This window comes from Galleria mellonella, unplaced genomic scaffold, assembly GCF_026898425.1.
Source record: "Galleria mellonella isolate WM207_F2 unplaced genomic scaffold, CSIRO_AGI_GalMel_v1 utg537, whole genome shotgun sequence".
Classification (NCBI taxonomy): domain Eukaryota; kingdom Metazoa; phylum Arthropoda; class Insecta; order Lepidoptera; family Pyralidae; genus Galleria; species Galleria mellonella.
Window position 1 is genome coordinate 2,857,566 of NW_026442112.1, and position 72,089 is coordinate 2,929,654.

At 34.0% G+C, this 72,089-nt stretch overlaps 1 protein-coding gene across 1 annotated transcript; it reads right to left on the reverse strand.

Moving 5' to 3' along the window:
- Nucleotides 1-24,021: 24,021 nt before the first annotated feature.
- LOC128201522 (uncharacterized) lies at nt 24,022-30,052 on the reverse strand. The gene is made up of 4 exons (XM_052898733.1): nt 27,691-30,052; nt 26,916-27,034; nt 25,531-25,677; nt 24,022-24,081 (listed from the first exon to the last, which is right to left on the reverse strand). Exons 1-4 carry the CDS (start codon nt 30,050-30,052, stop codon nt 24,022-24,024), a joined length of 2,688 nt encoding a protein of 895 aa, XP_052754693.1.
- Nucleotides 30,053-72,089: the final 42,037 nt, after the last annotated feature.

A 72,089-nucleotide genomic window follows, 5' to 3' on the forward strand; every position in this document is an offset into this window, starting at 1 on the left:
TAGCATTAACTTTAACGTACATAAAGAAAAAGGACGATTTAAAAACTTAGCAGAGGGAAATTTTGTGCAAAAGTCATCTGCTTGGATAACTCTGTCCCATTTCTGTTTCTGCCATGAAATAGTTGTGTCTACACCCAAACCGAAACACAACCATACATGGCTGTTTCGATTTAGGAGATATGGCAATAAAATATTAGGATACAGAGGCATAATACCCTAGTTCTCAGACATGACCATGCATGAAAAGTATCATGAGTAACATAATGTGTACTTTGTAATGTCTACGATGCTGTTCATGTCTGCATGTAACAATTACCATCAGATTGGCCATCAGCTTGGTTACCATTTTGAGATGTACATCTTTTTTTTTAAAGTCACTGATATACTCTTCTCTACACGCGATTATACAGGACCTAGAGGAGTGTATTAGTCGTTTTATAAGCTGAGCTTACAATCTTAATTGGCAACGATTTACCGATGTAGGTAGGTAACGTTTAAATGGCCCGTAATGGACGCGTGGGAGTCGTGATCTAATCTAAACTGTCTGCTGAATGGATATAAACGGTAAATTACCAAGTACCTAATACGTTGTAAGTTTGTTGCCGAAGTATTCACTATGGTACTTACCCTTACCCAGCACAGTGACATCTGCGACCTTAAAATGACTAAGGAATGACTCTAAAACGACGTCATTCTTTAGTCATTTTAAGGTCGCAACTGTAAATATAGCCGTGTAGGTGTAGCATAGAATAGGCCACCGCTTACTTTCCCATGGATGTCGGAAGAGGCGACTAAAACATTACCAACTAAATTTTATCTTATTTTATAAAGGTAGTTTTGCCAGTAGTTGCCACGTTTGGCCAACCCGCTGCAGGTTGCAGTTAGGCTTTTAGAGATATTTTAAGAGGAACGCTGCTGCCCATCCCTTGTCGTCCTTTAGTCGATTGTTACGACACCCACGGGAAAGGAATATAGGTGATCTATTCTATGCTGGGATCACACGGCGGAATTAAGGAATATAAAGTAATTTTATTGCTAAAGTATTAACAATAGTCACCCAGCGCAATGACGTCTGCGACTCTAAAATATCATTTTTAGTCATCATGGACGTAATCTTGACGTTTTTTTAGTATTTGAAACACTAAACAAATATTTTGTATATTTATTATAAACGTATTTATCCAGAGAACTGAGTAACAAAGATGTATGTCTACATCGTGTTTAGACACATTTGCTCAAACGATTTTGTATCTCCTTCAGATAAAACGCGAATAGTGTTTCAATAATAAAAACTAAATCATCACTAAGTTTGTAAATGTAATATTTCTTAATTCTCTCTCAAGACAAATTAAGTTTCTTGATGAAATCAGATTGTATCTACAGTCTTTCGAGACAATGGCTCACCAGACGGAGAACGGAGTAAAATATTGCATTTCCACTAATTTATTTCACAAGCGGATTTATCTGTCAACTGTATAGTCTACATCAGATAAGTGGACAAAAGGAATAGAACTGAGAAGTTTAAAGCGCAAATTCGGATGTATTTTGGTTTGCACAAAGATTAAATGAATATCTCTGGCTGATCGAATGCCTTCAATATAAAGGCAATTTATAGCCGTACGCACATTCAGCTGCTTTAGCGCTGCAATATTCAGCGCTATAGCAATATAACTCTTTCTTTATTCGAGTACGTCTTTCTAGATTCGTTCGACTTTAAGATTCATTTTTCAAATGTTTCTGCACCAAAGTCGAGCGTTTATGAAACTGTATGCATTCAAGAAGAGGTTTATTAAACGAACGAAGCAAGATGGCTAAGGATTTTGTTGCAATTCATACTATATTCATCAGTTTATTGTAGATTTATTAAAATTATATTCAAGTGCACAGATTTCATATAGGAAATTATATGAGTTTGTAGAAAAGTAGTTCAATAGCAGGTAGTGTATTAGGATTTTGTACTCGTAATGTAAATAATGTTTTAAAGAACGTGTTAAGTATGGAAATAGATGGATATAAAAGAAGGAGACGAATGAAGAAAAGGTGCATTTTTATACCACAAAAATGATAAACAAGCATATAGCCCGTTTGATGGTAAACAGTCACTGTAGTCTATTAACGCCTGCAATGGGTGTCACGACCCTGAAGACACTGTAATATACTCTTTTTAAAAAACTTCATACTGTAGTTTCGTATTATAGTGCAGGGTAAACCTCTGCAGAGAGTTCATTCCACAATTTGAGTGGTCGCTGGACTGCGTGAAAGATGATATGCATAAAAGAGGAGTGAGCCCAGAAATAAGAGTTGATAGGGATTTGTTGAAAAAGCAGACATACTGCACTGACTTCAAATAAATAGGAAAAGGCAAGGCAACGGTGAATGTTGATAATCTTAATACTAGATACAAATACAATCTTTCTGTTGCAAAGTAACATTTAGAAAGACATTTTGGATCTAACTTTTAATAAAATTAAAAATGTTATGAAGAAATACTTATTAAACAAAGCGAACACGCTGAACAATTACATGAATGACAAAGCATGGTATTACTCGATCATGGACAGGCTTTTAAAAGACTATGTTATTTTAGACATAATAAATACACATAATGCTATATTAACATTATAAATTTATTAAAAGAGTAACTGTTCAGCTTCTTGCAAGTTCTTTTCAACAGATAACAACATTCTGAACCCAGAAGTAGAATTATAAAAGATTTAAAAGAACTTGTATATATTTAAAAAAGATGATTTAATTCGATTTGATTTAAAGAGCGGTATTGAACATAAGAATCCTTTGATTGCAAGGACTGTTTACGAGGTGGAATTTATTTATTTAAATTTTATTGACCAATAAAATGTGGTATAAAAGGTGGCTTAATGCTATAAGGATACTCTACCTGAAATTTAAATCATTAGCATATAAATTGCCCATTAGGTTCTGTAGTTGCAAGTATATTAATTAATATTAATTTTTTCTCTGAATGAAATAAATAACACTAATGCATCCACATACGAAGAATGTGAACAAAGGATTTACACGCTAAACGATTGTATCCTCTACACTCAACGTCATATAAAATCTCAGACGGAATTTCTCAGCGACGCGGCGGTGTACGTGCTTGCCACTAAATGTAACCATTTCCACAGAATGAGTTGCCACCTTAATATTAACCTCGTTTTGTGTAACGACTCCGAATTTATAACAGTCAGCCAGTTGTTCTCCGTCGAGATATCAGCGCGATTTACTGTTTGTATTCACACCCATTGGAGTCTGTTGTCTTTAATTGGCAGTGATTAGGTTCTGTTCATCATGTAATGATAAAGTCATTAAGTCATCCTATTGACGTTCAACTACTGACAATACTTGACCCTAATATAAATTACAAGACTCATACAAGCAATCGTGTAGATTTATCTGGAATCACGTTATTAGAATTGCTGGAAGACACCCGAGAAAAATCAGAAATAGTTAAGATAAAATCAGAAGCGAAGAACAGCGAAATAAACTTAGGAAAAATCCAACGAAAACCCTAATGTAAAAATAAAATTCGGTGTAATCGAAGCACCAATATTTATTATAAATTCAATAAAAACCAGCGCAGCCAAATATGGACTTATGTCAGATTGATTCCAGATGTAAAATGGAGTATTTGATGAAAACATTATTTTAATAAGCTTTGTTTTATATTGATGTTGTAAAATAATGGTATACGAGTATAATATGATATTTATTTTATTAAAAAATAATATTTTTATTGCTAACCCCTAAACAAAAAGTGGCAGTTAATAATCCCAACTGCTGTAACTCTAAAAGTACGACGAGGATTGTCTTTCATTTTCGTAGCTCTTAGACCCATTTGGAAGGAACAATTTCTCCATACATTACTTAAGAAAAAAGCTCCCGAGAGGCTCGTTTTTCGGAGCTGAATTAATAAACATCATCACAGCTCAGTCAATTTGGAAGAAATACTTGCAAATTAAATGTACCTATATATTCAAACGCAGAGATAACAGGAGAGGTAATAACGAGAAGTTTATTGTAAAACTTAGGTTTATCACGTACATTAAGGAAGTAGTCAAATATTGTAAACTATTGCATCTTCTTATTTAAATCTTTTAGCAATATGAGAAAAAATACTACAATATTTTTAATAATATGTGATTGTTGTGAACTGAATCCATTAAAATGGGAAAGGTAATTAAGAATTCTCGTACTATGGTAATTACTAATTTCAGAATATAATATGCACAACCTTTCTCGAGAATCCATCTCAATCCATTTATTATTCTCGGACTACCTCTGTGACGCTGTAGTGTTCTCTACTGCTGTTGCTTTTTGTACAAGAAGTCTTGATCTCGATTCCTGGTCGGGTCAATTTAGGACACAATTTTTCATTGAATTTGACCATTTTCAAGAATTGGCTCTAGTCTGGGTGTTCTACATGGTGACCCCAGTTCGTTATGTTCACGGACTTGTTTCTCATGGCACATGGTATCCTAGCTTGAAGACCAAGCGATTGGTATAGTTATGTGGCACATGTTATAAAAAAAATACTTGAAAGGTTAAAGAAAATTGATTAGAATTATTTTGTATAATTCCGCTATCATCAATATGTATGTAATTATCAACATTTGATATTGAGGTTTGGACTAGATTTTACTACTGTAATAATAAACCCCTGAAATTGCATGACTATATCATAGACATATTGTATAAATACATAGCTCATACAAATAAAAATTATGTTCGCGGACAAAAAGTTCGCCGTAAACCTTTATCGAAAAGCAGCGGACTTTAATTTTTTATATGTTGTAATATATATATAAAGCTATATGTGCAATGAGATTTAGGAGCATCTCACGATAATAATCTAAGAAAGAATATTGAGGGCGTATGAAAAATCGTGCGGAAGATGATTTCAACAATGACTTGCTGGGTTGGTAAAAAATTGAAATTTAATCTGACTCCTGTCACATAATGTTACATTAATATCCCTTGCGATATTTTCTTATTAGTTATGAGCTTCTAATGTAAGACTAATAACCTTACACACAACTGCGCCCTGCGGTTTCGTCTGGATCTTAAAATAAAATATGTCTAAAGCACCTGTATCCTGTGGCTTCGCCTGTGGTGATATATATGTAATTTTGAAGATATTTACAGAAATAAGCATGTTCAAACAAATAAACTCGTCCGCTTAATTTTTTATACAAATATGGGGGCTAACGAGCATACGCTCCATCTGATGGTACCTGTAACACCAGGGATATCACGCGTACGTTGTCTATCTTTACAAAACCTTAATACGCTCTTGTTTAAGAAACCCAAGCTGTAGTCACTCGGGAAAGCTTCGCTAAGAAGATCATTCCATAAGCTGAGTGTTTGCAGGAGGAAGCTCTTCTGAAACCGCACTGTGCGTGACCATTGTGATTTTAAGGTATGAGGATAAATTTCCGATAATATTTGTAAAGTTTCTTCAAATGAATATACTCACTGTAAGAGATTACGTTACAATGAGTGCATTAATTTCAGCAAATTATCTAGATCGCCAGAAATACATTAAAACGCAGTATCCTACTTTCCTTTTCTACACTGCTTTTCTCGTAATACATTCTATTTGATTGCGATATAAAACGTTTTCTTCCGTTAATAACTGAAACCATATCTTTCAGCTATCTGGGCCTAGTATATTCCCAGTCGCATCACAGAAATGAATTATCAAATGTCTCAATTTCTTTTGAACGACTAAATCTTCAAGAGAACGTTTTCAAATCGTACCGGAATGAACTGACGTGGGAATATTTTTAACCTATTAACATTTTATGGACTTACAATAAAAAAATATATTGGTGTGGTCCCCACATAAAATGGGTCACCTCTTCCTTTCCCGTGGGTGTCGTGAGAGGCGATTAAAGGAATTTAATGGTCCTGGGATTGGGTAGCAGCGTTCCTCTTAAAATATCACCAAAAGTCTAACTGCGGTTGCCAATCTGCCTGCCAAGCGTGGCAACTATAGGCAAAACTCCCCTTATAGAAAAGGCTTATATTCAGCTGTGAACTGTTAACGACTTGTATGATGATAATAATTAAAAAATTATTACTTACGTATTTTTAAATATTTTCTATTTTAGTTTTGCTTACATATTTATGAGTAACTTTGGGGTATCCCGACATAGTATGACACATTCTACCTACTAATAACTAATACTTGTAACCAGCGAGCGTGTATGAAAATATTGATGAATGTGGACGAAGCGAAAGAGGTTTGTTAAAATCGAAGCATTTGGTGTTCCATTGTTTCTGTCTACACTAATGGGGGACAGGCGTGACAGATATGTATATATGTATGTAACTAGTACTTAATAATAATTCAACTATATTTCTTATAGTACTAATAAAAAAATATATATATATTTAAGATTTATATAAAAATACCACATCTTATTAGTGAAGTGAACAAAATTAAACTCCGTCGTTGTAACGAAAGTGGCTTAGTTGCTTTCTCTTAAATTATGAAGTGAGCTAAGTGCTCGACGACTTACCTATCTCTAGAGACAAATAAATTTCACTCGAGGAAGAGGAATCGGGGAACGGACGTAAACAGGAGAACCTAGTGGAATGAAAACTGGTCAAGTGTGAATAGGATTTCTAGATTATTTTATTCTAGGACTCAAACAATAAAATGACAGGAACAGTCATCGAAAATGGTCCACTATTGATAAAACTATTGAATATACAATAATATCTTCTAGCCTACTACATTATACACATAGATTTCCTACATTCTTCACGACTCTGGAACGCGCTTCCTGATGCCATTAAGAGACTACCGACTAAACCGTCTTTCAAAAAAAGCGTTCACGCTCACTTTTTATTTTTATCCGAGCAATAAGTGCTTTATATTATTCCCAAATTCGTGTATAATATAGTATATATCATATATGTGTAAGTATATTTGTTGTTCATATATATTTATTCGTTTATATATGTAATTTTTAGTATGTATGTATATCAATAATTAGTAGTACCGCATTCGAGTATTCTAACACTTCCCTATGGTTGACTGGGAGAGAATGCTTTTAGCATTAAGTCCGCCATGTACACATATTTGTGCTAATGAATAAATAAATAAATTTCAGAAGCAATTAAATAGACCACTTATAAATGGCATATCAAAAGAAAATATACATCAGATTTTAAATTAGACCTTCACGAATGCAACTGTGAAAACATCATTCATTTTGGTGCAGTAATTTTCGGGGGAATGCCGAAACAAATGTATAGACAGGCAAACAAAGTTTTTAAAAATTATTGTTTCCTTACCTATTGGTCTTATTAAGATCATTAATTCATTCTTATATTATTTTTTTCTTAAAATTGTTTTTATTCAACTACTGAGATCTGCTCCACTTAACATTTAGTGTTTTTTTTTATACAACTTAGAATGGCAAATAAGCTGACAGCCCACCTGATGGAAAGTGGTAACTGTCGCCTATAGACATGAGCAGTACCATGGACATAACAGAGTATACTGTTTCGCCCATGATACCTTCCATGCTTTGCCATTCCTGAGGACTCAGGTGTTATTCCTCTGTACCCAATAAATATCTCCTTGTAGATCCCGGAATGAAATGGGCTTCTCCTTCCTTTCCCGTATGTGTCGTAAGAGGTGACTAAGGGAACTGAAAAGGAAAGGGAAGAGCAGCAGCGTCCCTTTTAAAGTATCACTAAAAGCCTATCTGCGGTTGCCAATTAGCCCTCCGAGCGTGGTATTAGTAAAATTCCCCATCTGGTTTATTTTCAGCAGTGGATAGTTCAGGGCTGGTCGATGATCTCTTTTGTATATATAACGTCAAGATACAATTTAAATACATTAGTTAGATACATAAAATAACGTCCACATTTACGAAGTCGGTTGGCAAATAAAAATAATTAATATCTCACTGTTATATTTAAACTTAATATCTATAATGCATCCAAACCAAAAAATATCTTCAAAATTTCTCCGTCCACAATTTCTGAGATTTAAAAATGCCCAGAGGGATTGCGGTTATTAAAAAGTAACTTCGTTAAATATATTTCATGATAAAATATTGTTGCTACCACCATTGCGATTTCGTAGAGAATTTTACGTTATTCGTTTATGCGGATATAAAATTTTTTATTATTATTCACAAAACCACATTTCGCTATTTTGGACGAAGGAATGGTTAATTAATCCTCGACAGGAGCGCAGTTGCTCGGAGTTTTCAGCTTCCTTACAAAGTGATGAGCGAACTTATCGACAGGATACGTTTGTTTATCAATAAATCTACCTTTATATATTATATAAACTACAGGTTTATTTTCTAAACAAAACTTGTAACACATTTTTTTTTAAATAACTTTCTTTTTTCCCTTTATTCTTTTCTTTTGATTTTTAAATGTTCAAAAGAATATCGTGAGATAGAAAAAGATAGAAATATCCGTCGTCTTTTTCTATCTCACACCCACGCTTACGAAAACGTATTCGCCGATAAATGTGAATATAACAAAGAAGGCATCAGCTTAAGATTTCTAATTTGAATGGAACTGGCACTCCGGAAGTGTATTAGAAGATATTTTAATATCTTGCCAAGAATCTAACGCTGGAATATACTGTGAACAATATTACAAAAGCATTGACTGACGATCGCTTGTCTCAATGTTCGTGACAAAGGGAAGTCTTTGTGTTGAAAAATGTCTCAAATTGCCTCTTGGTAGCATTGAGGCGATTATAGAGTGAGCTATGGAGTATAGAGGGATTTTTGAATTTTTTAAATATAGATAATTACCGCACGAATATTACGTAGAATAATTAAAAAAAAAGAAAGACATTACGTTTGACTATAGACTTCCGGCGTGGCGGGGTGCGACAAAAAAATCGACTTCAATTGTGGCAAACTCGGTTATTCTATATTTAAAATTTTAAAACTAAACTATTTAATCGATTTTAATTAAATTTCTATGAAACCAGTCTTTAAGTATATATCTTCAAATAACAGCAGCTTAGCTGCATTATAGACCCAAGCAGATGCCTTCAGTGCAAAGTCTCTCTTCAGAGAGAGAGACTTTACATCAGTTTTTTATTTTTGTTTTCAATATTTGCACGCTTGATCTAAGTAGATTTTGTAATTTTAATTTATAAGATTAAATATTTTATACCCAAAATCATAGCAAATAAAATTATTATTATTGTAGCAGATTTTGTCAAAATGAGGACAAACGCCGCAGTACTTAGTTCATGGCTGTAGCTCACTCATACATAAACGTCTTGATGTAATAGAATGAATTGTAACAGTTGACGAATTATTATTACTTAATGTCGATAAACGTTAACGTTTTTTGGGAGAATTATTTACAGAATGACATAATTTGTACTCTATTATTAATTAGCACTTATATGTATGTATTAAATGTGATGTATATTGTACCCAATAATAATTTTGCATGCTTTAGAATATAAGGCGAACATTTCTACTTCACCTAATAGATCAATATCTGTAAAAAAACAATGTTCTCGCAAATAAAGAAATCTAATCTAATCTCCTTTAGGAATCACACTCTTTATCCTGAGAAGACGAAAAACGGCAATATAAAAACATCTTAAAATTCCTATCATTGGTAGGAATTAGCAGCGAACTTTAAAAAAGGGCGAGCATAACGATCATGAAAAGGTCGCAGTGTCACAGGTCTTTCTGTCTGAAAAGGCCTATCTTTCAGAAATAATAGTACATCGGTGTAATACGTAGTAATTATTCTACTCTATCAATCCAATCTACTATCCAATACACTCTAAACACAATCCCCAACTATACACACTATAAACTTGAGAACTAAGTCGTTACACTTAAACAGTCTAGTAATACGTGTACGGAACCCAATCCTAATACACAGCCCGTCTGGCTCGGGGGTTTAATGAGAACAACCATGAAGATGCATTTAAAACGGGGTTTCATCTCCGCTCGGCGTAAGGAGCGAGATGAATGTCTTGCGGACAAAGGGACGAGATGGGGCGGGAAGGGCGCCCTAATAACAGTGTGCGTGATATCTTACTTGCGAGTGAAAAAACGCCATTTTACAAGAAACGACGCTGGATGTTGACTCTCGGGCTTGAGGCTTGTTTTTCTTGGAGCAACCTTTAGTTTTGAAAGCAAGTGGTTTATACAAATATTTGTGTTTATCGGTATATCTGTTTGTTTGTTTTGTATTTACAGTACAAGGTGAAAACGTTTTTTTTATACAACTTAGAATGGCAAACAAGCTGACGGCCCACCTGATGGAAAGTGGTTACCGTCGCCTATAGACATGAGCAGTACCGTGGACATAACAACAGAGTATACTGTTTCGCCCATGATACCATGCATTGCCATTCCTGAGGACTCAGGTGTTATTCCTCTGTACCCAGTAAATTCACGCCATATCCCACCCTTCAAACCGAAACACAGCCATGCAAATACAACTGCTTCACGGTTGAAACACGAATGGGACAGAGGTACTCAAGCAATCGACTTTTGTACAAAGTCTCCTTCTGGTGATTATTCTTCTAGGGGACATTGCCAGTGAAATTGAATGTTTTTTTTTAATTATCATAAAATCTGACACAAACGTACCACTTTATTCATAAAAATTGAAACATCTTACAAACCTTTTTTTTTAACTATTAGGGGGTTCTAACACTGTCTATCGAATTGAGAAATTAGCAAATAAAACACTCCATATTTTTGTAGTGTGTAGTGTAGTTTATGTTTTTAGACAGGTTTCGTTTAAACTTCACACTGAAAAATATTCAAGTTGAATTTTTTTTACAAAAAGATTATTTACCGGAAAGCCACGTTTTGTGTTTTCCCCTTAACAATATTAAGAATTCTGTGGAATGTACAATTTTATTAAATATTTATAAAATATGTCATCCCAATAGAAATATTATTAGAAAAATAAAAAAAAATCCTACTGTTTTATAACTATTGATTTAATTATTTTTTGTTTATCCTTATATATTTAGGACCCTCCTCCCCCCTATAGTCAGAATCCGTTTAATCAATAACTTACGGGACACCTTGTATATGCTGAGAAGCAGCTATGCATGCATAGCTATTATATGATTCCATTAGAAGGGTAAAATATAGCAGTAACATTATAGGGTATAGAGGTATAACATAAATAGATAGATACTCTTTATTGTTACCTCCAAAAGATTATAATGGTAAACTTATTATAAATATAAACAATTACAAGAATCATAGTCCTTGGGAATAGTAACATGTGAGGGATACCATAAGCATCACAAAGTACTCTATAGCTGACGGTAAACATTTTTCAGTCTGCTAATTTGCCATTCTAGGTATTGTAAAAAAAAAACTATAAATAAATTTCTCGTATAAATTCAGATGTAAGTACAATAACCTGATCAATGAACTTATCCAACTTTTCATTCGTATATTTTCTGCTTTCAATAAAACCTTTTATAAGCACAAATAAGTATTTTATAAACTTCTTTAGGACAAAATATGAGATCTCTAATTCTGTATTTCTTGTTATGCTCGTAAATAGATATTTTTTATTGTTGTACGTATAACAAGTCAATTACCAGAACACTGTAATCTAAAATAAATTTAATACTTTAAATATAATTATAATCTTAATCTTTAATAAAAAAAATATTAAATATGGTGGACTTATCATCATCATCGTCAACATATCAGTCTTTAACTGTCCACTGCTGAACATAAGCTTCCCCCTAGGGGACTTTTGCCAGTAGTTACCATGCTTGGCAGGCGGATTTGCAACTGCATTTAGACTTTGGAAATATTAAAAAATTAAATTTGTAAGTGTATTTGTAACCTTTTAGCGTCTTGACGGCGTAACTAATCACATCGTTAACAAGAACATCGACTTTCAGTAAACAAGGCCAATCAAATACATATTAATCTCGCCTACTCACAAAGTCGTGGAAACTTCAAATACTTACATTGGAAATTTGACAGAATTCAAAAGTTGCAATCGAACAAATTAGTGATGGCTCGTTAGTACTTCACATTGTTATTTGTTAAAGCCAGCTTGTTTACCATTCTAAATTTTTTATACAATTTAGAATGGTAAACAAGCTGACATTCAGCATTACTAACAACCCCTTTCCCCCAAAACGGCGAATTAGGTCAACATATTGGAGTATATTCTATAGATTGCAAAATAATTAACAAAATCTGTTAACAATTGGCAAACATAACGACAGATATAAATACCAGAGGCAGACTTTGTACAAAAGTCGTTTGCTTGGGCACCTCTGCCCCATTCGTGTTTCTGCCGTTAAGCAGTTGTGTTTGCATGACTATATGGCAGTGGATTTACAAGGTACAGAGGAATAACACCTGAGTCCTCAGGAATGGCAATGCATGGGGAATATCATGGGCGAAACAGTATACTCTGTTATGTCCATGATACTGCTCATGTTTATAGGCAACGGTTACCGTCACTTATTTGTCATTCTAAGTTGCATAAAAAAAAAAACATAAAAATATAGATGGAGCAAACATCTCTTCGTTTCGAAAGTCTGTCAAAAAAAAAAAAACTGTCAAACGGGAGAGAATAACATCAATATACAATGATCTTCTGATAATGGGAGTGGATATTATATCGAAACATTCAGTAAATTGCTGGCTTTGTAAGGTCGAACGTATTCAGGAACCGTTCCGGTTTACCGTGGCTATATTGGATCTATTACCATAATAGTCCAGTCAACAAACACATAAAAGGGTCTGGGTTGCATTTTGTATGTGCTTACCACAGATATCAAATAAGTAGAATGGCCGATTGTGTTTTTGAGATGGTAAGTATAGAATTTTTACTCGTTCACTCATTCGATTGCAATGAAGAGTGAGCGTTTATGTGTATTATGTTTTAATTATTATAAATCAGAATTTATAGAATAATTGTATAAACAAAATTAACTTTCTTTGTGACTAATTGAATGTATCAAAATGTATATTTTAATAATTTCTAAATCTAAGTATGCATATTTTCATGCATTAATAATTATATTTAACACTATATATAGGTAATGTTTATATTATAAAGATAGAGTATTTCCGTAGAAACGCTACACCAAAAAAAGGTAAACTTCGTCATGCATGTGTACGTAAATCGGGTTATCAATGTGTACAGTTAATGTGTGAGAGAAATTTATATTATGAGATTAAATTTAAAAATAGAATTAATATAAAATTCTTATGAATATATTTGAAAGAACAAGATAATCAGTGCATAATGAATCGTTATGATGCTTATCTTTACTGAATACTCTAAGTATAGACATAAATTTTCGTGTTTAAATAATTGAAAATGGTTATCATTTTAATTTATATAGTATATATATTAATTTATAATATACGTATATATTTATATTTATATCATATTAGAAAAATTGCTCCAAATTCAAATTAAAAAAACCGACCTATTCCGGAAATTTTTTTAAACACTGAAAAAGCACAGTATGTTGTGATTTAAAAAAAATCAAATCGTCAGATAAGTTGGCTAGAATTTGACACGTTTTTGATACTAGATGCCTTATCTATATAATCTAAGATATCATATTATTATATACTACCAAACTTCGAATTTTGAATAGTATTCCAAATATGAAAATAATATTTCAACTAACCTGCCAGTTTTAGTACTATTTATATTATTATTTTAAACATGTATTTTGATATATTCTTCTGTTGTACCTTAACCAATAAATTGCTATAAAATTTGATAAATATGTAGTACATGACTCAGTTGTTCGAACGATGTTGCATGTAAAGTTGATATTATTTTCAGTCTTTAATCCTGTAATGAACAAATCTTATTCATAATAATTAGTTTCTAAATTTACATAATCTCTCTATCTGATCTACCGATGTGGAGGCCATCCTTTGCCCTTTATATTTAGGAGGAGAGCTGTTTATTTTAGAGGTCACGACCGAAGCCGAAAAGCAGAAATTTTTTATAAACACATATTTCTATTAATTAGTACAAACAGGTCCCCTGCTGTCTGATGAAAAGATTTTAAAAATATTGAATTTCCCTGAGCAATAAAAAAATTTGCAACTTTAATTATATGTGCATTACAATTATGTGTCAATAATCAACGTTTATTAAAAAAAAATTCAGATTAGAATATGTTCTTCATTTATCATTGTTATATATAGTGAATATGGACAATTTAAATATCTCCATTTTTCTATATTTTTAGACGAAAAAAGTGACTTTTACCTTACCTTTCTTTAGTACCAAAAATAGAACTAAATTTTAAGGAAAGATTATTCAAATTTATAATGTAGTCAATGTAATATATATTTATTTTTGTATTATACTTTAATATACCACTTAAATACTACAATAAAGAGTAAATAAATAAATATATAAATTTTTCAGTAATGCTGTTTTTCGTAGCCTTTTGGTCCGGGCATAGATAGATAGATAATTTATTTGCATTACTTACAGCACGCAAATTACAACATACATATACAAAAAAAAGCGAGATAACATAAACGATAAAAAAATACATAAAGCTAAATACAATTTTCGTTTGTGAGTGTGCCATAGCAATACAAAATGGCCCCAACTCAGTTTATTGCTTAGCCCTCAAAAGAGCAAAGCAGTGATATTCTGTTGAATAGGCCACTCCTTCCTGTCCCGTGGGTGTCGTAAAAGGCGACTAAGGGAGGGCGAGGGATGAGCAATAGCGTCCCTCTTAAAACATTTCTAAAGTCTAATAGCAGTTGCCAAACCGCCTACCAAGCATGGCAACTACTGGCAAAATCCCCCAAGAGGATGGAGGAGGCTTGTGATCAGCAGTGAACAGTTGAAGGCTGATATGATGATGATGATGATGAACGCTCTTTTTATATATAGTGTGTGTTATATTTTTTATTATAAAATGTATTAAGCATCAGTCTTTGTACGTAAACTGTAACTAACGTACAATATTTCACAATAAGAGGGTTATTGTTGGACCAATCGAAACTTGATTTGATTTTAAGAGGCGCATGCCCCATTATGTTGCCAGATAGGTACTCCTGGTTTATCCCCATTCAGTACCGTTGGATGCAGACATTGCATTGTGAGGGGCACGAAGATTACACCTAATACCTTTTATTGCTTCGATAAGCGAAGCTTTATTTACAGAGCGATATTAAGGTTTGTATTCGCCGAGTATATATTATTGAAGTTTTGAATTAACGTAATCTAAACTAGTACTATAAAAAGAAAAAAATAACGTTTTTTGTATATGTGTTTGTAATGAAAAAACTCAAAAACAACTCAAACGTTTTTAAAATTCTTTCATTAGTACAAAGCTAAATTATCAGTGATTAATAAAGGCCGTGTAATCCCGGCATAGAATAGGCCACCACTTCCTTTCCCGTGGGTGTCGTAAGAGTCGACTAAGGGAGGGCAAGGGATGGGTAGCAGCGTCCCTCTTAAAACATCTCTAAAGCCTAACTGCGGTTGCCAATCCGCCTGCCAAGCGTGGTAACTACTGGCAAAACCCTCCAAGAGGAGGCTTATGTTCAGCAGTGGACAGTTACAGGCTGATATGATGATGATGAATAAAGGCTGTATTTTATCTACTTTGTAATTTCTTACTATTTACTTGTGCGATTTTATTTAGCCACGTAGGTCCCGGCACAGAATAATCCATTCCATCCTTTCCCGTATGTGTTGTAAAAGGCGACTAATAGAGCTCATGGTGGAGGAATAGGTAGCAGCGTCCCTCTTAAAACATTACCAAAAACCAAATTGTTGTTGCCAATCCACTTCCCAAGCGAAGCAACTACTGTTAAAATCCTACTTATAGGGGAGGCTATGTTCAATAGTGGACAGTTCGTACAAAACCAAAGCGTAAAAAGCAAACTCAGAGGCATTGGCCAATAATTTTGCTAAATCGCATTTCGCCAAGTATTTTATTTTTAAATTGCTATGAAATTAATTTTGATTGTTAACAATACATTCGATCTATAAAGAGTTATATAAGTTCGATCTATATAAGAAAATATATATTTTCAAATAGTTTATGATCTCAGATTCAAATTTGCGACATTTGGTGTCCTATAAACCGGTATATGAGCAATGGGACTATCAAATTCAAGACTTATCCTTTATCATAATTCAAATATAATAATAATAATAACTGTCTTTATTAAATAATAAATTACGTTTAGTTGGATCAACTAGCCACCGAACTAAGCCGAGCCTGTATTTCAGTGGATAGTTAAATAACTTCCTTTGACTTAAACATTTATAAAAGACGTTACAATATCCAATATAAACACACTCAAGTTTACAATGTTTAAGATACTTTGACCACCTAATTAGTATTCCAACAAAGCTCTTACACGACAAGCTCTCTATTTAGAATTTTAGATGTATTTAAAGAGATTTGTGTAACGATTAAATATTTGTGGTGAGTTTTACAAACACCGCTCTGTACTAATTCCTTCGATATTGTTATTGCTAATGTCTAATGGAATCTGAGTTATCTATTATAGTTTATTTGTTTATATTTATTAGTATGCCACATTTCATTTAAATTTCATTTCATTTATTTTGTGATACATAGGTAACAGCACATAACAATAGATGGCAAAACAAGATAAGTCCTCTATGATCAACCTCATCTATCGAAGTATACAAATTCATAAACATATATTATATATATATATAAAAAAAAACAAAGAAATCCAACAATATCACCAAAGGGAGACTTTGTACAAAAGTCGATTGCTTGGTTATCTCTGTCCCATTCGTGTTTCAACCGTGAAGCAGTTGTATTTGCATGGCTGTGTTTCGGTTTGAAGGGTGGGATATGGCGTAAATTTACTGGATACAGAGGAATAACACCTGAGTCCTCAAGAATGGCAACGCATGGAGGGTATCATGGGCGAAACAGTATACTCTGTTATGTCCATGATACTGCTCATGTCTATAGGCGACGGTTACCACTTTCCATCAGGTGGGCCGTCAGCTTGTTTGCCATTCTAAATTGTATAAAAAAAGTCATAGTTAAAAAAATCATAATTATAATTAATTTCTATCATGTGGAGGTAGAAGTAAGTTATTATAATAAGTAAGCACATAGGACACGTGACACCCCATAGGGACACCGCATTTTACAGACAGAACCATACACTTTTAATGACAGATAATGTCATATGTTGTGTCATGCTTTATTTTTTATTTATTAATTTTTTTAGATTTTAAATTTTGATACTTAGTTGAGATTAAAAAATACATTAATAAAATTTTAAGTAGGTAGACTTGTTAAATACTTTTTAGGTGACTTCAAAAACGATGAGTTTGTCAATTCGCTTCGTTCTATTCTGTTTGTATGAAATAAAAAATATCGTAATAATCTTTATTTAAGTACGTTTATACAAAAGCTCTTTTCAATCGTTATTTTTTTTGTGATACTGTTTAGGTTCGGAAAGTTATCTGAGATGAAATTACAAGAATCTCAAAAGTTAGACATCTTTTTAAGTCTCAGTGACTGTTAAATAATTGTTCTCGTAATTTTATTGTTAAAACTTTTGTAAGTATACATTATATTTTAATGTAATAACTACCGGTTTAAGTTAAGTGTAATTTGATCGAGAAAACTCGACTAGATTCAGGATCAATTCGTGATCCTTAATCATGAGCGATCGTGAGGCGAGCTCTCTCGTAATTATTTCAATATATTATATCTTAAGCCCGTTAGGTAAGGGGTGTTCTTCACTAGTGATCTCCCGGGCTTTAGAGTAAGGACATGCGGATATGCGACCCGAACCTTCCGAACTACTGCAATTTCTGACTAGTCCCCTTCGCAACTACGGGGGGCATGAAGATTTTATGGGGAAAGTGAAAAGGACATATCCTTTCCTTTTCCCCATAAAACTCTCATTCCTTTTTTACAAATTTCTTTTCCTTTCTCCTAATGTTCCCCCTTTTTTTCCTTAATGTTTTCCTCCGTATCAAAGGTATTTGGTACCATCAATAAATGCATTTCCAAGAATGTTTATTATCAGACAGACGGCCGGTCGTAAAACCAAAATTCAAAACCCTGTGTAATATGGATAAAATCTTATTAAACTAACCTTATAATTGGGATAAAGGCAGGAATATGATGATGTCATCTTCCTGTCTTTATCCTATTACAATTACTTGTATATGATCAACTAACCTAAACATTTTTGTCTTCTAAGTAATCGCTTAGAAAGTGATTAGGTTTTACATAATATACAGTAATCATATCATTCGTTAACTGTCCACTGTTGAACATAGGTTTCCCCTTATGGCTTTGCCAATAGTTGCTACATTTGGCAAGCGGGTTGGTAACAGCAGCAAGCTTTGGTGATGTCTTAAGAGGGACGTTACTGTCCATATCTTGATCATTAAGATTCCTTAGTCATCTTTTACGACACCCACAGGAAAGGAAGAGGTAGCCTATTCTATGTCAAATTCAATAATAGATATCAATATCAGACTCTGGAAAAAAAACAGAATAGCATCAGTGCGTTAAACAAATATTTAACAATTAAGCCCACATAACTATAAACCACAAACCATCGTCACTATATTTTTTTTATATAACCAACATAAACTTCAATTTGGCCGTCGTAAAAGCATCATGAAAGAGTAGCACGTAATAAAGTCACCCCTAAAATAAAGGATGTGTGTATAAAAAGTAATTAACAATAACGAGGGAAAAGTTTGACTCGCAAACGAAAATTACCCGCAGACAGGTGGGAAGTGCTCTGGAACTTTCTTACGGATAATAAAGAATTCTTAAAAAGGTTCCCATAATAGCTTGTTTAATGAGGGTAGACACGATTATTGTACACATTAATTGCCAGCATAGAGAAACGCTCGTGCCTCTAACAGTTTCGGTGGTACAAAATGTAGGCGTATAGCGGAGTATACTTACAATACAGGAGCATATCATATTTATATCAGCCGTTTATTGTTCACAGCTGAATATAGGCCTCCTTCGTAAGGGGGGGTTCTGCCAGTAGTTTGGCAGTAGTGGGCAGATGGGTTGGCAGTCGCAATTAGGCTTTTGGTGATGTTTTAAGAGGGACGTTGCTGTCAATCCCTAGTCTATTAAGTTCCCTTAATCACCTCTTACCATTCCTACGGGAAAGGAAGCGATGGCCTATTATATGCCGGGACCACACCGACACTATAACTGAGTCTCTCCCTTTAACATGAGGATATAAGCATACTATTGTGATATTAACGAAGTAGATTGGTACACGACAGTTTGTTTAGATTCTTTTGTTTGTTGCCTTAGTCATCTCTTTCCGACTCGACATCCCAACCTTAAAGAAAACAGTATATTCCTTTTTAAAAGGCCAGCAGCAATTGAAAATGTTCTGCGTCCTTCATGAATTTGGACCACATACAGGAAGGAAGACAAAATGCGTAAAAGTAACCGAAAATAAGCCACAGTAGGTAACTGATTATCGTCTAAAATATATAGTAAAGATTATGAAATATTACGTTATTTCTTTGTTTGCTATAATCAGTTCTAATCTGGATTATTTATTTATGAGATGGAATTGGTTATTGTTAGATTATCCCTAAAGATTTCTTATTAAGCTAACTATTGTACTTCAAGTTAGATTAGTATCAAGTAACTTTATTTCCTAGGATAAAGGTAAGCATATAGATATTTTAGCTAATACATTTGGGTTCTCATAATGCCCCATTAAAGTAGATATTAAGTAGATTAAGTAGGCTCTATAATATTTACACGTGCTACCTGAATAATTTAGTTGGTTGTTAGTTCCTATGTATATTTAAATAAAAGAGAAGTGGCATAATTATTTTTAACAATCAGTTATTTATTAAAATACTAGAATTTTTGTGATATATTTTATATTATTGTTTTATTATATCAGCCGTTAACTGGTGGACTGCTGGACATAAGCCTTTCCCATAAGGGGAGCTTTGCCAGTTGTTGCCACGCTTGGCAGGCGAGTTGGCAACCGCAGTTAGGCTTTTTTTTAAAGATGTTTTAAGATGGACGCTGCTACCCATTTTCCTTAGTCGCCTCTTACGACACCCACTTTATATATATATATATATATATATATATATATATATATATATATATATATATATATATATATATATATATATATATATATATATATATACTTTATATATGATCTGTTTATTCTATTAAATCACATTATATTTTTAAAGACCATTGGCTATTCATCTAACCAATCATGATAGTTAATTTTAAACTTTTACGTAGTTTATAAATATTTCAAATTACGCGACTTAACGCACGATTTTTAGTAATGCGGTCTTAAAAGTCTATCTCATGCCTATCAGAGCAACCTGCACGCGATGTCCCTAGAAAACATTGTGGTTAATTCTTGTGGAATTCGTCATTATAGGCTAACTGACCTGTTTTCGTCCTCATCTATCGTTTCTCATTGTTCCCGGATAGCCTATACCGATAGAGTAGGCGGAGTAACTGTTCCATTTTCATCCATTCAAAACAACCTGTGTTTTTTTTTGAAGGATGAAAATGGTATGGTAACACAGCCTGCGCTAACGGGATACGCTGGCGGAGCACCAGTGAATGGTGATAGATGAGAATGAAAACAGGCCAGTTAGCCCATCATGATGAATTCATCAGGAATTAACCATAATACTTTCCAGGGAGAACCACGGGGAGATCGACCTGGTTGGGTATATTGCTAACAATAAGATTCTCAGTCTCCATTACTAACAATCCCTTTCCCCCCAACAACCTGTGTTAAACTGCCGGTTCTTACTTCCAAAGAACTAAAAGGAACGATTAATATAAATAAAAGATTAAAACTATGTCGATGTGTTTAAGAAACAACGCAATAGTACAACTGTGTAGAATGTCTGTATAAAAATTAATATGGTAACATATAGATATGGATATATTATCAAAATCTTGTTATTTATACACATTTCATTACCAGGAATAACAACAGATCGCTGTAGGAAGTTATTTTCGGACCAGCATCGTGACGTCATCTCGGGTAATATCATATACCTGATTTTATTTTCGATGTTACAATACAAATAGAGTTAGAGCTGGTATTACTACCAGTCTACCAGAGCAGAGGGAGACTTTCTACAAAAGTCGATTGCTTGGGTACCTCTGTCCCATTCGTGTTTCAACCGTGAAGCAGCTGTGTTTGCATGGCTGTGTTTCGGTTTGAAGGGTGGGATACTCGTATAGCGTGAATTTACTGGGTACAGAGGAATAACACCTGAGTCCTCAGGAATGGCAACGCATGGGTGGTATCATGGGTGAAACAGTATACTCTGTTATGTCCATGGTACTGCTCGTGTCTATAGGCAACGAGTACCACTTTCCATCAGGTGGATTGTCAGCTTGTTTGCCATTCTAAGTTGTATGAAAAAAAATACCACCAATTAATGACTTGCATAAGAGGGGTTAGGGGTGAAGGGATTGTCAGTAATTGGGTTTAAAATCCCTACTCCTAGTAATATACTCTATCAGGTTGACCTGCATACGTCGGAGATGTGGTGAGTGCGAAAGAGAATCCATGTCTCCGACATATGGCTCCTCGTCGTATATCGTCTGGTTTTTGGTGTTGGTTTTGAGCTCAATCCACAGCCTGAGCGTTCGTGGTTCCTGGTTGGGTATATTGCTAGCAATGGGATTCTCAGTCTCCATTACTAACAATCCCTTCCCCCTTCGATAGTATATTTATAATATAAATGTAAAAGACAGGAAAGTTTAAAATTAACAAATAAAAGCCAGTACTCAAATTCTAAATGTGCACGAATGTTTTTATAAAACGTAATTTTTAAAGGAACAATATACACAGCCACTGAAAAACGTATGTAAATACTGAAGTAACAGAATTCATAGTCAAGACATACACTGCATTAGAGGTGCCGAGTGAATGCAATACGTATTCATAAAAAGAAGTGGAAACCAAATTCTGAAGCGTTTTCCAAAACGGCCACACGTTTCCTCGGTTAGTTGAATATTCTATCCGCACCAAATGGTCTAGGCAGGCTTTTTGTGTTGTAGCTAGCTTGAAAACCATCTTCTTTTATGCTTGGAGTGGGCCCTTTCATCTACATACGAACAAAAGCTGAGTAATCCTGTCTCGTCAGGGTAAAGGAGTTTTAAAGCCACGCTCGCGCGGACGTTTTGACGTACGAACGTACGAGTACCTGTGTGAGATTTGACGCGGATCAAATTATCCTTTGGTAGTATTGAGCGTTTGATTGGCTCTTCGCACTTGATTTCTCAGAAAAACGTCTGGAAAATCTTTGTACGTTTTCATGGTTTCACGGTGTGTTTTTATTGTGTTAGAACCTCTGTGTCGCTATAAGTTCATAATACAAGTACCTACTCCATACAAGTACATTTGTGGTAAGATAAAATATGATATATATATATATATATATATATATATATATATATATATATTAATACTTTATTGTGTTAAAAAGAGCTTTTTGTTACCTACATCATATAACTTTGGATTATTCAAAAGTAGAGTGAAAAATTATTTAGAGAGCCGGCATAGTGCGGCCAACTATCAAGACTGGAACGTCCTCTTTACGGTTGATCGTATTCATGAACCATAACGCCTCTGTGTTCGCTCATGATGGTGTGGTCACAAGTCGTACTATAATAAAAATAGTCTGTATAATTTAATATGTCATTAATTCTTTTTCTTAGTATATTGCTAAAGCGATTAGGAAAATTAAGTACAATTTAATTGCAAGGCCTTGCATTAACAATTTTTTTTTTATACAACTTAGAATGGCAAACAAGCTGATGGCCCACCTGATGGAAGGTGGTAACCGTCGCCTATAGACATGAGCAGTACCATGGACATAACAGAGTATACTGTTTCGCCCATGATACCCCCCATGCGTTGCCATTACTGAGGACTCAGGTGTTATTCCTCTGTACCCAGTAAATTCACGCCATATCCCACCCTTCAAACCGAAACACAGCCATGCAAATACAACTGCTTTACGGTTCAAACACGAATGGAACAGAGGTACCCAAGCTATCGACTTTTGTATAAAGTCTCCCTCTGGTGAAATAGGAGTAGGAGAAAGAATAAAAATAAAAAATATGTACCAAGCTGAGTAAACTTGGCAATAGTAGATTCATATTCTACTCTAACGAGGTGAGATACGTGCCTGGAAATGGAAGGTTAATGAATATTTTAGAGGATAATACAGTTACTTGCAGTCTTATGGTGTATACCATCTTAATGCTCAACATATGAGTAACAAAGCTTGGTAGTAAAATTATACAGGGTGTAAGGGGACAGGTTGGCAAGTATAAAATAGTAAATTCAGAGCATTATTCTGAACTGAAAATCAATAGAAATTTTGGCAGGAAAATTTTTATTATTTTCCCATGATTTTTCTTTTAAAATCATGTAATCTATGATATTATGTTAAAAATATAAAGAAATAATAATATTTTATAGTGAAATGGTATGAAATACTAAAAAAACAGCAATGTAATACACGTGTTAAGGGGGGAAAGGGATTGTTAGTAATGGAGACTGAGAATCCCATTGCTAGCAATATACTCAACCAGGTCGACCTCCTCGCGGTTTTCCCTGAAAACTATCATGGTTAGTTCCTGATGAATTCATCATGATGGGCTAACTGGCCTGTTTTCATTCTCATCTATCACCCTTTACTGGTGCTCCGCAAGCGTATACCGTTAGCGCAGGCGGGGTTACCATACTATTTTCACCTATAAAAAAAATACATGTGTTAAAATCCTACCGCGAAGCGGAATCAGCTGTGTCAGGTCAACGCCACAAGCGTACGAAAGTACCTACGAAGAAGCGCCATTGACCGCGCTATACCGACATATTTTGACGGCGCGTAGTGTGGATCGTAAATTTCGAATCGTTGAAAAAATCGTTAATTATATGGCTGTGATGTATTTCTGGTGGGAAAATAATCTGTCATCTAATCCAGATCATTATCTGAATCAGTTGTTTTAGTTTTATTTAATCTATCCCATCCACCCTGTATAAATACAGGAAAAGTAATTGTATATCAAATTTTATTCAAATCCGTACATAAAAACACTCACAAATTTACACATTTATAATATTAGTAGGGTAAAAACAAGTACCTATATTTTTATTTAATATTACTAATTAATATGGTGGTAAACAAGTATACGGCCTGGTGAAGCAATTCAATAAGAATAACAATTATTTCCTTCGATATGTGAGCCGGGTCGCCGGCTGGTTTTTACCTCGCTTTTCGTAATTTCAAAAATAAGATAGGTACTCACCTGCGAACAATTCCAGCAGCTCTCTACAGGATCCGGGGTTCGATGGTCCGAAAGATGACACGGAGCACAGCCGATAAATATTATTTTTTAATTAAGTTGTAGGAAAGCGGCCAGTCGCGGTTACTCAAAACGAAGTTCGAAAAAGAAGGGCATCGGCGCGAGAGGGCAGCACCGACAAAGATCGGACACAATCGGTCCATAGCCCACAGATAACCACTAAAATTGCGAGCATGTAAAGTACCCATCCCTTATCCATAGCGAAAAGCGAGTAGGCGCAAATACTAATATGAATAATGTTATTAATTTTAAACTGGCGTCACCATTCTCCCCCAGCCTTGAAAGGATGCCTTTCAACATAACAACTATAACTATTACATCGCACTATAATAAGAAATTATACTAATATTTAAACTTTTACGGACTCCTGATGGAGTATCTAAACTAACTATAATTAAATAATACTATTGCATAGGAAGAGGACATAATTTCACGACAGGCCGTTGATAAGTACCATTTTTAGTCTTAACAAGTGCTATACGTACTATATTGTCCTTTCCCGGAAAGGTTTTAACTATCAGGCCAAGGGGCCAATACAATGGAGCAATATTGTCTTGCATTAATACAACAACCGTACCTTCCTGAATAGGCACTGACGGTGTATTCCATTTTTGTCTAACTTGGAGTGTGTGCAAATACTCGTTTCGCCATCTTTTCCAGAAAGATTGTACGATTTTATCCAATAATTCATACCGCTGCAGTAGGTGGTCAGACGATGTAATATTTGGATATGCAGGTAAATAGCTTAAAGGCACCACATTAAGAAAATGAGCGGGTGTTAAAACCCTGGGTTCCGAAGGGTCAGAACTAAGAGCACACAGTGGTCGTGAATTTAGCAATGCCTCAATCTGTGTGAGTACGGTCACCAATTCCTCATAAGATAATATTTGCTGACCAATTGTCCTATACAAATGGGTTTTCGTTCCCTTCACTATACTCTCCCAGCTACCGCCATGATGAGGGGCATTCCTGCAAATCATTTGCCAAGAAATACGGTTTTCCGCGAGCTCTTGTTTCCAATATTTTTTATACTCATTGGCTAAAAATTTATGCAGTTCGCGTAAGTATGATTTGGCACCAATAAAATTGGTTCCGTTATCAGAGTGCATATATTTTACCGGACCACGACGGGACAGGAAACGCTTGAAAGCCGATAGAAAACTAGCAGTACTAAGTTCGGTAGCAAGTTCTATATGAACTGCTCTAGTAGTCATACAAGTAAATATACAAATATACGCCTTCTGGGCTTTAACACCACGACGACGCTGAGGCGTATATGAAATAGGTCCAGCATAATCACAACCAGTATGAATAAATGGTTTTTCTACTTGATTTACCCTACATGAGGGCAAATCAGCCATCATTGGAAAAAGAGCTTGAGGTTTTAAGCGAAAGCAAAAATAACATTGACGAATTCTCTGACGAATAATTCGTCGTGCAGATATAATCCAATAATTGCAACGCAAAAGGGACATTAATGTTTCAGGCCCTGCGTGACAATTCTTCCTATGATGGTAATCAATAAGAATGTCTACAATATGATCACGTCTGGGTAACAAGAAGGGATGTCTAAATTCATAGGATACATCTGCGTTATCCAAACGGCCACCAACTCGAATAACACCATTATCTAAGAATGGTTTCAATTGTCTAACTAAATTAGAACACAAGTTCGCAGCTGAAAGATCTGCCAATTCTTGTGCAAAATAAACACTTTGAAGTGCTCGTATTATGTGAATTTCAGCCTTAGATAAATCCTCGGCGCTTATAGGCCCTTTAGGTAATATTCTAGCAAATTTAAGTAAATAAACAACAGACCGAAGATATTTGCTCCATGATGAAAACTTGCGAGATAACTCAAATAATACATTCGATTTTGAATCACAAGTAGAAATTAAAACTACTGATTTTGCCTCTGGAATTGACTCACCTTGAGGTATAAAAGGTTTAATAGGCCATAAATCTTTCGGTTTACTTGCCCAAGGAGGGCCGTGAAGCCAAAGAGGGTGACTCACTAGTTGTGCTGGTGTTAGCCCTCGAGATAAACAATCACTAGGGTTATCTAATCCCCGAATGTGATAGAAATGTTTACTAGGCAAATTCTCATGTATTTTTGCCACACGATTGCCTACAAAAGTTTGCCATCGATAGGGCTCTGAGTGGATCCAACTTAATGCTACTGTTGAATCCGAAAATGCTAAAATCGTATGAACAGAAAACCGAGGCATGTAATTAAAAACAACCTTTTTTATGAGTTGTGCAAGAACTAAAGCCGCACATAACTCTAGTCTTGCAAGTGACACAATTTTTAATGGGGACACTTTGGACTTGGCACAAACCAAAGTGATTATATTGTCATTATTAGGAGTAGTAACACAGGCATAAACTACTCCGCCATACGCTTTCTCACTTGCATCAGCAAACCCAAGAATTGTCAACCTACAATTTTCTGTTACACCAATGTGACGAGGAAATTTAAGCTGCTCAATTAGGGGCAACTCACGTTGAAACTGATGCCATTTTTTAACAATATTTTCTGGGGAGAATCGTCCCAATCAATCTTTGCTATCCATAAATCTTTAATTAATAATTTAGCGAAAAGTACAATAGGGGCCACTAACCCTAAAACATCAAACAACCGAGCAATATATGACAGTATATGTCGTTTAGTACATGGACGTTCATCATGATTAACCTGAAAGGTAAAATTATCATCGATGGGATCCCAACGTAGTCCCAAGATTTTGAAAGTATTGTCATCATCATCACTATCAAATGAGACACTCTGTGACAAATGCCTGTCTTCAGGTATTTCCTGTAATATACGATCTGAATTGGAAGACCATTTTGCCAATTCAAATCCCCCAGCCGTGAAGAGCTCATTTAACTCACGCACAGCATCGTTAGCTTTCTGTTCATTTATAATGGAACTAACGATATCGTCCATGAAAATATCACGAGAAACAATTTCTTTGGCAACAGGAAAACGATCGCCTTCATCCTCCAAAAGTTGTTGTATAGTACGTAACGCCAAAAAGGGCTGGATCGCAAACCGAAAGCAACACGGTTATATTGATAAACCTTGATTGGTCCATTAAAATCAAAACGATACAAAATACGCTGAAATGGACGATCCTTTTCACGAACATGGATTGCTAAATACATTTGACGAACATCTGCCGAAATAGCAACTAGAAACAAACGTAAATTTAATAAAATAGAAAACAAATCCGCGTGTAGACTAGGGCCTGCATGCAAAATATCATTCAAAGACAAACCAGAGTCAGTAGGAAAACTAGCATTAAGAACGACTCTCAATTTTGTAGTAATCTTATCCTCACGAATAACAGCCCGGTGAGGAATATAATATGCTTTCTCTTGAGGCACAATATCTACTTCAGACAAGTATCCCTTTTTAAGGTGGTCAGTAATAACCTCATCATACGCCAACTTAACTGCTGGTTGAGAACGAAGCTTCGATTCTAATCGTAAATAACTGCGCTCTGCAGCCTTCAAAGAATTTCCTAAATTTTCAGAATCAAGTTTAAAAGGTAAAGCAACTTCATATTGACCGTAGCTAGTTCGCTTAACAGTTGATTTAAATATATCCTCAGCCTGTTTATCTTCTAGACTGAGAATAGGAGAATTTCCTAAGTCCTCAATTTCCCAAAACTTTTTTATTAAATTATTGACTTCATATGTAACACAAAAACTAAGAGACGAAGTACACACTGTCGTAATAGGAGCATCACCAAGAACGATATAACCTAAAGTCGTCTCGATAGCACTCGGTTGGCCTGGGGCATTAACTATCTTACCCGGCAATAATACATTGGTAAACAATTGTACACCTATTAATAAATCAACTTCATTAGGGACGCTCCACGAATTATCTGCTAATGCAATACCCTCAAATCCAGATATTTTAGTAATATCTATAGGGCAAGTAGGCAATCTAGATGTAATATTTTCTAAAACAAGCGCTTCTATAGAATACTTTTTCCCATGTTGAAGTGTGGAACGAAATACAAAATTAACGCTACCCTTTACAACTTGAGTAGAACCACCAATACCTTTAACTGAAGCTGATAAACTTTTATTGACAGATAAGCCTAGTCGTCTAGCACCCTTGGCAGATATATAATTTTTCTGCGAACCAGGATCAAGGAGAGCTCTAATTAAAATCTCTTTGCCATTACGACAAGCAGCAACAACCTTTGCTGTACCCAAAACTTCAGTAGTTGGAGATACAACTCGTTTTTCAGTTGACATTGTACACAAAGATACCTGATTATTTAAAACTTGGTGATCACCTTCACTTTCAAATTGAACTCCATTGTTCACTTTATTATTAATACATGGTTCAGTATTACTAAGAGCCACAGTGGCTTGCGATGGAGGCTTATTATTAAAATGGAGAATCGTGTGATGCTTTCCGTCACACTTACTACAAACATGCTGTGACGTACAGCGGGAAGACCAATGTTGAGAACTAAGACAATTAGTACACAACTTCTTATCTTTTACATATTGATACCTCTCAATGGGATTCAATTTTAAGAATTTATCACAATTTGAAATTTTTACATGAACTGCACTGTTGCAAAACAGACACTTAGAACGAGGATCACCAGTTGAAACATGTGCATGATTGGTACGCAAGCGATTACTGTTAGTAGATTTGCTAACAAATCTTTCATTTTTAATTGAAGGACGTGGTTGTGAGATTCGATAGAGAACTTTAACATGTTCTCGCACAAAATGAACGAACTCCTCATAACCTGGCATACCATTATTATTCCGAATCGACATTTCGAAACTTCTTGCAGTATCAGGATCTAGTAACTTAAGACCCAAATGAACAAAAATAAATTCAGTTACATTTTCAAGCTTAAGTTGATTTAAGGCAGCAATTGTAGCTGCAAACTTATCAATAAAATCTTCCAGATTTTGTGCCGAAGCACCAACAAGAGGTTTCATTGAAAGTAACTGATTCAAATAAGAAGTACCCAATTCACGTTTATCATAATATTTAAGTTTTAACGTTTCCCAAACTGTTAAATAATTTTCCGCAGAAGGTACAACGCCTACAATTATAGACCTGGCTTTACCAGTTAATTGATTAAACAAATAATGTACTTTATCAGAATCTGTTAAATTATTGTTATCATGTATCATACGCTTGAAACTTTCGTAAAAGAAAGGGAACTGCTGTATATCGCCATTATAAAATGGTAACTCGATGCGGGGAATCTTCATATAATCATTACTATTAGACGTTACAGTTACAGCTTTTTCATTTAAAGGCTGTGCCTGAGAAGACTGGGATGACGCAGAAAGCTGATCATACACCAGGTTTATTTCACAGTATAAGTCATCAAATGAATCTAAACTCGAAAAGGAAGGTTCAAAATCTTTATTTAATTCAATATTCATCCAATTAATTTGTTCTACTATTTCCTTAAATTCAGAACGTAACTGTTCCAAGGTACGAACTTTACTCAAAAATTGTTTTTTAATAGTTTCATTTTTATAAATATCTGGTATTAAGTCATAAATGGCTTGCACCCGACTAAAAGAACGAGCTCGTTGAGCTTCATACAATTTAATTTTCTTTTCAAGATCCTTAATTGGAACCATGGTAAGATAATTACTATAATATACAATTTAAAAACTAAATAAGATTTATTAACACCTCATATGTTTATATAAGAAACGATAATTATTTAAAAGTATTGTTTTTATAAAGTTATGTTTAATTTCAAGAAACCTAGTTAAAACTAACAAATTCTACTTCAAGTAAATAAATTATTTAAAATATTAAATTCCGTTAGAGAAACCTATAGGGACACCTCGTTATTACTAATGTTCGATTATAGGTCAATAATCATGTTTATTACAATTACCAATAGATAACCACTAAAAAAATTATGTATATTCTTAGTTCTCATAGTATCTATAGGTATGTACCTATACTAATTAAATAAAATTAAGTTAATTATTATTTTTCATAAATTCAACAAATAATTACAATACTCAAATATGTGTAAACGTTGTTTATACTTGAACAGGTATATAATAAATATCACTCATATCACTAAACAACAATTCTATTAACTTGCTAACACTTTCAATTGAATATAATAAATTTATGACGTGTCAGTAAATGCATAAACAATCGTTAAACAATTTTACCTAAACAACAGCAATATTCAAAGCAACACTTTTTGTTTAGTTAAGCTAATTTTGCATGGGATACCAATAATGTGGCGTTTCTTTTGAAATGAGATAAAATGTAAACAAACCGCAATGTAAAGGAATAGACCTAGCATATAGCAAATAACTTATTACTATTACAACTTCTACTACAAATGGCTACTAATTACATATAATTTACCTTTTGTACTGATACTTAAACTCCAGTATATACGAGAATATTTAAGTAATTAATAATCTAAATTAGAAAAAATATGACAAAATAATACTATATTTGCAACCGCTAAGTGTATATATTATACAAACAAATGTAATATGCACCTAATGTAATGCTGTCTGCATTACAGCAATGCAAATAGATGTGAACTATTCTTAAAAAATATAGGTATCCACAATATAGCAAAGTAACTTAGTGCTATATAATAAATATCTCTATCTTTAATAATCAAATATATTTAAATACATTTATAGTAACGAAGATGGTACGTGCACTATGCTTGTTTAAAAATAGCTTGATATACCGCAGAGATTGCGTAAATATGATATAGTTATTAAAACAAGTCCGCAATAGTATAACAAAGAACTTAGTTTTATACTACCTACACAAAAAATGTTAAAAATAATCTTCTAACAAATTAACTTATTGTTAGGCGTAATTATTATAGATACTACGACAAATTAACTTAGTGTCGAGTATTATAATATAGCTAAAAACCGCGACTAATAACAAAACACAACCCGATAACTTAGGTGTTATGTTGGCGTTTCAGTAACGCAGTGAACGCAAGTTAAATCTACCTACCTAAACGAACGTATTCAATTAACTTATGATACGTTTGTTACCTATTTCAATACAATTATACGTATTAAATTACTAGCAAGGCATCCAAGGTTCGATAGGACCAGAAAGAAATGGTGAAGCAATTCAATAAGAATAACAATTATTTCCTTCGATATGTGAGCCGGGTCGCCGGCTGGTTTTTACCTCGCTTTTCGTAATTTCAAAAATAAGATAGGTACTCACCTGCGAACAATTCCAGCAGCTCTCTACAGGATCCGGGGTTCGATGGTCCGAAAGATGACACGGAGCACAGCCGATAAATATTATTTTTTAATTAAGTTGTAGGAAAGCGGCCAGTCGCGGTTACTCAAAACGAAGTTCGAAAAAGAAGGGCATCGGCGCGAGAGGGCAGCACCGACAAAGATCGGACACAATCGGTCCATAGCCCACAGATAACCACTAAAATTGCGAGCATGTAAAGTACCCATCCCTTATCCATAGCGAAAAGCGAGTAGGCGCAAATACTAATATGAATAATGTTATTAATTTTAAACTGGCGTCACCACGGCCAGTGTGATGATAAACTATTACCATAACCTCTTAATGCTTGCAAGACCAAGAGTGTTGCGCGTGTGTTGCTGATCTTTAAGGGACCTTTTTTACAACATTTTTAAAGAATACCATGCTGTAATTTCTAGGATAATATAATTATAATAATATATTATTATATCTACGACTTTATAAATTAACTAGATTTTACCCACGACTATGTCCGCGTAATCGGAATTTACTGACTGCGAGCCTATGTCCTTTTCCATCCTATAAAGCACGTGTATACGTATTTCATGGTGACTGATTGAGTCGTTATGTCGCTATGAGGTAATAAACAAACAAACTTTCATATTTATAGTATTAGTAAGAATTGTTTTGGCTTTTGTTTCACTTATTAAGAATACTCATATCAATTTTCCTTAAATAACTCCCATGTACATTTGTAAAATATTAAGAACAATAATAAGAAGTAAGGATTGTAACTGAATAAACTTGATAGAATGATAGATAATCTTTACTAATAATATAAATTTGAAAGTGAGTTTGTTTGTTACCTTATAATGGCTTCAACAGTCACTATGAAATTGGGTATACAGGTACTGTATGGGATGGAGATTTCTCCATCCCATATAGTTCCAAAGAAGCCTATATACTTATATAGGCTTCTTTTAATCCCGGTCAATAAACATAATCAGGTCACGCAGAAGTTGCGGGTAAAAGCTAGTTCCCTTATATTAGTAAGATAAAATGGCAGATACAAACAAACAACGTTTTTAGCAACACACATTACTGGTGTACTCGCAGATTTAGCGAGCAACATCAAACTACTGTATGCGGTAATGCAGTAATAGCTCACGTAACAAACCCACATAAAACCTGACATTCGACGACGTTATGGGGGTTGCATGACGACTCACTCTGTGTGTACGTGGGGATTTAATAGTATGGTATGATTTACAAGGTTTTAGTGTCAGTCTTTGCACGATGTTATCAACCGACTTAAAAAACAAGGAAGTCCTCAATTCGGTTGAATTTTTTATTAATATTTGTTACCTCATAACTCCGTCAGTTGTGAACCAATTTGGAAAATTATTTTTTTATCTAAAAGAACATACTTACAGATTGATCTTGTAAACATTTATATAAAAAAACTTAATAATCTCTGCAAACTGGATGGTTTAAAAAATGCGGAAGCTAAACATAGGATACAACGATATTTACAAAATCTTGATTACGATGCCACAGAATTAATATTACATACCATTTATTGATATTCGTATATAGTAGTGTATATCTTTTGTATATTTAATTGTATGTATTTATTTATGTAATATTGAAAGTACTGACATAATTTTCTGTTTTATGCGCATGTCTTCACGCAGCACTTCATTCTAACTTGTTGTTTTTGTAAAACTGGCTCACTATTTTAATATAATTTGTATTTATAAATCACCGTGTCTTGGTAATCTCTTATGAACTCCCGCGATACAGGTTCGCCTAGTGCGAGCTCCAATGTACTCGCTGTTGTAAATTTCTTGTATTTAATAAATAATAAATAAATATATTAAAATATGTTATAAATGAAGTCGGTTTTTTTTTGTGGAAAACGATGTAGTTATTAATAGTTCAATATACAGTTAAAGTGATGTATTACGTTAGTTTTGACTATTTAGTCCAGTAAAAGTAGGAGATTCAAATTTTTTGTCATTGTACGACCCTTGTTTCAAAGAAAAATGTTTGAAGAAAATATTTTTGTTTCTTTGAAAAACGACAAACTATTTTACAGATGAATAACACTTGAGTTCTCAGGAAAAGCAACGCATGGGAATATCATGGGCGAAACAGTATACTCTGTTATGTCCATGGTACTGATCATGTCTATAGGCGACGGTTACCACTTCCCATCAGGTGTGTCGTCAGCTTGTTTGCCATTCTAAGTTGTATAAAAAAAATACAGTAAGTTCATAAACTTCCCGTTCTTTACATATATGGAAACCTTGTATATTATGTCAGGATTTAATGCAATATATAAAAATATAATACACAGTGTTTGTGGTCGTACTTCTCCGAAAGGACTCGACAGTTTTTTTTTTTGTGTATATTTGGTATGTATAAGAAAAAGATCGCAAAGTATATTCCATACCGCTAGGTGATTAGGGTGTCTCTGTCCCTAATTTATTTGGCAAAACAACAGCTGCCGGGTCAGCCATTATATTAATAAAATATTTAAAATATAATACGTTTAAATTTTGGTAAGAATTAAAACGTAATATTATTTGTAGAATTTATTTTATATTTTTATTTTAGCACGACGTATGACCACACTATTCTGAGCGATCACAGAATTAACATGGTCCATAAATAGTTATTTATATTATTAATTAATATTTATTTATTATTTTTAATGCTGTAAAGGCGTAACCAATCACTGAAAAGTTTGTTACACACGTACTATTTATTTATTTATATGTTTTTGTACTTATAGAATAGATATTTGGTTATAGCAACCATGTACACAGGTGGACTTATCCCTTAAAGGGATTTCTTCCAGTTAATGTTGAGAACTAAAGAGAGAGAGAGCAAATATAGGTATAAAAAGCAAGTACTACATAAATTATAACTACCTACGTAAAATATATTAAAATATACTAAAACTTCTCAGAATCACAATACACAAGTATATGATTGTAAAGCTTTAAATTCAAAATTGTCCAACACTTACCGTGAACAAGCTTACAAGCGTTGTGGAAGTAAATATCAGCTTATGCAACGTATTCAGTCGCCAGTCTGCGGACATCCTAAAGCTATTTGTATCAACACCCTAAACTTATACCCGGTAGACTAGTATTCATATTGAACAACTTTACGCTTATGTTTTAGGCTTTTATACTCAATGAGTATATAGTTAGACATCTTTTTTTTATGATACTTGTGATAATGACAAACTAGCTAATGAAAAGTGGTAACCATCACATACAAACATGACAGGATACTGTGTGATATCTACGTACACACATGGTGAAAATATATTTTTTATATTTTATCTTTTGTTTTATATATATTTAAAAAAAAATAATTTGATTGTATGAATTTAATTGTTCATTTACGTGTGTCATAAATGACTCAAATAGTGTTTTTTTTTATACAACTTAGAATGGCAAACAAGCTGTCGGCCTACCTGATGGAAAGAGGTAACCATCGCCTATAAATATGAGCAGTACCGTGGACATAACAGAGTATACTGTTTCGCCCATGATACCCCCCACGCGTTGCCATTCCTGAGGACTAGGTGTTATTCCTCTGTACCCAGTAAATTCACGCCAGTGTTTATCTATCTATCTACTTCTCATACATTACGGTTTCTAAGCACAATGAATGAATGAATGAAAACACTTTAATGTTCCATTCAAAGAATGCTACAGATTATAAAGATTAACAATATGTATACAAACAAAATCAATAATTAATTACTTAAAATATTAAAAAAAAAACACAAGTCACGATTCTAGCGCCATCTAGTATGTATAACATTTAGTTTGAAATAAACTTATTATTATTATACCATGTCCAATTTTGTTTAGTGATCGACCACTCCAGATAAATAATTTATTTACATTACTTACAGCACACAAATTACAATAAAAAAAAAACATACACATAAAACATAATACACAGTAAAAGAGATAAAAGTATGAAAATAAAAAAGCAACAAAACAAAAAAAAAAAAAAAAACAAAATATATAAACTAACAATTTCCTTTCTTTCCGTTCCTTAATGCGTGTGCCACAGTAACACAAAATGGTCACAACTCAGTTTATTGCTTTGCCCTAAAAAGAGCAGAACACTGATATTCTGTTGAGATTTAGATTAATTAAGATAAATACTGGATTAGAGTTAAGATAAGTACTAAGAATTTTCCAGTATTCACATCAGACCATATACATTACCAGAGAGAAACTTTGTACAAAAGTCGATTGCTTGGGTACATCTGTCCCATTCGTGTTTCAACCATGAAGCAGTTGTGTTTGCATGGCTGTGTTTCGGTTTGAAGGGTGGGATATGGCGTGAATTTACTGGGTACAGAGGAATAACATCTGAGTCCTCAGGAATGGCAACGCATGGGGGATATCATGGGCGAAACAGTATACTCTGTTATGTCCACGGTACTGCTCATGTCTATAGGCGACGGTTACCACTTTTCATCAGGTGGGCCGTCAGCTTGTTTGCCATTCTAAGTTGTATAAAGAAAAAATCTAAGATAAGTAAAAACATTAAATCGATTTTCAATACCACCAACGTTTCGTACACTTACACACGGATGAATGACCTGAAAACGTACAGATAAAACTTACTCTCCAACGATATTGTGATTTATTCTCTAAGAACAGATATCCTCTGTTCTCCACGGCGTAGACAATGCTTTGTGTAATCTATAGCTGAGTAGAATTGTATGGCTGTACTTACACATATAAGACGAGTTTTATTTATGTAGATAGATATATAGATAGATAATTTAATTGCATCATTTACAGCACATAAATAACATTAGATATTGGTACATACTTAAAAAAAAACAAAAGATAGAAAAAAAAGTACATAAAAAAGGTAGCATAATTTTTCGTGAGAGTGCCACAGTAACACAAAATGGTCACAACTCAGTTTGCTTTGCCCACAAAAGAGCAAAACACTGATATTCTGTTATGGCCAAAAGCCATAAAAGCCAAGCTTGTATATATATATATATATATATATATATATATATATATATATATATATATATATATATATATATATATATATGTTCTTGTTATATATATGAATAAGAAATATGATTAATTTGTAATAAAATATATATAAAATATTTCCCCCCCCCCCCCCCCCTTTACTTTCTCTCGGTGTCGTAAGAGGTGATTTAGGTAGAGGGATGGGTAACAGCGTCCCTCTTTAAACATCTGTAAAAGACTAACTACGATTACCAGGGGGGGAGGGATTGTAAGTAATGCAAACTACCAGTCGCATTGTTACTAATGTACTCGATCAGATTGAGTTCCACGTGGTCCCCCTTGGAACCTATAGTACTAAATTCCAACTGTATACATCACGTTGGGCTAACTAACCTTGCATTTTCATCCTCACCTATCATCCCTCACTGGTGCCTCGCCAGTGTATATCATTAGCGCAGGCGGGGTTACCATTCCATTATCATCCATAAAAAAACTACAATTACCAAACCGCCTGCCAAGCGTGACCATTACTGGCAAAACTACACTTATGGGAAAGGTTATGTCCAGCAGTGGACTGTTAATGGCTAATATGATGATGACGATATTGTTTATTTGATACTACTACTTGAATTGGTAACCTTTTATGTAAGCTTTGTCTTTACCAAAGGAAGGTTCTGTACAAAAGTTGTGTATATGGGTAACTCTATCTTATTGGGGGGAAAAGTGTTGTTAGTAATGGGGTCAAAATAGCCCTATCACTAGCAATATACTTTGTCAGGTCGACCTCCACGTGATTCCCTTTGGAAACCATCGTGACTAATTCTAATTTAATTCGTCAGGATGGGCTAACTGACCTACTTTCATCTTCATCTGTCATCCCTCACTGGTGCCCCGCCAGTGTATACCAATAGCGCGGACGGGGTAACTATACCATTATCACCCATTAAAGAAAAAAAACTCTATCTTATTGTATTTTCGTCGTAAAGCGCTGGTGCATGCATAGCTGTATTTCGGTTTGAAGGGTGGGATATGGTAATAAAATTACAGAGTACTAGCGGCCCGTTCCGGGTTCGCACCGGTGGACATTGTTACAACATTTTAAACAGTGGTCTTTTGCCATTCCTGAGGACTATGGTGTTATGCCTTCATCTATGGCAAAAGACCACTTGAAATACACTTGTTTGCCCTTCAGTTACATAAAACGAACATTGTAACAATTCTATATTATGTACGTGAATGTATTATAATAAATAAATAAAAAAAAACTTTTTCCAATGAAAAATGAATCGAAAACACATCTTACCTCATCAGGCTAGAATACTTCTGTTGTTTTTCAATGCTGAACTTTGTACTTATATAAACATACTTTGGTAATAAAAACATATTCATTTTTTTACTGTTTTCTCTACCCACGTTTTTTTAAGAAATACGATCTCACTGATAAAAAAGACAGCCATAAAATTATCTTGACGATTTATATTTTCAACCGACTTTACAAAGAAAAAGGTTCTCGTTTAGGTTGTATTTTTTATATTCGTTACCTTATAACTCCGATAGTTGTAAACCGATTTGTATTTTTTTTATCTGAAAGGATATGCTTACAGATTGGTCCCGTAGAAATTTTATCAAAGTCAATTGAGTAATTTAGTTTTCAAATTAAAATAACCGATTTTCCTGCAATTGAAGTCGGTTTTTTACGAAACAGAATCTTAAATTATATTATACAAGATAGTAATAAAAATAAAAAATTAATTAACTGAATAATCAATGTATATTTGAATTTTTTTTTACAACACAGGGGGCAAACGAGCATACGGCTCAAACTGGTGGTAAGTGACTACCACCGCCCATGATCACCCACAACACTAACGGCATTGCAGGTGTGCTGCTGGCTCTTTTAAAAAGAAATATACTCTTTTCTTGAAAGTTATGATGTCGTATCGGTTCGGAAATACTGCTGCTAGAAATTGATTGCAAAGAGTGGTTGTGCGTGGAAGAAAGTGCCTTGAAAAACGCACGGTGAAGGATCGCCACTCGTCCGGATGGTTGGGATGAAATTAAATCTGTCAAATCAAGAAATAATATTTATTTCTCATATTACTTATTTGTCGTACACATAAAACGGAAATAAGCACTTAGAGTATAATGGTTTCTGACTAAAAAAGAAATAAACGGAAATACTTGTACCACAAAATAGAAATTCACTAACATTATCTAATTTTAGAAATCTATTTTAAAGTATGAAAATCGTTTGCAAGGCTGTGTTTCAATTTGAAACGTACGGTGGAATGATACCAGTTCTCAGGATTAGTAACGCATAAGAGGTACTGAGGGCGTCACAGTATATTCAGTGACGTCAATTATGCTATCATGTGTATAGGTGACAGTTATCACTTCCTATAAGTACGGTCATCCGTTTGTTTGCCATTCTAAGTATTAAACAACATATCGTCATAGTCGTAGAATACTGACGGATCTTTATATGTAATCTTTGTCAGATCCGTCAGTATTCTACGACTATGACGATATAATTTTATAATCTGAACCAGTTTACCCATTATATTTGTTAAACGAAGTACATACATACATGCATATTTCTATATGTATTTAAAAAACGAACAAAGTTTCGAACCTCCCGTCAAACTGTTTATAATTACTCTTCTCCGTCCAAAGGTTGTCTGGAAGGGATCGCCTTAACGATAAGGCCGCCCATTGTTTTCTCACTGCGATTATTTCTTGTAATTGTTTTGTATTTATAATAAGTTTACTTTTGCAATCTTATGGAGGAAACAATAAAGAGTATCTATCTATCTATTTATATTCCCGTAGGCATTTATAGTAAAAATTTCCCGAGCAATATTGCCACTAAGCGAGCTGCCATTATTGCGTATCAAAAAACCCACGCCAAATATGTTTAGGGAAATCTCTGGGAGGCATAAAGAAAAAGCGAGCGCCGACAAATTGACAAACTCACTGTTGACAAAACAAAACCGCTCTGATATTAAACATCAAAGATATTTTATTGAAAATATAACGATAGTAAGATTGTGGAGGAAAGTAATAACGGAATTTGTGAGCTGTGAAATATGTGAACTGTGTAAGCAAACGCAGTGTAAGGCGACCCCGCGCCGTCTGGAAATCGACTTGATAAGGTGCATCTAGATAGCAATGGAGTTGTTGCCCTTCATTACCAACAATCCCTTGTCCTAATAACAGAAGTTAAAGATATTAAACAATTTGTCACACTAGCCAAACCCTTGACGAAGGTTCATCTAAACGGAAGATGATTGGGATAACCCAATCGATGGCCGATCAGTAACAGACTTAGGTCGTCTATCTTACTAGCTCTCTGTAACCTAACGCATTCAACACTCAAATATACTATACTATATTATACAACTTGGCAAACAAGCTAACGGCCCACCTGATGGAAAGTGGTAACCGTCGCCTATAGACATGAGCAGTGCCGTGGACATAACAGAGTACACTGTTTCGCCCATGATACCCCCCATGCGTTGCCATTCCTGAGGACTTAGATGTTATTCCTCTGTACCTACTATATTCACGCCATATCCCACCCTTCAAACCGAAACACAGCCATGTAAACACAACTGCTTCACGATAGAAACACGAATAAGACAGAGGTACCCAAGCAATCTACTTTTGTACAAAGTCTCCCTCTGGTAATTTGTGAAACCTTTACTTATTCTTTTCCTTTACGACACGGAAAAAATCCACCGTTTGTATTAACCAATGCTAATTATTAGTATTCCTAGCTTATAATTTTTCTAGACGATTAGTTACCTCAAAAGCAGCTCTTCCCCTCCAGCTACCTTCCAGTTCATGAATATTGTATGAATTTGACTGAGAGCTTACGATGTCCATTATCATTGTACGTGCTCTCATGAAATTTTGATGGCTATTGCGACTTGCGAGCGCTCTGGTCAGTACTGGGTGTAGGGTGCTACTAATACGATATATAAAGTCTATGGTACAGAGAAAATTCTTTAGACGTTAAATATCATTGAATACTAGTTGCTGCCGGCGATTTTGCACGTGTGGTGTTTTGTTTCCCAAGTTATAATATAATTTTAAAATATCTATCCTTGTTTAGTGGATGCTCATGTAGTGAAATAAACCTGTTATCACATCACAGATCTTTTGACTTAGCAGTTTTGATTGCATATTATTACTTATTTAGGGCAGTAACAGTTATATACTATTTTCTTCTTTCTTTATTAAATTAAAGACTTTCCATTACAAAAAAATCTTAAATTAACACTTATTGTTAAGCAATAGAGTTAACTAGGTTAAAAATAGGAGAAATTAGCGAGATCATTGACAGCAATATACCTTGTCAGGTCGACTTCCACGTGGTCTCGTCTAGAAACTGTTGTAGTTAACTCTGAATGAATTTGTCACTATGAGTAAACTAACTTGACTGTCATCCCCATCTTCACTCACTAGTGCCCCGCCAGCGAACACTAATGGCATAGATCGTGTCATTGTTATCATCCATTAAAAAAAAAAAACAATTTATAACAAACTAGCTGATTCCCGCGACTTTGTCCGCGTGCTATTTGTTATTCCTTCGATTAACATTTTTAACCTCCTTATTGTAGTGAACTATGTCTGGGAATACTGAACCAAAATTAACAAATGACGTGTCGTTCTCGCTCTTTGCCTTAGATCAAAATTTCTTTACTTAAGTTGATTGTGTACTAAGCTGTATAAGTTACAATAGTTTTTAATTATACCATGGAACTCTTTAATTTTCCGTGATTAAAAGTATTTAAAATGTTAATTGTTTGTATTTATAATAAGTTTAATATAGTAATCTTTTGGAGGAAACAATAAAGAGTATCTATCTATCTATAAAATGTTGACCGGAAATGTAAGGTACCACCATGCAAAATTTCATTTAAATCGGCCCAACAGTTTCAGAGATTAGGTCGTACAAACAGATAAACAGACAAAGAAACAAAAAGAATAAAAAATCTGGATATGTTCTATTTCACGTCTAACATTCCCCATAGTCGGTTTCTAGAATTTTTTTCCTATGTGCAGACATTCGACCTTTACAGTTTTATTATATGTATAGACACTTAGCTTGTGTAAATACAGCATAACAAGCGTTCGTTTTTGATGTAAAATTCAAACACCTGTATGGAAAAAGCTACATACTGGCCGTATATGTACAGTCAGCTCAGAATTAAGTTATACGAGAAGCGAATATCGTAAAGAGAGATCCGCTGACACGTGCTAACGACTTTATCTATAAAATGTGTTTCATTTTATCCACGTGATATTTGATATCGTTCACTCCACTATAAAATATTATGCTGACGTTTTATTTTTAAATAGAATACATTTATAAGAATAAATAAATTGAAGTAGTTAAATAATTAAAATATGATATTTTAGTGTTTTGATTTATGCTTCACACACGCCACTAATATAATGCTCTAAAGTTCCACTGTTGAATGCAAGTGTTCCACATAAGGGGAAAACATTAGCTTACTATTACTACCTGGGGGGAAAGGGATTGTTAGTAATGGAGACTAAGAATCCCATTGCTAGCAATATACCCCTAGTTCCCCCTGGAAACTATCATAGTTAATTCCTGATGAATTCATCATGATAGACTAACTGGCCTGTTTTCATTCTCATCAATCACCCTTCACTGGTGCTCCGCTAGCGTATCCCGTTAGCGCAGGCGGGGTTACCATTCCATTTTCACCCTTAAAAAAGAAATACTACTACTATAATATACCTTGACCAGCTGGATTTGCATAGGCTCTTATCTCTCTTTTATTCTTTAGTATTATCTTTTATTCTCATAGTTACCTATATCGAATAGGTTTTGTTATATGCTAGTTTGGTCAAGTTTGAAGTCAGTTTCTTTTAAATATTTTATTAATTGGTTGAATTAAGTTAATTTAAATTTACTATCATTATTATCATATTTATTATCATATTTATTTAATATAAATTTATTTTTTTTAAGTTTCATTAAATAACAAATAATTGACTATCTCTCAATTAACAAACTTCAAATTTTTATCTGTATTTGAATCTTTTCGTAAATTACAATAAAAATATTTAATACTGTAGTCCATTTGTGTACTAAATATCAGTCATATTTTGTAGTATCTATGGTACCATTTACATCTATAGATTCTGGTGTCCCAAATGGGACACCAGAACCTATAGACCAAATTCCCAATTCCCAATCCCATCAGGTAGAGCGACAGTTTGTCCATCATTTTAAATTGCATCAAAACACCAAAATATTTTTAAAAACCTCAGGAATTGTTCGAATTGGTAATTTTCATGACCGTACAACCCGTCACAGACTAAAGTTCCATTCCAACCATCTGGATGAGTGGCGGTCCTCCACCGTGTCCTTCAAGATACTTTCGTTAACGCACAACCAATCTTTGGAATCAATTTCCAGGAGCAGTCTGTCCATACCGATACGACATCACAACTTTCAAGAAAAGAGTATATTTCTTTTTAAAAGGGCCAGCAGCACACCTGCAATGCCTCTGGTGTTACAGGTAATCATGACCGGTGGTAATCACTTACCATCAGGTGAGCTACATGCTCGTTCGCTTTCTGTATTATATAAAAAAAGAAAAAGACTTCATTATTCATTATTTATCATATTATTCTTAGAAACACAAATAAAATTTACATACACGGGCACCAATAACCTAGGTTTAAAGTATTTCCTACACGCCACTGCGGTAAAATTATTGTAGCAAAAAAGCCATTATAACGCTCGGGATCCTAGTTAACGTAAACTCTGTAATTAAATGGCTCTAGTTAATTATAACAAGGCTACGTAGGTAGCGGTGGACTCACGTTGCGTTTGTTAATTTCTAGGGTTCCTTATTAAAATAGTATACAGGGACTCTTCTAGTGCGTCTTTGGCCATCTATCCTTGCTACAGATCATCCACCTGTTAAAATGTTATATCTTAACAACTAGTAATGCCATCTATCATGGGCAAAACAGTATACTCTGTTATGTCCATGGTACTGCTCATGTCTATAGGCGACGGTTACCACTTTCCATCAGGTGGGCCGTCAGTTTGTTTACCATTCTAAGTTGCATAAAAAAAAATCTATTTTAAATAGGTAATTTTAGATATTTTTGATCTACACTGCAATGGAAATAATTGTCAAAATACTTAATCTGCTTGATGTAACTATGACTTGGTCCGCCCTTCTTTCTATCCTTCCTTGTTTTCTTACTTTTATTTTACCTTTTATTATGATGTCTACATGTTCGTCATGTTATATCAAGTGTCCCAACAGTTTCTCTCTTCAATAATTAATTATGTAATATTTATTTATTTTTCTTCAGTGGTCCAAAAGTGACTTGAAAGTGATTTGAAATTGTACTAGCCTATTAGTCAACTATAAACAGAGTATGTAAATTGAAATTTGAACGTATAAATATAATAAAACTAAATGTTTACAATTTGTAATAAATAAAATTCAATTATATATCTAGTATAATAATGTATGGATATGAAATGGACATATTTAATAGTAACAGCAATTTATTGATTTTAACAACGTTTGACCCGTGTTTTCATATTTATTTATTATGTAGATTGTAATTCAATTATTAACTATATGTGGAAGCTTCTAATTAGCTTATTGTTGTCATGTATAATTAATTATCAAGTTGTTATAGCTATAAGCTTCCCTCAAAAATAAATAAATAAATGTGAAAAATTAAAAAAAAAATGTATTATATTGTGAAGTTTGTGAAACGATAAATCTTTCTCGAATATTATACATGATTACTTTATAAACGGCACTGTGATTAAGAATAAAACGATGTTATATTTTTTATTTGCCATATGGTCCTGGCACAGAATGGCACTCCTTCCTTGCCCGTGGGTATCATAAGAGGCGACTAAGGGAACTTAATGGGCAAGGGATTGGCGGCAGCAGCCCTAAAACATCACCAATACCTAACTGCAGTTGCCAGCCCTCCTGACAAGCGTGGCAACTGTTGCCAAACCCTCCCTTATAAGGGAGGCCTATGTTCAGTAATGGACAGGGACAGTTAACGGTTGATATGATAATGATATTATTTATTTTTTAATTATGTGGTTTAGATTTAATCATAGTTTTGACTGGAAGAGAACTCTTTAAAAGTATACTGCACAGATAGACAAATGAATATATTGTTTTGACTTCTATTGAACTTGAGATACCTCATAGTAATAAATTCATATAAATATACCCTATATACAGAGATCGTTCAGATACAAATTTTATTATATACATACATATATATCTAGATATAGATAGTTACAAAACCGTAACATTATTAATGGTTGAAATAATCAAATATGATGTAAACTCAATGAGGTCACCGTTATCACTAGCGTGAGTTATGAGCACGCGTTAAATTCAACGTAAATATCTATCTATCTACGCGTCGCAATCAAAATGGCGGGCTGAACCGCTGACAAAATTACTAGTCATTAAAATCGGCTTTTCACGCTAGGCCGCGGGCACTCTTGGAATTAGAGCCCGTTTTGTTCAGATTCAAATGTAAGATATGTGGTGTGATTTAGTTGAGTTGGGACGTACTGTCTACATAATATGGATGTTGTTGATTTATTACGTGATAGCTAGAAAGGCGGGCAATGTCACTGACCCGTACATTTCTAGTGAAGCTTCATATTATGTGTCACGGCTGCGGTCTCAGTATATCCATACCCAGTAAATTCATCTAACTAGACTTGGTAATTTCTCCTATGTCAACTTGATTGGATTGATAACTGGAGATTAGTGATATTCTCAAGTGTGTTATTTATCACAAAGTACACTCCTCGCAAAAATTAAGGGAACATAAAAATTTTTGAAATTTTTGGGTGATTTTCAACAGGCTGTATTTCAGTGAAAAATAATCGTACAGGAAATTTAAAAAAAGGGTTTTGAAGCTTGAAAACTCTAGTTTTCAGATTTTTTGGTAAAAAAATTTTTTGAGCTCCGATTTCCATGCAATTCTTAAACAAAGCTGAAAATAAATTTTTTCTAAATTTTCTAGGTTTCGTTTTTCACTCTATGGGCATGGAAAAATTTTTTCGAGCTACTCCATTGTATAGGTCTCTTAGCGTGTTTATTCAGCTTCAAAAATCGCTTTAGATGGCTCAATTACGACCATTTGTCTCCGAGATATCGAACTTTGAATGCAAAAGCATCCTTTTCCATTCAACTGCTAATATCTCTGGAACTACTGGTCGCACAGCAAGCGGGCGCCGAGTTTCTTTATCTGCATAAAATTTCCAATTAAGCACAGTCAAGAGTTAGTGAAGAAAAATTTTTTTCCACCTCTAACATTGAATTGAAAAAAGTGGAATAAAGTGACTTTTTCTCCTTTTTTGGTTACTTGGCTGTATCTTCGCTAATATGGGCGGGAAAGCTAAGGTTTGAGGAAAATTTTACAGTCTATTGTTCCTTAAAGAACCCCCTAAATCCCTGGAGCGATCGGTTCAACGGTTTTTCCCGGACCAATTGATTGAAATTTTGGAAAAAATAAGGGAACAAGGTTTTTGTCCCTTAAACTCACCCTAATCCATTCAAAAATCAATAATTTCATTTGTTTTTCACTTTTTACTCAATTTTTTGTTATTTAAAAATTCATTATCAAAAAAAATCGAAAAAAATCAAGAAAATTTTTAAGAAAAAATTTTTTTTGAAAAGTCGAAAAAAGTTTACAAAAAATTTTTTTTTCGTTTTTAAGGAAATCAAAGTTTTTGACAAAAACTTTGATTGATGATCGATTTACCGCCGGCATTAGCGTTACCCAAAGCATACCACGTGGAGGTTGCACGGTCGGATTTACGCTTCTTTTGTGCTTACGCACGTGTTTATGATATGGGATTCTTCAGAAAAAATGAGACCCTATGGTTCGTCAGCTCCGCAGTATTTCGTGACTCCAAACTCATTTTCTGAAGAGTGTGTGTGTTAGTGTTGTGTAAGTAATTTTTAGAAGAAATGAGACCCCGTGGTTCGTCAGCTCCGCAGTATTTAATGACTCCAAACTCATTTTCTAAAGTGTGTGTGTGTGTGTTTCTCCACGTGGTATGCTTTGGGTAACGCTAATGCCGGCGGTAAATCGATCATCAATCAAAGTTTTTGTCAAAAACTTTGATTTCCTTAAAAACGAAAAAAAATTTTTTTGTAAACTTTTTTCGACTTTTCAAAAAAAATTTTTTCTTAAAAATTTTCTTGATTTTTTTCGATTTTTTTTGATAATGAATTTTTAAAAAACAAAAAATTGAGTAAAAAGTGAAAAACAAATGAAATTATTGATTTTTGAATGGATTAGGGTGAGTTTAAGGGACAAAAACCTTGTTCCCTTATTTTTTCCAAAATTTCAATCAATTGGTCCGGGAAAAACCGTTGAACCGATCGCTCCAGGGATTTGGTTCTTTAAGGAACAATAGACTGTAAAATTTTCCTCAAACCTTAGCTTTCCCGCCCATATTAGCGAAGATACAGCCAAGTAACCAAAAAAGGAGAAAAAGTCACTTTTTTCCACTTTTTTCAATTCAATGTTAGAGGTAGAAAAAAATTTTTTCTTCACTAACTCTTGACTGTGCTTAATTGGAAATTTTATGCAGATAAAGAAACTCGGCGCCCGCTTGCTGTGCGACCAGTAGTTCCAGAGATATTAGCAGTTGAATGGAAAAGGATGCTTTTGCATTCAAAGTTCGATATCTCGGAGACAAATGGTCGTAATTGAGCCATCTAAAGCGATTTTTGAAGCTGAATAAACACGCTAAGAGACCTATACAATGGAGTAGCTCGAAAAAATTTTTCCATGCCCATAGAGTGAAAAACGAAACCTAGAAAATTTAGAAAAAATTTATTTTCAGCTTTGTTTAAGAATTGCATGGAAATCGGAGCTCAAAAAATTTTTTTACCAAAAAATCTGAAAACTAGAGTTTTCAAGCTTCAAAACCCTTTTTTTAAATTTCCTGTACGATTATTTTTCACTGAAATACAGCCTGTTGAAAATCACCCAAAAATTTCAAAAATTTTTATGTTCCCTTAATTTTTGCGAGGAGTGTATTATATCGTCATAGTCGTAGAATACTGACGGATCTTTATATGTAATATTTGTCAGATCCGTCAGTATTCTACGACTATGACGAAATTTGTGTAGAAATAAACAGATTGGGTAAAACTGACACTTACATATTTTACTAACTTTAGTAAAATATAAATATTTTACTAGCAACACACTCCGGTTTTGCATGGTTTTAATCATATCAAAAAACACCTTAATAATGTAGATTTCGAATTACTCAGCGAGCTATGGAGAATGCTATGTCCGGAGTTTCTTTGCGTGACAGAATCCGAAATGAGAATATAAACAAAAGAATCAAAATCACCGACATAGACCGAAGGATAAGTAAGCTAAAATAGCTATGGACTAGTTATATTGCTCGAAGAACTGACAACTGATGGGGAAGAAAGATTTTTGAGTGGCGACCTCGTACGGGTAAACGCAGTGTAAAAAGACATCCCAGAAGATGAAGCGACGACTTCAATGCATTGCAGAGAGTTAGTGGACGCAAGTGACTCAGGACCGTTTTTGATGAAGTCTATGGCGGAGGTCTACGTTCAGCAGTGGACAGATAATGACTGATATGATGATGATGATGATGATGAAACAAAAAATTACATTATTAGTCCTTATAATATCAGTTTAAGTTCAGGTTACTTTTGTGTGTTATTGTGAAAATATATTCTTTTTTAATTTTTTTTTAATGGATGATACTGAAATGGTAACCCCGCCTGCGCTAACAGTATACGCTGGCGGTGGCACCAGTGAGAGATAATAGGTGAGAATGAAAAGGCAGGTCAGTTAGCCCATCGTGATGAATACACCTGGAATTCAGCAGGATGGTTTCTAGGGGGGATCAGGTGGGGGTCAACTCAACAAGGTATATTGTTAGCAATGGGACTGGTAGTTCGAATCACTAAAAGTCCCTCCCCCCCTTTTTTCGTTTAACCACCAAATAGATTAGGAGGTTAACAAATAATTTACGAAATGATATAACTCACTACCTTTAGTTTCTGTACCCAAGTGGGCTTTTAGGTCACTAATATGGTTATTATAATTTAATCCACAGAAGTGTCGGTTCCACCTGAACATATAGGGCAAAGCTTTAATTAATAATCTGTCTATTAATATTATACATAGAATAAATTAGGACAAAATTTTGTGAGACAAAAATTAAAAAACAACAAAACTTTGAAAGCTTTAAAAATTTTGATATGCAGATAAAATTTAAATTAATTATCAGTCATCAATTACCCACTGCTGAAAGAAAGAAAGAAAAAAATATGTAATTCAAGATTTAAGAATTTTTGAATAGTCATTCTTTTCATTACCACCTATTCGGATATAGGCCTCCCTCTATTGGAGCGATTTGCCCGTAGTCGCTCCGCTTAGTAAGCGGATTGGCAACTGCAGTTCGGACGTTAGTGCCCATTGCTCAACCATTAAGTTAGTGTAAATTATTTTTTGTATATATAACCAACGCGTACGAAATCACGGGCAAAAGCTAGTTATTGATATTATAAATATGATACGGTTAGTGTGATATCTACTTTAAAAATATTTTTATATTAAAAATTAATACATAAAATTAGAGAATTTAATGGAGAAGTCTAGGAGTGGGCAGCAGCGTTCCTCTTAAAGTATCACCAAAAAGATTTTTTGTAGGCAGATTGACAACTGCAGTTATCTAACTGAGGTTGCCAATCTGCCTACCAAGCGTAGCAACTACTGGCAAAAGTTCCCTTATGGGAAAGGCTTATGTTCAGCAGTGTATAGCTAAGGGTTGAAATAATAATAATAATACATAGAAATAGGTACAAATACAGTGTAAACACATCATAATAACTCGCCTTTATACAGAAACACGTTTTAATATATTACGCGGACCTCCAGTACAGTATTACAATGGGATTTATCCTGAGCCTCAAAGGATTCAGGGATAACACGTAATTGTCCGGTTTTTGTTTTAATAGGATCCCTTATAGTCCTTTCGCATGGTCACAGTAGTTATTATTTAAGACGTAATAATCTTTCGGTGTCTCTTCTTAGAAATATGGTTTGTCAGGACAAAGTTTTGAGTTACCTCCTTCTTTGATAGTAAAGTAAATAAAGAATTTAATTAGGCACGTAATATGAACTCAGTTATAAGTAATATCACCCTTGACATTTCGTACAAAAACGATGTGCACAATGGCTGCCACTAGCAATTTCTTTATTCTGGCAAACAAGCATACGGCCAGTCGGATGGTAAACGGTTATAGTAACCAATGAAGGCCTATACCTAACACCAGGGTTTTTTATGGGTAATAATGGAATGGTAACTTGCCTGAACTATCGATACTCGCTGGTAGGACACTAGTGAAAGATGATAGGCCAGGATGAATACAGCTCAGACGGCCCATTGTGAGAAATTTACACAATAATTAATCAAAATGATATCCGAGGGAAACCGCTTGGAGGTCGACCTGAAAGGGTATATTACTGTTAGACCCAATTACTAACAATCCCTTTTGTCTCGAAACACCAGGGTTATTATCCGTCACTGGTCCTTAAGCTACCTTATTTCAGTTTTATTATTATTCTAACATTAAATTTGATATTATAAAAAAAAATATAACCTGTTGTCGAGTAAAGTGAACAGGCGAGAATAAACTCAGATCAGTTCTCCTATCGTTACCAATTCACCTAGAACTAAAAGCAATAGATTGTAAGTAGGATCACATGGAAGCCTACCTGTAGAGAATATTGTAAGTAACGGGGCCGCTAGTCCCCATTACTAAGAATTCCTCCTTCCCGAAAATCCGCAGCAGGTAAGTAATTTTACTTGATAATATAACATTAGTTAATTTCAAATTTTCGCGTTGTTTACACATATTTTTAAATACACAATCGAGACTTTACGCGATGAAAAAGCTTCCACGTCGTAACCACGACGTGGTGCAATCCACGTCGAAACGTCGGCAATAAAGAAGCAGGTATGTAGGTACTATTTACTTGTAAAAGCTTTTACATAGCGTTAAGCACTCGAATGTACGTTTAAAATTACAACAGTATGTTATTAGATTTATGTTTTGGTTTACTATTACCCACTCACTACTAACCTAACCTATGCTACTGTGTGAGGTTGACTGGAAGAGATTTCTTAGCGATAAGTTCACCTTTGCTTACATACATACATACATACATACATACATACATACATACGCGCGCCTGTCTCCCATTAGGGTAGGCAGAAACAATGGAACGCCAATTGCTTCGATTCAAACAAACCTCTTTCGCTTCTTCCACATTCATCAATCTTTCCACACACGCTCGCCGGTGCTCTCCTTTGCTTACATTGTACTAATTGCAGAATATATTAAAGCTTAAATATCTATATAATACTAATAATAATTACGATATGAATAGATACACACCAATACTTAAATAATGAGTAATAATAATAAGAAAATAACTTATCGTGATATACTATTTCGAAAGTGAAAAAAGTGTTGTCCTCCTCTCTCCTACTTGCTGTGCCCAAGAGGGTTATGTATTATGTATTAATTAATTATTTTGGAATGCAATAAATAAATAAATAATTGTTATTATTATTGTACGTAACGTGAAATTCCAGCAAAAGAAGTCACAAGAAAAACTAGTATTAATATATACCAGGGGTGGCCAATCGTTTGATCGTGACTATTAGTCCAGTCGATCGTAGCAAGGCAAATAATATAATGTTTTGTTAATCCAGCGGAAGATGCTCAGACGCAATGTTCGCTCTAATATAAATAAGTAGTTACTAAGAATAATTTTAAGTTTTATATTTTCATTCTTAAAAAAATAAAAAATAACAATACTACATAATTGTGTACTAAACTATGTTGTTTTACTTGAGATTTCAAGAAGTATGTATTTTTTTAATGGGTGATAATGTTATGGTAATCCCGTCTGTGCTATTGGTACACACCAGTGATAGATGATTGATGAGGATGAAAGCAGGTCAGTTAGCTTATCCTGACGAATTTAACTAGAATTAGCGACAATGGTTTCCAGGGGGAACCGTGTGGAGGTCGACCTGACAGGGTATATTGCTAGTAATGGGGCTATCTGACCCCATTATCAACAATCCCTTTTCCTCCAAAAATATGTAATTGATAGATCTTTGTCAGTAAACAGTAGAGCTTGGTAGTCATGTCGGCCAACCCTGGTATATAGGGGGAAAGAGATTGTTAGTAATGGGGTCTAATAGCCCCATTACTAGCAATATACTCTCTCAGGTTGACTTCCACGCGGTTCCTCTTGGAAACCATCATGTTTAATTCTTGTCGAATTCATCATGGTGGGCCAACTAACCTGCATTCATTCTCACCTACCATCTTCCACTGGTGCCTCGTCGGTGTATACCGATAGCACGGGCAGGGTTGCCAATCCATTTTCACCCATTAAAAAAACCCTGGTATATACCTAAAGATAGTGAGTTTGTATATACGAAAAGCCTTTTTTCGGAGTTGATTAAAAACAACATACGCTTTCACGCCGACTTAATTCAAAATGCCATTACAGATATTCAATATTGACCAGGGCGACGGGTCAGACGGAACTCATGCATTATTCATATATTCCTCTAAGCACGGCCTGTTATTACAAAATTTGTACAGTCAATTCCTGTACATGTTGTGTATTTATTTTAGTTACTAGCCAACCCGACATACGTCGTTTTACACCCTACCGCCACCTATCGGGGCTATTTTTTTCTAATCGATTTGAAAGCCATTTAGAAAGCTTGGAGTTTATTTATTTATAAATTACTCACCACACTTAAAGTATCCTAAAACGTGTAGTGAGTCATAGGTTTATTTTCCAAACTTAAAAATTTTGAATAATATTTTAAAATATATTTATTTTGTCATTAAATATATCTAGCTGCTGAGCAATCAGAGAATTGAGCAGAGAAATAGCCTTATAAGTGGAAGCAAACTGAGCAGTACAGGTGCGAACCGGTTAACAATACTTATACAAATATATAAAAATTACTATACAAATATTTACAAGATTTTTTTTTATACAACTTAGAATGGCAAACAAGCTAACGGCCCACCTGATGGAAAGTGGTAACCGTCGCCTATAGACATGAGCAGTACCATGGACATTACAGACTGTACTGTTTCACCCATAATATCCCCCATGCGTTGCCATTCCTGAGGACTCAGGTGTTATTCCTCTGTACCCTGTAAATTCACGCCATATCCCACCCTTCAAACCGAAACACAGCCATGCAAACACAACTGCTTCACGGTTGAAACACGAATAGGACAGAGGTACCCAAGTAATCGACTTTTGTACAATGTCTTCCTCTGGTATTTCAATGAAATCAGTTGAAAGACTTTCAAACGGACTTCAAAATGAAGAAGATACTCAATTCGGTTGTAATTTTTATGTTTATTACCTCATAACTCTGTCTGTTCTAAACCAATTTTGAAAATTTGATAAAAAAAAAATTGTCTGACAAGATAACATAATAACATACCCCTTCCGATGAGACTAGCTGCATCCAAATCAATTTTTAAAAAGTTATTAAAACAACATTTATTAAATAAGCAAAAACTCGGATTGGTCGCCTGGTAGCGACTGCTTTTAACATAATAATTATTGTGGTGAATTATTTATATTGTATGTTTAATTAATTAATGAAATATATTATTTATGCATCATTTATATAAGTATGTATCTATATAATACAATTTTATCTTTGGCTGTTAAATTGGTTACACAGGTTACACTCTGGGTTTGTTGTACGCGTCCGTGTAGCCTAATTTCAGGCTGTAGCTAAAAATCAGTGCTTTGCTTTTAAAGAAAAACTATCACTGAGCGATAGCCTATTTGGATCACTGCGACACATTTGGTGAAAACATATTTCCATACTTTATCTTTTGTTTTATATTTAAAAAAGTGTAAATAATCTGATTGTATAAACACATTTGTTAATTTACGTGTGTCATAAATGGCTCAAATAAAGTGTTTATCTATCTATCTATATAGTATAAATATTTAATAATTTTTGTAATAACGTATTACCTGGAGAAGCAAGCTGAAGTGGCAATGAGCTGGTCACATAGTTCGAAGAACCGGCAACCGATGGGAAGAAAGGTTGTTGAGTGGCGACCGCGTGCGGGTAAACGCAGTGTAGGACGACCCCCCACTAGATGGAGTGGCGACCTAAAATGCATTGCAAGAAGTCAGTGGATGCAGGTGGCTCAGGACCGTTTTTTATGGCAGTCTATAGGAGAGGCTTATGTCCAGCAGTGGGCAGATAATGGCTGAAATGATGATGATGATGACATATTATCTTACAGATCGGTCTCATAGAAATTTTATCAAAAACGATTCAGTAATTTTGTTTTTAAATCAAAAATACAACTGGTTTTGTCATTACTGAAGTATTTTTTTGTGAGACACAATCTTTATCAAGTAAAGGATATTGACGTTTCGTGTCATCGCGACTCGGGATGTTTATGTATTAAAATATGACAGTCAAATTACAGGGTATTGAGGCATGACACCATAGTCTTCCGGAATAATGACGCATGAAGGGTATTATGGGCGTCAAAAAGTAATTTATGGTATCCATGATGGGGTTTACGTTTATAGGGAACGGTTGCCACTTTCTGTCCAGTGAACTTTCAGTTTATTCTAAGAATAGCTTAAAAGAATCTGAAAGAAATTTCTTTCGATTAACAGTCATTTAAATCCATTCACAATTTGATTAATGTGATGACTATTTTTTCCCATGTTCTATCTTCATCTTCCAGTGTCACTCTCTCCTGTTGTACGAGTATGTGTACTTTTAAGTTTGTGTATGTTTATGTATGTATTTATTTATGTATATATATATGTATATATATATATATATATATATATATATGTATATACATATATATGTACATATCTTTGTATATATTTGTTTATATATAATAGTGCGCCATCTACCCTCTGTTTTTCTTTCTTTTCTCAATGTTCTCTACCCAAAGGTTGTCTGGAAGAGATTGCTTAGCGATAAGGCCGAATTTTGTATCATTTCTTATTACAGTTAAATGTGTTTACTATTTTATATACCAGAGGGAGACTTTGTACAAAAGTCGATTGCTTGGGTACCTCTGTCCTATTCGTGTTTCAACCGTGAAGCAGTTGTGTTTGCATGGCTGTGTTTCGGTTTGAAGGGTGGGATATGGCGTGAATTTACTGGGTACAGAGGAATAACACCTGAGTCCTCAGGAATTGCAACGCATGGGGGGTATCATGGGGGAAACAGTATACTCTGTTATGTCCATGGTACTGCTCATGCCTATAGGCGACGGTTATCACTTTCCATCAGGTGGGCCGTCAGCTTGTTTGTCATTCTAAGTTGTATAAAAAAAAAAATTATAAATGGTGCAATAAAGTGTACATAAATAAATAAATAATGTGTCTATAATTATTATTATATTTCCTGGGTGAGCGTATTGGAACACTGCTCACCCAATAGATGTAATGTTTATTACATGTATATATAAATAAATAAACAAATAATAAAGGTGATTTTTTTTCTACTATGATCTTCATCGTATCAGTCATCTATTGTTCACTGCTAAACATAGGCTTCCTCCAAAAAAAGGATTTTGCTGGTAGTTGCCACGCTTGGTAGGCAGATTAGCAAACGCGGTTAAGCTTTGGTGATGTTCTAAGAAGAATGCAACTGCCGATCCCTTGACCATTAAGTTCCCTTAGTCGCCTCTTATGACACTCACGAGAGAGGTAGCTTATTCTTTGGCGGGACCACACGGTACTTTTTGTTATATTTAATGTTACATTTAGTGAAGTATCTCGTAAAGTATTATAAAAAAAAAGTGTATTCGAATTTTGAATTCACTTCAAATTAAAAGTTTTGCATCATTAAATACATATCTAAGTTCAATGATCCACCTTGTCTGGAGAAGATGTCAGCTAACTTTATTATAATGGCTTCCCAAGTTCAAATCCCGAGATGGAACAAATATTTGTGTAGCTAGCCGTAGATTCGAATTGTACTCCAAGAATTTATTGACAATAAAGTCTAGATATTAATTGAATCCGAAATATATTAAATGTCTGTAGATATAATATCTAATATTTATTAATAAATTCATTTAGAGACAAATTAATATTTATCACTTTTAGCTCGCAATTTCGTCCGAGTAATTGTCTGATCGTAAATGTATAAATATTAAAATCTTGTGTTACGATGTTCTTTTAAATTAATTTCTGAAATAGTTTATTTGATTACAATAAATTATAGTATATAACGTTAACAATTGTCGGAAACGACAAACGCAGTAAGTTCATAAAGTTTTCGTGGGTATAGACAACTTTATCTCTTATGGGTATAGAAGACATTCGCCTGATTTTCAACCTACTTGAAAAAGATGGAGGTGATCAAATTGGTTTTTTTTTTATATTTGTTACCTCATAACTCCATTAGTTGTAAACGGTTATGAAGATTCTTCCTTTATCTGAAAAGATAATACTACTTAAAAGATATATTACTTACAGACTTACAGATTGGGTCAATAGAAATTTTCTCAAAATGGGTTCAGTGTTAAAGATCAAAATAATTGGTTTCTTCACAATTGAAGTCGGTTTTTTTAGCTTCTAAAAGACTTCATAATTTCACCAAATAATGACCTACTTCAAAAAGATGGAGGATTTTCATGTTTGGTTATTTTTTATGTTTGTCACCTCATAACTCCATCAGTTGTAAACCGATTTGGAAAATTCTTTTTTTATCGAAAAGGACATCGTACATATTGGTCCTATAGAAATTTTCTCAAAATGGATTTAATAGTTCAGTGTTCAAATCAAAATAACTGGTTGGTAATTTCATTTGTACCTCGATTACGTTAGTCCAGCCATTTGCTCTTCCTCTCTGGTTAATATAACAATTGACGGGTATTTAATATCATCAGGCATCAAGTTCACCCTGTATACATTATTATGCTCAAAAACAAAATAAAAAATATAAATATCCGTCGCTTTTGAACATGAATAGAGACAAACCACTTCGTCCACAGACACGATTACTTCTAAAAACTCCACTACACCCAACTCATGCTTTTGGGAATTTCTTCAGTTATATCTATTCGATTATACAATAGTCTGCCTTTCGAAATAAGGAAATCGCCAAAACATTTTTAAGCGACGACACAGGGAGCATTACTTATCACTATGTTGACGTATTATATATTATATATATATATATATATATATATATATATATATATATATATATATATATATATATATATATATATATATATATATATTGTGTAATTAATATGTAGTTTGTATTATTCTATGTATATCTTACAAATATGCAATGTACACAAATTGTATGACTGATTATTTTTATTTTTAAAAATATCAATTTAATTCACATGAAAAGGTTTACTGAAAGAAAACTCTTATTAGAGATAAGCTCGCCTTTGTACATTACGTTTAAAAGCAATTGTTCTTAACATCATATTTGTGTACAATAAAGAATAAAGAATCGACTAACAGAAAATGGTAAAAAAACTATTTCTAAAATCCATTTTATTTTTGTAATAAGTAGGTACTAAAATTTATCAATATTTTCAACAAAGAATACGAACTTAAGATATATTAAAATTAATAGACAGATCAGTCTATTGTTGGTTCTCTGTATAAAGGATCATAAAATCTCAATGTTCAGACTAGGTAGCCGATTGAAAGAGATTTTACAGTCCCCATGCGATTTGGCCTATCCGTCGAATAGGTATTAAAGAGGCCGACTATATTTTATGGACTTGGACCTTATTCGTCCAGCCGGTGATTCTTATGAAATTACAATCGAAATTTTGGACAATAGAATACAAAAGATCCCTTCTTTTATTAAAATTTTGTTTTCTATCGGAGATGGTATTAAAATCGCTTAGATTATATATAGATAGAGCATCGAGCCTCAAGAACGGGTCAACTTTTTATCAGCTAATTGTCAAATTATCCGACTCGTTTTTTTTTATCACATCTATATGCTTACGCATAAAATGTATCTTGACGTATTATTTAATGAATAAAATGTGTGTTTACGCATTAAATAGATACATAATTTATAAGACAAAATAAATATAGAAGTTATAAAGGAATCACTCATAACTATTTATCATGTAAAATTGTATGAAAAAGTGGACCCGTTTCTCTCGAAGTATTTCTATGGAGACACTCCATCTATATAATTTAAGTTAAATCGTTAGAAACCTTGCTGTCAGCTTGTTTGCCATTCTAAGTTGTATAAAAAAAACTTGAAATTTTAAATGATAAACGGTCACTGTAACCTATGTCTAGAGTCCATAGGTTACTATGAGCGTTTACCATCAGGCGGGCTATATGCTTATTTGCCACCTATGTGGTACAAAAAAGTATTAAAAAATCCCTGCTTAACCAACGTTTCAGTTTTAAAATAACCTATGTTCTAAATTTAAGCTCTCTATTTTCTAGTTTCAGGTGGGCTTGTTTGCCATTCTAAGTTGTATAAAAAAAAATAGTTTGTACTGTGCCTTGATAAGGATAAATGATTTTATAAGTACAGATAACGTAGAAGGGACAAATTGCAAACTTATTAATTTTATTTTAAAAACAAACATATTTATCTATAATTAAAATATCCAACTGTAGAAACCAGTTCCAAATCGCCTGGCCTGTGTCGTAGTAATAAGTGAAGAGTCTCCATCCTTATGGGTTTTTGAGGATTTATTAAATAACACGTAATTTGTGCTGAATTCTAAGTATATTCATTACGATGGGCAAACTGACCTGCTTTTTCTCTCTCACCTATCATCCCTCACTGGTGCTCTGCCAGCGTATACTGTTACCGTAATCGCTGGCGGGGTTACCATTCCATTATCATCCATTAAAAAAAAGCTACATTTATAACTTGACCTACCTCTATCCATTATCGTTTGAAAGGCATACATTCTCATTACAAACTTTGAAGACTCACTTTTTAAGAATGTAATAAAGCTAACAATGTATTGCGTTTGTTATATCTCTCGTAAAGTACATATTGTTATTTTGTTTAAGAAGTTTCATTTGGCTAGGTTGCTGGGGTATTAGTATTTTTTAACAATAAACTCTTGTATTATTCATAATGGCCCACTTTGTAAGTTGAACCGAGAACTGGGTAGTACAAAAGAAATAAAGTATCCGAATATAAACAACTTTTTGCATGTGTGCAACTTTTGTGTGTGTAGATAAAGTTTTTTTTTTTTTTTTAGAATATCAAAGAGCTTAGGTTATTTTACTGATCTTTGGAACTGGCAAATAAGCTGATGATCTATCAGATAGGGAACGGTATTTCTAAAATAAACAACATTCTTTCCTAAACTCTTGACTGACCCATTATGATAGTCTACTAGTTCTATCATAATGGGTCACCATTATGATAGTACAAGTATCTAAAAAAAATCTTTTAAAATCCACGAATCTCTTGTGAAGATTTTGTAAAAATATATTTTTTATTATTTTTCACCGCATAATTGCGTTTTTGTTTTCCCAAAGGTTAACTAGAAGAGAATGCTATATAGTACCACCAAAGTTCAAATACATTTTTTAATGTAGTCAATAAAGCATAAATAAATAAATGAAATAAGAAAACAATGATATCACGACATCACTGTATATACTGTGTTTTCCATGTATTCGTATGTTGAAACCACAAACGGAGGGTCTGGTTATGGTCTAGCTTGTGAAAGGGAGGGCTTTAAAAACCTGTACCTTCGTCAAACCACTTGGGTTAGAGGGACTATGACGTTAATTAATTAAAAACTCAAGTCTTACTAACAATAATTACATTTATACAGATAAAATAAAAAAAAAAGAAAGCTGGTAGAGGTATTACGATTATAAATAAAAAAAAAAATTCGAAATTCGAATAGCGACATGAATACATTTGCCGCTCCAATAATCTGGTAGTAACTGATATCATAATTAAAAATTGTTCGTATTAAAAATTTCATAGAAATGAATACGTATAAAAGGGGCTTTATTAAAAAAAATGGAGCAACGAGTCATAGAGTATGTATTTTTATACAGAAAGAAAATTATTTGGAACTACAATTAAAATTACAAAACATCGTACCTTAATCAATCATTTATTTGGATAAACACAGATTCAATTATACACACATAATTAGATAGATAGATAGATACTCTTTATTGTTTCCTCCAAAAGATTAAAATTGTAAACTTATTATAAATATAAACAATTACAATTAATTACATTATCGTTATCATCATATCAGCCATTAACTGCCCACTGCTGGACATAGGCCTCCCCATAATGGGGATTTATTAATTATTTATTTAATAAATTCAATGGGATTAAGTAATTAAACAGTAAATCACATAAATAGTAACAAACGCTTCTTGTTACCTTTGATTTTTCAAATTTTATCATTTTGTTCAATTGTCACAAGTCAGTTCTGCATTGGAAGAAAGGTTCTTTAGTGGCAACCCTGTACGGGCAAATGCAGTGTAATACGATCACTTAGTCGATGAAGGGACGACCTCAAATGCATTGCAATGTCAATGTTTGCAGGTGTCTCAAGATTGCTCCATATGGTAGTCTATGGTCAACGGTAGACAGATAATGGCTGAGATGGTGATAAATACTGCATTTAAAATATATACGAGTATAGCATAATAATATTAAAATAAAAAAAAAAGAAAGATTTTTCAAATATAGAACATAATTTTTAATTTCTTCTTTACCAGTAATTACTGGTATAATAAGAAAAAAATATTCCTTTTTTTATTTATAAAGAAAAAGTTTGTCTACATTATGAAACGTCAGACTCTAAATTAAATAATTGGTATCATTGAAAAAAGGGTAGCAACAAGATTTCAGTTTAAATACAAAAATCTAAAAATAGATCCGAGCGAATTGGCCGCTGGATTTGTATAAACCTCACTAGACGACATCCGCAGCTGTACTTGACTGGTTTACTCATTTTGAAAGTCAAGGCCCAGTATTGTTTAGTTAATTAATAATCTTATAGCTATTTGCTTCGATTTAATTTATTTAAATTTATGTAAGTACATTTATTACACTTAATATTTAGTTTATGGAATTTGGAATATTGTTAAATGAATTTTCGAACTGGAATTAAAATTCATATTTCGAATGTAACTCCTTTAATTAGGGGGGGAAAGGGATTGTTAGTAATGGAGACTGAGAATCCCATTGCTAGCAATATACCCAACCAGGTCGACCTCCTCGCGGCCCCCCCTGGATACTATCATGGTTAATTCCTGATGAATTCATCATGATGGGCTAACTGGCCTGTTTTCATTCTCATCTATCACCCTTCACTGGTGCCCCGCCAGCGTATCCCGTTAGCGCAGGCGGGGTTACCATACCATTTTCACTCATCAAAATAAAAAAACTCCTTTAGTTGTATAAATCGAAAAGCACTCAGTATATAGTACATAAGGGTAAGGGACATAGATTCGCGTCCTATTAGAAAATAAGATGTTACAATATATTTTTAATAAAATGAAGCCAATTTTTTTTTAATAAAAGTAAATTAAAATAAAAAAAAATGTCTCACAAAGACCAATAATATCTAATGTTTTAAATCGATAGCATTAATAGTTGTTGAGCTATAACACTGTGACAGACAGTTCGTCCATTTAGATAGACCAATATGATGGTACCAAAAGATTTGATTTGTACGAAACCCTTAAAATACAAAGTAATTAAGGACGTCGTCTTTTTCAATCTGTTTTTTTTTGATGGGTGAAAATAGTATGGTTGCCCCGCCTGCGCTAACGGGATACGCTGGCGGGGCACCAGTGAAGGGTGATAGATGAGAATGAAAACAGGCCAGTTAGCTCATCATGATGAATTCATCAGGAATTAACCATGATAGTTTTCAGGGGGAGCCGCGATGAGGTCGACCTATTTGGGTATATTGTTAACAATGGGATTCTCAGTCTCCATTACTAACAATCCCTTTCCCCCCTTTTTAATCTGTTAAAAAATAAAAAAAAATATGTACAAAATCTATTTTTGACACCCCTGGTTTCGAAGGTATTAAGAGTTTGCCAGTATACATAATAATATAAGTTTCGTTGACCAAACTCCGTGGTATCAACTGTAACTATTTCCTACAATATAAACAATTCTTACAAACAGTTCGTTAAACAAGTTACGTTTCTCAAACAGGTAACACGAGATCAAAGGCAGCGTTGCGTGTCCCGACTCACCAACATTTATTTCCGTTAACCGTAGCACCAATTAATTCTGATAAGTTAATCTACGTGCTCCACGGTATCTTCATTGCTGTCATGCAAACTTTCTGCGGATACACACAAATTCTGTATAAGTGGTATCTCTATATTATCGCTGTAAGTAATAGTACTTGGAAATGGTAATAGTATATACTCCTATTTATAAATCAATATTTTGAGTATGGCAACTTTATAAGTCTCTTCCGATCCGTCTTTCTATTACGACTAACGTGTGTCTTGTAATAAACATTATATAAAATTAGAAAACCCTGATTTCCAGATCCCACAAGATTTGTTTGTGTGTTTTGGTACTTCGAGCCGGATATGTACCAGCAGTCTGTGGAGGAGATAATGACAAAGAATACTGAGTAGAAGTATAAGTAATAGTAGATACTCGTATTTACAAAACAATATTTTAAGTATGGCAACTTTGTAAGTCTCTTCTGATCCGTTTTCTACTATGACTAACGTGTATCCGCCTTTTGTACACTATACGTATTGAAAATTGTTTAACAAATCATGTTATGTTGGTGCAATAAAGTGTTAAATAAATAAATAAATATCTTATAATAAAATTTATACAAAATTAGGAAACCCTGATTTTTAGATCCCATAAGTTTTCTCCATGCGTACTTCGAGCCGGATGTGAACCAGCGGTCTATGGAGGAGATAATAATAAAAAATACAGAATAGAAGTATAAGTAATAGTACTTGGAAATAGTAATAGTAAATACTCGTATTTACAAAAGTATGGCAACTTTGTAAGTTTCTTCCGGTCCGTCTTTGTAGCACGACTGTGTGTCTTGTAATAAACATTATAGAAAACTCTGATTTCCAGATCCTACAAGATTTCTCTGTGTTTTGGTACTTCGAGCCGGATGTGTACCAGCGGTCTATAGATGAGATAATAACAAAAAAAAAAAAACTGAGTAAAAGTGTACACTTTTACACAGTATTCTTTGTTATTATATACATTATATCGCCTAACGACTTAAGCCGGTCGCTGGAATTAACGTCCCTAAATGGTCAGGGCTGTACACTACATAATATGACGTAGAGACGTAGCACGCTTAGACGTAGCAGTTTCGTTTGGGTCATTCACATCGTCGCATATTATGGTTTGTCATTACCGTGTCGTTACAATAATGATTACGTACTAAGTTATGCAGTATTAGAATTTTGTGACAGAATAATTTATTGTTTAAAAAAATATTGTCGTAGCAAAACATACCTATGTAACAATAACAATAGAGTTGATTATATTACTTATTATAATTTATTTAAGATTTATACTTTAAATAATTGTTATTAATTTATTACTTGCATATAAATTTACGACTATCAGATGAATAATTGCTGTACGGTCCCGGCATAGAATAGGCCACCCCTTCCTTTCCCATGGGTGTCGTAAGAATCGACTATGAGAGGACGAGGGATGGGCAGCAGCGTCTCTCTTCAAATATCTCTAAAGCCTGACTGCGGTTGCCAACTCGCCTGCCAAGCGTAGCAACCACTGGCAAAACTCCTCAAGGGGGGGCGGCTTATGTTCATCAGTGGACTGTTAAAGTCTGATACGATGATGATTATGATAATATGCATAAAGTACATGGGCATATGAGTTCTGAAATAGGTAAATCTTTACCCACAAAGGAAAGAAACATCAATATGACTTCTATGTAAATATTTATTATCACGGTGCTACTTCACTTCAGACAGTTTCATATGGAAACTGTATTATTCATAACTTTAACTATTATATGATCTAAAGAAGTTAGAACACTTGCAAATATCTGGTACATACTGTATAGAGGAGTACTACTAGTTCCATAGTATTATTAATAGTCTTCGAACCTCGTCTAAGGGTAATGCTTGTAACACAGGTTCTTCAAAATCTACCGCAAGCACCAGTCTCTCACAAAATTGGTCTTACGTATTAAATTGTACTTCAAGTTGTCACTTTATACTACCTTTTGTGAAGAGAAAATAAACCATTCATTCATTCATGCTCTTTTCCTATATGAGTTTCTAAGCCGTGTTCGTTGTACACTAAGACTTGACATACCGGACGTAAACTTTATGCGATTTACAAATCAATAATACAATGATCCAAACATGAATTGAAAGATTCGGAAGTTAATGTGGTTGTACAGTATAGCCCTGCACCACTCTCGAGACCTACCTTCTTTGCAATCCTATCCTTTATCAATATGTACATATAATAAAATAGTTTTTTTTTTTTTTATACACCTGATGGAAAGTGGTAACCGTCGCCTATAAACATGAGCAGTACCATGGACATAACAGAGTATACTGTTTCGCCCATGATACTCTCCATGCGTTGCCATTCCTGAGGACTCAGGTGTTATTCCTCTGTACTCTGTAAATTAACGCCATATCCCACCCTTCAAACCGAAACACAGCCATGCAAACACATCTGCATCACGGTAGAAACACGAATGGGACAGAGGTACCCAAGCAATCGACTTTTGTACAAAGTCTCCCTCTGGTATCGTAACTAGTCGCTATCTGTACGTGGAAGATATATGATAGAAAAACTCCTATAGGGGGGCTTTATGAACGCAATAGCATAACAATGTTTATTAGAATTTTTGTCTATTTGTCTATTTGTGTTTTGTATGTGCACGCTAATCTCAGAAACGGCTTAACCGATTTGAACGCGGTTTCCACTAATGCATTGCGGTTTACTTCACTTAATATATAATGTTTGTTTTATTCCAATCAGTTCATAAATAGAAAAAGTTTTATCAATTTAAAGAATCACATATAAAATGCTATAAAATCACCGATCAGTTGAATTGGCTGAAACTTTATAAAGATATTAGGTACGTAATTATCATTAACGTATATAATGCACCACGATTAGTATTTTAAATAGTCCTCGTTTCTCAAATTCGCTTAAGATCTAACTAAATCCATCTGTTTACAGTTATAATGCTCATACATTCAATTCTCGTTAACCAGATTCAAATTTGGCTAGTATTATAATGTAATAGATGGTTCACATCGCAGATAGTGCCTGGCGGTCGACCAACAAATCAAGATTGTCTAAGTGTTTAGTAAATTTACTTGCTGAATTGCGAGCAATTCAACCTTGGATTGTATATCTCGCGTTACCCGATCTTTAGGAATTCATCTGATAATAAATTAATTATTAAATGTTATTACTATATTGGGACATAACATTTATAATTAATTTTATAGCTAGCAACGTGTCAGTGGGTTTATTTTATGTATATCATTTATTGCACTAAAACATACAGTAATAAAAACAAATTAGTAACAAAGTATGCAAAGGTGAACTTTTTTTTTACAACACAGGGGGCAAACGAGCATGCACTCACCTAATGGTAAGTGACTACCGCCGCCCATGGTCACCCACAACACCTACGGCATTGCAGGTGTACTGCCGGCCTTTTAAAAAGGAATATGCTCTTTTCTTGAAGGTCATGTTGTCGTATCGGTTCGGAAATACTGCTGCTGAAAGTTGATTTCAAAGAGTGGTTGTGCGTGGGAGAAAGTGCCTCGAAAAACGCACCGTGGAGGACCGCCACTCGTACAGACGGTTGGGATGAAATTTTAGTTTTACTCATCTCTAAAAGACATTTCTTCCACTCAACCTAACACAGTGGCGTAGGAAGTAGTGAGTGGGCAGTAGTGGTGCCAAATAGAAATTTAAGCAAAAATACAAGTAATAAATATTTACATAATTTACTAGCTATTGATTTTACTAGCTGTTAACTAGTAAAGTTTGTTTCGTTCCACTTTTTCTTGATATTATGTACCTATACACGCCGCCGCCCATCGCGTGTGGTCCCGGCATAGAATAGGCCAGCCCTTTCTTTTCCGAGAATGTCGTAAGACTCTTATAAGGGAGGGCGAGGGATGTCCTTCTTAAAACATCTCTAAAGTTAATTGCGGTTGCCAACCCGCCTACCAAGCATGGCAACTACTGGCAAAACTCCCCTTAAGAGGAAGGCTGCATTAACTATCCACTGATGAACATATCAGCAGTGGAAAGTTAATTGCTGAAATAATAAAATAAATGTACCTTTTATGTACCATTGCACCCTTCGCCATCGACTGGGAATCCATTCTCACACCTTAGAACTAGAATGGTTATACACAGAGCGGTTTCAGAAGAGATTTTGTCGCAAACTTTCAAGTTGTGAAATAATCTTCTCGTTGAGGCTTTTCCTAGAGATAGCATGGGATTCCTTAAAAAGGCGTATTAAGGTTTCTTTAAGGCCAATAACGCGCGCGTGTCACTCCTGGTTCTATAGGCTACAGTGACCCCATTTGGCATCAAAACGGGCTGTATACTTCTTTACTACCATAGCAGTATAAATTAGCTATAACTCATCATTTCATTTGCGAAAATAATGGTAAAAAAGACCCGCAATTTGTGTAATAGGTAATAAAAATTTTTCAATCTAATATCATCATAGTCGTAGAATACTTACGGATCTGTATACGTAATCTTTGTCAGATCCGTCAGTATTCTACGACTATGACGATATGATACGAAAACGAAGCATTTCTTTCGTAGATTATTTATTTATTTATTACAGCTGCATTGCATATTACAATATCTTAAGCATTACAAAGTACTGGATAGAACATGCACCTTATTAGGCATAACGATCTGGGAATCGAGACAAAAGTTAGTATATTTTATTCGTTTTAATACAAAAATAGCGCATTTTAATCCAGCTAAAAATATAACGTATTTTGGAAAAACATAACTGATATTCACTAGACATTCACTATTTGACAACCCTGGATTTTGAGGTATTAAATTCCAGTAGCTACGTATCAGTATCTGATAACCGCAATGCAACAAAACCGTTCATAACTTAGCAACATGCAATTCCTCTATCTACATACAACTTCCAACGTTACACTCTAAGCGAAATTTCCTACATATTTTACGAATATGTAAAGCGATGTTTGAAGATTTATGAGTGAATTTGTTGAAAAATATCAGTAATTCATTATGCAAGTTCCTGAAAGGAAACACGTATTTCCAGCAACCATTCATCTTTATTATTTTGTAATTGTTATATTGTTTTGTATTGTTATCTGACACATATTCAATATTTCAAAATATTTATTAATAATATAATATAATAATGGGAATAAAACTCACGTTTCGTGTCTTTGTTTTTAAATGAAATTATAAAAAAAAAAATATTTAACCGACTTCAAAAAAGGGGGTTCTTAATTCAGTTATTTGTTTTTGTTATGTTTGCCACCTCGTAACTGTTGTTTATAAACTAGTTTAGATTTTGTTTTTCTATCTTAAAGGATATAATTTCAGATATGTTGCATATGAATTTTATCAAAATCTGATTAATAAATTTAATTTTTAAATCAAATTAACTTGTTTTTCCACGATTGTGGTCGATTCTTTTTAGTACAATAGAATCTTCAAATTAAGATAAAATTAATTTCATCATAACTTAAAAAGAAAATTGAAAAATACACCTTTTATTTCACTATCACGATATTACGTAGAAACTACTGCAATAAATTGAATGCAGTTTTTAGTGTTATGTTCCTCAAAGTTTAACTTAAAAATTGGTGTTATCTTTAATGGGTGATAATGGAATGGTAACCCTGCCTGTGCTAATGGTATACGCTGGCAGGACACCAGTAAGGGAATCATCTTTCATTCTCAACTATCAAGATGAGAATGAAACGGCAGATCAGTTAGCTCATCGTGATGAATACACCTGGAATTCACCATAATGGTTTCCAGGGAGGACCACGTGGAGGTCGACAGGTAGACATGCTAGCGATGGAACTGGTAGTTCGCATAACTAACAATATCTCTCCCCTAAAAATCGGTGTCACTTTTAAATCATATATCAAGATAAACTTGATATGTGATTTAAAAGTACTTACTAATTAATACTAAATTACTAAGTAATACTAAAGTAATTACTTTTTTTTTATACAACTTATAAGGGCAAACAAGCTGACGGCCCACCTAATGGAAAGTGGTAACCGTCGCCTATAGACATGAGCAGTACCATAAACATAACAGAGTATACTGTTTCGCCCATGATACCCCCCATGCGTTGCCATTCCTGAGGACTCAGATGTTATTCCTCTGTATAATGTAAATTCACGCCATATCCCATCCTTCAAACTGAAACACAGTTATGCAAACACAACTGCTTCACGATAGAAACACGAATGTGACAGAGGTACTCAAGCAATCGACTTTTATGCAAAGTCTCCCTCTGATATTTCTAAGAAATTAACGCATACAAAGTAGTGAGCAAAAAGCTAGTATGCAGTATTACTTTCCTTCTTTAATAATATCAGAAGAATCTTTGTTAGCGGATTCAAGATTCTAGAATAATTAGGAGTAGACATTTTGTTCTGTTGTTGCTACGGTATTGTCTAACGAGCAGTAACTTTATATTAAACTGACTTACAAACTTTATATTTTTACAGAGTTTTACAAGAATATAAATCTTAAATACTTAATCTAAATCTCTGATATTCTTAGCTCTGTGGATAAAAACTACTTCGAAGTATTCTATATTTACCTTTGTCACAGTCATATTTATAGATTACTCTAATTTTACGTATTTTAATCGCGTCTGATGGCAGTCCAAATGTATTATTTCACTAGTACCCGTTTGTATACCTATGGTAGATTTTTAAAGTATCTGACAAGATGTAAGAACCATTGAAATGGTGTGACTATTGATAAAACATTTTTTCTTTTTTTTTTCTTTTATTCTTTACATCGGCATTGTGAGAGGTAATGAATCTTCAGACATATCATACATTATATATACTTATATCTTTTGACAGTTTCTCGAGTAACATATATAAGACTTTTTTTATAACACTGAAGTGGCAAACAAGCATACGGCCCACCTGATGGTAAGTGGTTACCGTAACTTTGAACACCTGCAATACCAGAGGTATTACGTGTTCGTTGCCGACCCTGAAGAAACCTCATTACCCCCCTTTTGAAGATGCTGTAGGCTCTTGAGAAAACCCCGGCAGCGATTAAGCGTTTGTACTATGAACTAAGTAATAATAATAATAAGTAGTTATAATTAATTATAATTTAAGGATATTTGACAGGAGGTTGCGACTGTACTAAGTGCATGACAATAGACGATGTGATTTCTAATAATATTAGAAATACGATATATTAAAAATGAGCTGTATACTGCAACGAATTTGCCATGTAATCCCGACATAAAATGCCCCACCTCTTCCTTTCTCGTAGGTGTCGTAATAAGCGACTAAGGGAACTTAAAGTTCGTGGAATGGGCAGCAGAGTTCTTCTTAAAATATCGGCAAAACTGCGGTTGCCAATACGCCTGCCAATCGTGGAAACTATTGGGCAAAATCCCCCCTTATTATTTTACTTATCTATTTAAACTTTATTGATCAATAAAATGTAGTTTAAAAGTAATATTGGTAATGTGAAAATTAGTTTGTTTGTTTGTTACTTCTTATACCCATAATTATGAAATTTTATATATACATACTATGAGGAAGGACATAGGCTACTTTTTATGCTGGTCAGTGTACATGTCCCGGTTATATAGACGAATCTAGCATCTCATAATTTGTGAAGCTTCTAAACCACTGCATAAACTGAGACACATTGCGACCGCCAAGCGCGCCCTCTGCCGCCATTGTTCTCTATCTACCTACATACCTGACAGTGCTCCACTTGATTCGTTTTAATCATGCCCGTTGTAGGGGAACCACGTTATGGATAAAGGTTAATTAAAAAGGACAATAAAGGGTTAAAAGCGGGGAAGCGAACGGATCTATTCTCCGTTCAGTTTCGTGGAATAATTTAAGATAATTGCGTACGAATACTTTTTGTGATGGAAAAAAAAATTCTGTTAAGGTTTATACTTTATAATTAACTGTACTTTCTTTTTAACGCTGATAGATTTAATGGTGTTATTGGAAAAAAATGCTGTTCAGGTTTTCAATTAACTATACTTTATTTTCAACGCTGATAGATTTTATAGCATCATTATCATCATCATTGTCATCATCACCATCCTCAATAACATCCATATATATATACACTAGCGGCCCATTTTTACATTTTAAAAAGTAGTTATTGTGACATAATGATTATAGTTGGACATATAGTGTCGCGAAGTTTTTTGTAGTTATTGACCATTAAGGCTGCACACGCGACGGAAGCTTAAAAATCGAGTAACTTCTCCCGTTTCCCCAACATTTCTCTTCACTGCTCTGCTCCTATTGATCGTAGCGTGATGAATAGTATACTATAACCTGCCCAGGAGTATGAAAAATAATTGTAACAAGTTTCGTTAAAATCCGTCGAGTAGTTTTTGTGTCTATAACGAACATACAGACAGACAGACAAAAATTTTACTGATTGCATTTTTGGCATCAGTATCGATCACTAATCACCCCCTGATAGGTATTTTGAAAATATATTTCATGTACAGAATTGACCTCTCTACAGATTTATTATATTAGTACATACATAAAATTGACGGGAGGAGATCGCTATTTAGCAATAAGGCCGCCCATTGTTGCCTCTTTATCTTGCTTTTATGTAATGAAGTTTATTTAACCCGTTGATCTATTCCTCAATTATAGTACATGGTTGTCATAATTCATACACTATTAAATAGTGTATGTAGTATTCGATTTGTGTATATACGAGTATACATGTATAAACAGGGGGGGGGGGGAGGGATTGTTAGTAATGCTGACTTCTTATCCCATTGCTAGCAATATGCCCTTTTAGGTCGATCTTCATATAGTGCCCTGGCCGTAGCCTTTTTTATTCTCACCTATCATCCTTCACTGGTGCTTCGTCAGCTTATATCTTTCGCTCAAGCGGGCTTACCATTCCATTATCATCTATGAAAAAACCTGCCTAAACATAACGATGCTTATTTATTAAGAGTCAAGTTATATTTATAAAAAAAAAAAAAAACATATTTTCTACACAACTTTTAATGAACCCTTTGTAATACATCCGCGAATATTTCAACAACTCTCGTGTAATTCGAACAAAAAACCCGCTAACGACATTGAACAAAAAAAAAAAAAACGGCCACTCAGAGCACAGAATCGCAAACAAAATTTTCCTCTTTATTTTTATTAAAACGAGAACATGTCGGTGTACGAGTATGAATTTGCCTCGAACTGAGTTCGGGAAGTCTCCCGGGAGTGGAGCAGCATGGGCACCCCATCTTGCATCTGCGCTCACAAAATAATGATCCAAGGAAATAGAGATGTAACCGCAGTGTGTATTTTAAGAGCATTCCGCGATTTGCTTGAGGAATAAACTGGTTTTCTTGTTAAGATAATTAGTGAAGGTTCCAGACGTCTGGAACTATGCATACTCGGATTTAAAAAGTGTTCTGTGATTTATATATTTGAAATGACAAATAATTAAATATTTCATTTAATAGAAATAGTCACTATTGTCTATAGATATAGATTTAAAAAGATGTAGCAAAGAAATTTACGTTACGTGTCATTTTAGTTCTAAATTTAAATTATGAATTCTGCGATATTTAAATATAATTAACGTGTGAAAGGATATTCTTGCCAGTAATTATATATATTAAGGAAAGGTTTTTTTTAGTAGTGACATTGTTAATTCTCATAAAGTGTACTCAAGCAGTTACGCGATTAGTTCTCATATAGCGGTACTCATTGCTTCATCTATCTCTATTTACGTCTATGATATCGATCGCCTCGAAGGGAATTGTAGGGCTCTGATGCAGAACGAGGGATAAGTGGAAAAAGTTGGGGAAGGCCTTTACTTTAGAGGGGAAAGCTGAAGAAAGTTCGTTATCTCTATACAAGAGTCATATTAAAAGTTTTCAGAACTGGCCAGACAGGGGGAATGCCAATAAATAAACATTCAGAAAAGGAGTAAATTATTTTTGGTACTTATTTATTTTTAGCCTTTGTTTGCAGAGAAATCAAA

Excerpts from the sequence above, each read along its gene's own strand:
- LOC128201522 (XM_052898733.1), bottom strand. The coding sequence starts at position 30,052 with ATGGTTCCAATTAAGGATCTTGAAAAGAAAATTAAATTGTATGAAGCT. Across the intron at positions 25,678-26,915 it reads AAAATGGCATCAGTTTCAAC|CGTCGTCGTGGTGTTAAAGC; the intron begins GTGAGTTGCCCC and ends TATACGCCTCAG. Across the intron at positions 24,082-25,530 it reads TCCTGTCCCGTCGTGGTCCG|GGTGGATGGGATAGATTAAA; the intron begins GTAAAATATATG and ends GTATTTATACAG.